The sequence below is a fragment of the Macaca fascicularis genome, chromosome 3, assembly GCF_037993035.2.
Source record: "Macaca fascicularis isolate 582-1 chromosome 3, T2T-MFA8v1.1".
NCBI lineage: Eukaryota > Metazoa > Chordata > Mammalia > Primates > Cercopithecidae > Macaca > Macaca fascicularis.
In genome coordinates, this window is record NC_088377.1 from 81,545,446 (window position 1) to 81,617,534 (window position 72,089).

At 38.5% G+C, this 72,089-nt stretch overlaps 1 protein-coding gene and 2 long non-coding RNA genes across 3 annotated transcripts; 2 read left to right on the forward strand and 1 right to left on the reverse strand.

Annotated features, from left to right (window-relative positions):
* The first annotated feature begins 18,872 nt into the window (after positions 1 to 18,872).
* On the forward strand, positions 18,873 to 29,012 carry LOC141410006 (uncharacterized). The gene is made up of 2 exons (XR_012433201.1): positions 18,873 to 19,128; positions 24,362 to 29,012. It is a non-coding gene; the product is annotated as an uncharacterized lncRNA (long non-coding RNA).
* LOC135970149 (uncharacterized) lies at positions 24,335 to 42,211 on the reverse strand. The gene is made up of 3 exons (XR_010585669.2): positions 41,860 to 42,211; positions 33,798 to 33,886; positions 24,335 to 26,475 (listed from the first exon to the last, which is right to left on the reverse strand). It is a non-coding gene; the product is annotated as an uncharacterized lncRNA (long non-coding RNA).
* On the forward strand, positions 39,060 to 40,688 carry CDC14C (cell division cycle 14C). Its single transcript, XM_005549616.5, has one exon. It carries the CDS (start codon positions 39,152 to 39,154, stop codon positions 40,604 to 40,606), a length of 1,455 nt encoding a protein of 484 aa, XP_005549673.2. The 5' UTR covers positions 39,060 to 39,151; the 3' UTR covers positions 40,607 to 40,688.
* Positions 42,212 to 72,089: the final 29,878 nt, after the last annotated feature.

Below are 72,089 nucleotides of genomic sequence, written 5' to 3' on the forward strand. Positions count from 1 at the left end.
GAGCCCAGCTATGGATTGGTACCCTCAAATACCTGTGAGTTGGGTAAACTCCTCTTTTCTTGAGGTCCCAAGAAAATGGGGTTCTTGGGCCTGTTGGAAAGTGACATTCTTTATTCACTGCAGACTAGGAACCCTGTACGGGGATGGTGTAGTCAGGTATGAGGCCAGTTTTACCAAGGGGCTTGCATCGGCTCTAGTAGTCAAGCTCGACTGCTTAAAGAAAAGCATACCATTCCAACCAAAGCCTTGGTGACACAACCAGTTTCTCCAATTGCATCCCACTGCGAAAGAAAATGGATTATTATTGCACTGATGCAAACAACTATATTGCCATAAGTTAAGAATACTCACAACTAGTTTCCAAATTCTGGAGAAGCCAGACAGAGAGAGGGGTAAATATGCTCCAAATTTTGTTCACAGGAGTATACGTTACTCAAGGTCAAGATAAGTTTCCTTGACTCTGAAAAACAAAATATGGATCAGTAATGTTCCAAGCAAAAGTCAAAAAGATTAATTCAGATTTCTATTAGTTCAGTTCCTTCAGGTAACTCTTGTTTTGCTTGATATTCATGAACACTTCAGCTCTTTATGAGTCCTGTACAATTTTCCTTTATTCCAATGTCACAATCTCCAAAGTTATCAGAAACCTGCATTTGAAAGCACATGTCAAAGTTCTATAGTTGATTATAAATGATCTTTTGAAGAGGACCAAAACAAGAGAATGGTCTCTGGAAAACAAAACATTCAGGGTAGTTACAGTTAGAAACACAATTCATAAAGACATTTGGTTTTCTCAGTAGTTTATAATAACTTAACATAACAACCTTAATTGTGATTGACAGCATATACTCAGACATTAGAACTTTAGAAATCCCATATGATTTTGGAACATATATTAATATTTTCCCTAAAATATAACCTAAAGAAGATTAAACATCATTTTGGCAATCCTGTGTACCTAAACATGTCAAATAATCCTACTTACTCTCTGTAACATCCAAAAGCCAGGTGTCAGGAAAGATAATTTTGAAACTGAAGTTTGATTTTGGGAAGTCTGTTAAATGTGTTAGAGGTTTAAAACTCTTGATGTTATGAAATAGAATTCCAGATTGCCATAAAGTATTTATTTTGCCAAAATGATGATTCAGAAATTTTAAAAAATAAAAACATTTTCTAACCCTTTACAAATTTTGCCAAAGAGCAGGTAAGTGCCTTAAGAGTAGTTTGTTGAGCTTTTATTTCAATACTCAGTTTACAGAAAAACCATATCATACCCTTTTGAATTTAGTCAATATGTTCACATGGAATTTCTTTTGCAAGATTAATTTTTACAATCCTTCCACAGCTTGCTGTACTTTTACCTCTATCTAATTCAAAACAATCCTTTAACCCTAGGCAAAAATTTATATTTTGATAACTTCTTCATTTTACCAATAATCTTTAAGGCTGCTTTTATTTCTCAAATATTAAAATCATGTGAACTAAAAGGTACCACAACTTTTTTTTTTTTTTTTGAGATGGAGTCTCACTCTGTTGCCCAGGCTGGAGTGCAGTGGCCAGATCTCAGCTCACTGCAAGCTCCGCCTCCTGGGTTTACACCATTCTCCTGCCTCAGCCTCCCAAGTAGCTGGGACTACAGGTGCCTGCCACCTCGCCCGGCTAGTTTTTTTGTATTTTTTAGTAGAGACGGGGTTTCACCATGTTAGCCAGGATGGTCTCGATCTCCTGACCTTGTGATCCGCCCATCTCAGCCTCCTAAAGTGCTGGGATTACAGGCTTGAGCCACCGCTCCCGGCCTAGGTACCACAACTTTTATCTTCCCTTTACAAATTCCCTTCTTTAAGTCAATTAATTAGAGCTATTTTTTTATAGATATCACACACCTACAACACATATATAACTACACAGACCAACAGAGAAAGATCCAATAGCTAGAAGATTTTTTTGGGCCATCTATTAATTGGATTATTGGCCTCTGGGTTGAGCCCTTTAAGAGCAAGACTAGGAAAACATGTGGTCTCTAGGGCCGAATAAACAGGCATAGCTGGGATAGCTGAAAGACAAAAACGGAGTTTTAGAGAGATCTATCTGCTTTTAATTCCTGGGGCCCCATGAGGAAAACAGAGGTCTCTCCTCTTTCATGCATGCATTAAGAGTGGCAAGGCAAAATGCAGAAAAATAATTCAGTTGACAGAGTAAAAACCATTTTCCAGCAAAACAAGATTCCACAAGAGAAAAACATAAAAGCCTTTTAAATATATTATAATTTGCATATCCACTTTAATTAAGCTGAGTGTGCTTTAAGAAAATCTTTTTAAGTCCCTTATTATCTGACTTTAGCTGTACTAAGTGGCCAAATATTTCTGACTTTTAAACTTTACTAAATGCTTAGAGAAAGGAAAATCCAAGGTGTTTTTTTGGAGGGGAAGAGAATCAATAAATGGCAACAGTCATGCAGATCCCAAACCAGAAGGAACTCATTCCTTAAGCCAGGATTGAACCTGGGCTATCATTGTGAAATGGTGGAGGCTAAAACAAAGTATTGCCACATGATTACAGGTCACACTCCCAAAGCCATAAAACAAGTTGGAGGCCTACAGCAAAGGTTGCTACTGATTATACAGAAAGACATGCAAAGTACACCAGATTGGCTACAGCTTAAGACCAATTTCACAAAAAACAATGTCACTGTGTACAGAGAATATAAACAGTGATAACTGGGGTCCTGGCCTAGTAAAATATTTTCTAAACAGAAAAAGTTATCCCTTAAAAGTTAACTCCTGACCTGGGGGAGAAAAGAAAAAAAAAAAAAAAAAACTTAAGAGTGCAAGGCTGTATTAACTGCTAACTGAGTTAAAAAAAATAAAACAAACAATAAAAAAGGCTTAAAGTGCAGGGTTGGAAAGATGCTTGGGGCAATAACCTGTTATTCTTAGGCAATTGGTCTCCTCCAACAGGGAGAAAAACTTAATTGCTGTCAGATGAAGCTGGACTTCTCAGTCAGGGGAGGGGAAGACTTGGAGGGGAAGACTCCACGGACACGTGAAAGGGAACCATGGCGAGTCTGCCATGCAGGGATGTTGGGCCATATCCACTGCTCACCTCTCCATCCCGAAAAAAAGAAGGAATATCCCATAGAAAGGCTGAGTTGGACCGACACTGCTATTCCCAATCCCTGAGATTGATATGGACAGTGGCGGGAGCAGTTTCCTCTACCCTCAGAAGAAGTCCAAGGACAAAAAGGCTTAGAAATAAAAGGAAAGAAGATTTTTTGGTCCGCACCTTACATATCCTTCCTCATATGGGCCATCTAAATGATGCGGAATTTTTGCTTCTTAGTGCAGCTAAAGCCAGGTTTTTGTGTCATGACCAGAAAAAGTTAGGCATGTGGACACATTGAAGGGTGAGGAGAGCAGAAAGAAAACACTCAGCAAAGCGAGAGGGAGTCCTGCCAATGGGATCCCACCTTACAGATTGATTACCAGCCACCACACACTAGCTGAAGAGGCCTGGCTCTCCCCCCTGCACAAGGCGTGAAGTTCCCACGGCTCCACCCCATCCTCCCACTGCAGGGGAGTCCCCAGTCCATTCTAGGCATGCGCAGACAAGACCTTGGGCAGGATTTCTCATCTGAACAAAAGCGTCTGATGTAAACACTTGTTGGGTGGGTCAGAGATCCTCAGGGGACTCCCCTTATCAGCCTCCTGCATCTGTCAGTGTGATGAAACCTGTCCTTCTTTTCAGATCGGTCTCATTTTCAGATGAACTGTCACGGTATCACAGTGCTTGTGTGCAAGTTGCTCTTACTTTACCTGATAATGGTCCTAAAGCACCAGGGTACTGATATTGGCATATTGTTACAATAATTTTATTTTATTACTAGTCATTGTTGTTAGTCTCTTGCTATGCGTAATTTACAAATTAAACTTTATCATAGGTATGTAAATATAGGAAAAAACATAGTGTATTATAAGGCTCGGTTCTATCCATGGTTTCAGGAATCCACTGCGGGTTTTTGAACATATCCTCCACAGCTAAGAAGGAGCCTCTGCATAAAGGTGTCTCGGGAGTCCTCCTGGCAGTTTCGTATCTTCACATTCCATGTGTTTTGCTTGCCATGGGCAGCTCCTAGCCAATCAAGTACCCTTAAGCCATTTCAGATTGGATTCTTCGAATAACGAAATGGCTCCTTCATATGGTGTTGGGGGTGGAAGCTAGAGGGAGATGGTATGTTACACACATCTTCATGACACAGAAACAGTAAAAGATACCATCTTACTAGACAATTTAAGCCAGGACATCTCCAATCTGAAAACCAAACTCTGACCTGGACATGTGTCCGGAATCTATCAGTATATCCTACAACACTCAGAGAAGGACATTTAATTTTTTTTCAACTTTTATTACAGGTTCAGGGGGTACATATGCATGTCTGTTACAAAGGTATATTGGGTGATGCTGAGATGCAAATGTAAAAGAATTCAATCAGTTTTATTTAATTTTAAAGTTCTATTTTTTAAAAGTTTCATATATCTAAGTGGATTTTCCCTTTACTTCATAAAGTGTTACTTTATTATGTAATTCAAGCTTTAAAAAATAATACAGAATAAAATATATAAAAGAAAATGTGAGACTCCCCCGCCCCCACCAGCCAGCAGCATCCCAATCCCCAGCTGCAGCTGTGGAGTGAAGCCCTGTTGACCTGATTCCCAGGTAGTTTCTGTGCATATACAAGTTGCTTTGTTGTGTTGTGTTTTTAAAGAAATGAAAACATACTGTACATAATGTTCTACAGCATATTTTACCTTCAAGCACTAGATGAAAGCCAAAGGGAAATTAGGAGAGAGAAAGGTACACCATCTTTATGATACAGACGCTGCCATGTCTGCCAGCCTCCCCTCGAGACCTGCAAGGCAATCAGGCAATGATGAGGCTGCTGAAGACAAAACCCAGATAAATACCATGGGTTTTTAAGAGGCCTGAAATCACTGGTTCTGGGTAGAAATTTCTGCTGAATTGGTCAATGATGAAATCAAAAGCTGAACGACTGTTAGGAGAATGAGAGTGGGTGTGTGATCCCAAGAATGTTGATATGTGTCATTTTCCTCTGTCTTTTCTTGTCTCAGGTTCTTGTGTAGAACTCTGCTAATACACTGGAAGACTCTAGCATTTTAAAACTAACTGAATTTGAGTTGCCCCTCATGGACACCAATGCTGCAAGGTTGCTGACTTGGGGAGAAATCTCTCTCCTGGCAGCTTCTGACCTCCTCAGAGCCTTCTGTCTCTCTCCCCTCTGCTCACTCTCTGTCCCCTGCTCTGAGGGCCCCCCTGCCCAGAACTGTCACTCATCCCACAATCCTTGCAGCTCTCTTGCCATGACAGACACAGCCTCAAAAGGGCTCTTAGAGAAAGAGTAGTAGCATTGGGGGAACCTGAGATTGATGACTTAGAAGGCACAAACCCAAATTAGAGATCTGCGGTTTACCAGCTAGGTGAGGCCGAACAGCTGGCTATGCTCCCTTAACCTTCCTTTCACCAGCTGTAACATGGGAGTAATACCACCTTCTCTAAGTGCAAGGATGTCATAAACTCCAAATGAGTGAAATGTACTAAAATGTTATTTCTTATTGCAGCAACAAACTGGGAGTGAATTATTGACAGCCCCCAGAAAGCATATCCTCAGGGATGTTCTGGTCTGGCAGCTGGGATGGGAACGTACTAGCCAAACTTGGACTCGGCCTCAAGTCCCATGTCTTCAGAGCCAGCAACCGCCTGATGAGTCATGCCTGCTGAATTGCACCGCTCCTCTGCCTGCTGCAAGCTTCAAAAAAGGCCCCAGGCTCCCTTTTCCTACAAGATATTTCCTGAAGCTTCCTGGTTTCCAGGATTTCATACCATTCAGCTTCCCCTCTGCCCCAGTTTTTATGCTCACAGAGTTCTTAACAAGCACATTGAAAAGGAGAGTTGGACACAGTGTTTGTGACCCTCTGTTTTCCAGTGAGAGTGCCTAGGGAAGGGATGACACATCAGGACACCCGCTTTGCTCAGGCCCTGCTCAGACAGCTTCTCTGATCTAGTCTCCCAGACTGTGAGGATTGCATGTTCCAGGGGAGAACACCTGGACCAGGGGAAAGGATGGTGCCACAACACGGCACTTGCCCTGGAAATGGGAAAAGCTCTTATTACTCCCAGGAAGAAAGGGTTCAAATCACAAGCCCTATCAGAAGGACAATTTTGCTAGGGGAACTTAAGAATCACACAGTATAGTTTGCCTAAAAATGGGCAGTGTCCCCCTTCAAATGCACATATGAATCACAACTCACTTTGTTTGTTACACATTTTTCAAATAAAAAATCCGTCACCTGTTTTGGATCTCTCCCATACCCCTAACTTCATTGAGGCTGCTCCATCTCCTAAGTGGCTTCAAGTGAAAGAAGAAGAAAGCTCTACCTGGGAAGCAGAGAGTCCAAGAGGTTTGCTCTCTGTCCAGAGCTCACCTTTAGTTACAATGTTTTTGCCATGAAGCCTGCATCCCCTGCAGTCTGCCTCTCCATGCTTCCTAGCTCCTCAGTGCTGCTGTGGCTGTTCCCAACCTCAATATTTGGTCCCAGTGACAAATTCCAAATACCTCTTCGGTCTGTCTTTCACCATTCTCCCTCACCACAGACCAGGGGCCAGCCCACTGAAAGGCACCCTCCCACCGTGCCCTTTTACTGGTTTATGTTTTGCATGTGCCATTCCTTCTCTCTGTTCTTTTTTCTCTCTGCAGGGAAATGATCCTCTTTCTTCAGGGCACACTCAAGTCACCTCATCCATTTAGACTTTCTGCACAAGCTTCATTACTCTGATTTCCCCATAAGCATTCTTTTCTAATAGCCCATGGACTTGTCGGTCAGTGTTACTGTTCTTTTTCTTTTTCTTTTTTTTTTTTTTTTTTTTTTTTTTGAGACAGGGTCTCACTCTGTCACCTGGGCTGGAGTACAGTGGTGCCATCTCAGCTCACTGCAACCTCCATCTGGTGGGTTCAAGCGATTCTCATGTCTCAGCCTCCTGAGTAGCTGGGACTACGGGCGCCCACCACCACACCCGGCTGATTTTTGTATTTTTTGTAGAGATGGGATTTTGCCATGTTGGCCGGGCTGGTCTCAAACTCCTGACCTTAAGTGATTCACCCACCTCAGCCTCCCAAAGTGCTGGGATTACAGGCGTGAGCCACCGTGCCTGGCCAGTGTTACCGTTCTTATAGCTCCTAATTCCTCACTTATCTCAATTTCTTGTTGTAGCTATCCTAGAGCAGTCTCTAACATACACAATAAACATGGAATGGTGGCTGTATCACAGTGGGTTGAAGGGGGCCCACAAATGGTCACACCCAATCCTCCTCAGTGAGACCTTTGACTATAATTTCTAGATGTCTTTGTGACAGGCAGAGTGACTGCCACTTAATAAACCCCCAATGAATGTGTGCTGAAAAAGTGAAAGAAATAAGGGAGTTTCTGTGTATAAATGTGACAGGGAGCCCCCAAGCCATGTGCATATTTTAAATCAAACAGTCAGATGAAATGATCAATTGTTTCTCTTATGGCTCATTATTCTTGATTGACTTGTCTGCCTTATCTATCACTGGGGCTCTCCCTAGGCTAAATTGTCTGTGCTTTTTCTGTTTGATCGTTTGGCTCTAGAAATCCAAGCTATAGTCCTTAAAGTTTGATTTTGTTAAATGGAATACTGTGCAATTCAGCAAATTCATTAAATATCATCATCAGTGGATAAAGTGAATAATGTTAATATGAAAATTTAATCAATAACTTCCTTGGCTAATATAAATATATACACACAAGTAGTAGATTGCCTCTTCTTCTACCCTTAATTAGCATCCTTGCATAAATAAGTAATCATGGCTCAATGGGTTGACAAATCAAATGTTCTTGAAACTAAAATTTTTAAACAATGATGTTTATTTATAAAAACTATTGAACGTTGGCTTAGAAAGTTATAGAATTTTAAGGTATCTATTATCTTGAATTGCAAACTTTTAATTAATGGAAAAAATAAAGTGTATATTTAATTTCTGCCCCAAAGACAATAATTTATTCCCCAACAATTTTTAATTATTTATTAAATATTTAGTTTATATATTTTAAGAATAATACTCGCTGTGACTTGAATGTGTTCCCAAAAGTTCATGTGTTGGAAATTTGTTCCTCAACACAGCCGTGCTGGGAGTTGGGGCCTGGTAGGAGGTGTTTGGGTGACGGGGCATTTGCCCTTATGAGTGGATTGAAGTCATTATCTCAGGAGTAGGTTCAAGTATCTCAGACGTGGGTTCTTAATAAAAGGACAAGTTCAGCCCTTTCGTTACCCACCATGGGATGACTTAGCAGGAAGGCCCTTACCTAATGCCAGCCCCTCAATCTTGGACTTCCAGAACTATAAGTCAAATACATTTCTGTTAATTATAAATTACCTAGCCTGTGGAACTCTATTATATCAGTACAAAAGGATGAAGACAATACTGTTTATTAAATAACAGAGACTATGACTTTCAAAGAAATTAAATACAACAGAAACCTCCAGTATTTGAAGGCTTCATTATTTATGAAAAAATATTTTCAAAACATTAATAAAAAATAAAGTTATAAAGCCATTACATTTAAGGATGAGCCAAATGGAATACACATTTTGTAGATAAACAACAGTTGAATACTGACACATGCAAATAGCATAGCCTAAAAGTATATAAATTCAAATAATCTGTATGCTAATAATAGTAAGGCAACCAAATGCATAGTAATAATGGGTTATATTTGGGGCTTTATTTGGACTCAGGAGAATTAGATTATGTTGTGCACTACAAACATGACCATGGCCAAGTTATAGCTTTTATTGAACTCAGTTTTCACATATGGAAAATTTATAATTTTCTCATTTCTGTTTCAGCTCTGAACTTCTATAATTCAATTTGCATAATTTGTCCTGCCATTAAAGATATTTACACTGCAATATCAGTAGAACTCTTTTATCTCATTATAAATATTTACTAATGTAATTAAAAGCACATTCATTCATTGATACAGCAGATATGCATTGAGTGCTTGCTGTATTTCAGGCACTTTGCAGTCACTGCAGATGTGTAAAACAAACAAAAGTCCTTCCCTTATGAAAGGATTTACATTCTAGTGTGTGAGCAGATAATAAGTAAATAAGTGTCATACACAGTGACCACATGTGGCCGCAGAATACATGGCTATAGAAGTGTCAGGGAAAAACAGGTAGGAAAGGGGACAGGGCATGTTGGAGTAGGGTGTTAAACAGGGCAGAGAGGGAGGGTCTCACTGAAGTGTCTTTCTGATTTAGCAGTGTTTTGCACATTGATTTCAATGACTGTGCAATTCTAGGACCAGATGTCAATTTCATAAGGTAGGGCATGACCCTTCATTCGTCATGGTCACACGGCTGTTCCCGTGGGTGTCCATTCTTCTGTCCAGGGTGAAGAGTAGTGCACACTCACCGCAAGCTTCCTCAACACACTTCAAAATATCCTTGCCAAAGTCTACGAATTCCTACTTTCCTTGGTTGGCTGGAAATTAAAATAGAAATGGGCCAATTTTGATTATTTGGGGCTCTCCTCATTATGAAATATTTAAATAAAACACCTTTTTAAAATATCATATATATGATTCTTCCTATTTCTGCCGAATTTATTTTCCAAATAACAAAGTATGTGTGCTGATGTGGTCTGGTATTTTGATTTTTTTTTTATGTTATTGCTGCAGAAAAGCAAAAATTAATAGAGACACTCAGGATATGCACACCTCCTGAAAATAAGCTGTAGTTAGCAAAATCTCCTAAGTAAGAAAGCATATCACTATGATCTTTTAACTCGCCCTTTCCCAGTGATCTTCAGTGTTTCGCTTCATTAAATTCAAAGAAGCTTTAGAAAACCCCAAGCTTCAGGTTCCCTCCCTGCTTTTGGAGACAAAAAATCTGTTTTTTGTTTCGTATTTTAAAAGATAGTTTCAGACAGCTGATAGCTTTCTATTTCTTGGAGAAAACACAGTCATATTAAACAGTGATATTCTGTCCTCTTATATGTTCACAGTTCCAACAGACTTTGCCGTGATTCCTCACACCAATACGGATGCAGGGGAAGACAGAAGTTCTGGGAGGCAATCCACCCAGATCTTCCCTTCATGTGAGAAAACAGCCATTCCTCGAGACCAGACAATACCAGGGAAGCAAGATCCTAACAACTTCTGGGGGCTAGGTGGAAATTCTACCATGTGTGACCTGGAGCTGGGGAAAGAAATGAGGGCTACCTGGCCTGCCGCTGCGTGAGGAGAGCTGCCAGCCTCAGGGCTTCAGGACCTCCTCTGGAGACTTCCAGCCCTCGGCCTGCTGTTGACAGGAAGATAGTTCATGAAACAGCTCAGGGATGGTCTACATCCACCACATACACTGGCTGTTTGGAAAGTTGTCATTTTTAGAGTCTCTGAAGATAATCCAATTACACTGTGTTCAGATGAAAAAATGATCACTGTTCTTTCATGATTATTGGTCTTCAGGTAGTTGTTGTTATTATAAATAACTGAATCACCATTGAAGAAATCTGCCCACAGAATGAAATTCAGATTATCACTGCAAAGTCATCCTTTAAGAATATTGCTAATACTTTTCTTTCTCTCTAATCAAGTCAGCTCTACATTGGAAACAAGATTTCAAAAGCTTGGAGACATGTATATTCATTTCCAAACCTCTAATACTTTTCTCACTTTCTGAAAATCTCTGGGGTAGAAGTGTAGGAAGAAAATAAATGGAGATTAAATGTAAGCACAGGTAGTACTCCAATGGGAGAGAAAATTCACATTTCATGTGACATCACAGAGAGAACAGAATGGTTAAAAAGAGAGAGATCAATTTATCTGAGAGATGAGGTCAAAGAGCTACTTGTGGAAGTAGGTGTATTGATATATAAGAATTTGCATCTATTGACCAGTGGTGGCAATTTAAACCCTCTGGAGGGGTGAAGCTGATAGACTGTTATGAGATAAAGGGGTAGAAGAACCAACAAGAGCATCAGTAGATTGCCTCAGGAGGGCCTGCTGGGTGAGTAACAGGAAGTAGGTCAGCGGATGATGGAGAAATCAAATGGACATAGTGTCATACTTGTAAAACTGAGAAGAACCACATGACATGTCAATATGAGATTGTGGTATGGACAGCAGATAAAAATACTCTGATTATTGGTGATGGGCAAGCTAGACCTCATGCATTTTAATAAGCTGTTTTTTCTTGCACAAATGCTTTTTAAAAAAATATAGTAACTGGGTCTCCAAAGGGGAAAAAAAGATTGTGTTTTCACAGTGATTATGTTGCTTGTGAATAATATGATTTTCTCCCGCATCTCTTCTTGACTTCAATCTCATCCACCTTCTAAATATAAAAAGGACATCCTCTGATATTGCTAGAAAAGGTTACAGATGTTTTTCTCACTCATGTTCAGGCTGTGTTTAAAATTTAAAAATGTAAAGAGGAAGTAGAGTTTAATGTAGATGACATGGGCTGTCTAGCCTGCCCAAAACCCTTGCCCTGGGTGTGCACCTCACAGTAGCATCGAGCTGGGTGCCACACCAGGCTACAGAATAAAGCATGAAGTGTCGAAAAGAGACTGCATAATACTAACAGCTCAAGGTTTATCAGAAGACATAGCCATTAACCAATTATTTTCCTAAACTTTAGTTATTTGTTGAGCACCTAATACGCTCTAGGCTTGCGGTAACAACAGAAAGAAGAAAATCTGTATATATACCTATTTTGATATTCATCTATCTAGCCATCATCTATCCAGGTAGAGAGACAGAATAGATAAATCATGTATAAGTGTGTGTGTCTATTTCTGTGTCATCTATCTCTACTGATTGATCTATTTGTATCTTTATCTCTGTCACACACATCTATTATCTATATCTATCCATTTTCCTCATCTCTTTATCTCTCTAATCTATCGTCTATCTATATCTGTTGATTGATCTCTATCTTCATCTCTAACTCTCTTTCTCACACATACATCTATTTTCTGTATCTTCCTATTAATCTATCCATCCACATCTCTGTATCTATTTGTCTATCTATCTATTTTGTATGCATTGACAGACTCTTGTGAGCCAGGCACTGTGAGAAATACAATAGGTACTGAGAAAAAAGCTCCTGCCCTCAAGAGGCACCCAGGGTCTCATTTGACAGTGCTAAGGGGGAAACTATCTCTCTTCACCTACTGCTTCCCTCAGCTTCTCATGCAGTCAGATCCTTCTGACCCGTTTACTGAGAAGCCATTTCTAACTTGCTTCTCACTTCAGAGAATGAGTTGATGATCCTCTTCTTGGATCCAATGACAGTTGTCACATTTTATTAAAATGTGTTCCTCATACCTTTTATCAGTACTACCTATTTTCCCTGGCACAAAAGAGGCTCTCGACACATGTCAAGTCCTCACCGTTCATTTGGGCAGTACCTTAACTGTGCATAGTCCTGATTGAGCCTGACCACAGCAAGAAATAATTATTTAACAACGCAAATGGCCCAATCTGAGTCATCTGCCTCTCAGTTACCCACAGTGCAGAATGCTAGGGGACATTTATACTTATAGAAATTATGTACATGTTGAAATTTCCACATGCTTAGTGTACTTCTTGGTCATTTTTTCTACCTAGCTGTTACATATTTCAATTTAAAAAGTCACATTTATCTTCACGTCAGGAAACAAGACAGGGAAAACTTTATATACACATGATTATCTATGGCAGCATTGAGCAATGGAAACAGCATAGACTTCAGATTCCGATGAACTAGGTTCTAATATCCAGCTCCTATCTGTGATGATTGTGTGACTTTGGTATTGTGACTTAATCAGTGGGCATCAGCATGCTTATCTGGGAAACATGGAATCACAGTGTCTATCGGCAGCATTGTTTTAAGGACTGAAGGAGGTAATATGAAAATAGCTGAGTGGCACATTATAGGCCCCAAACTAGCAAGGGTTATTAGTATTATTATTAACTTATGAACAGATAAACTGAAACTCAAACACCGAAAGAGACACCCCTGGTGGTGAATTGAAATATGGGGACAGAAGGGAAGAGATTTCTTACAGAATCTTCATGATAGGCTCTGTTTGGCATAGAATAAGTCCACTTATATCTATTCATATGAACTCTACATTTCCTTCCCAAGAACTGATTATCTTGGAAAAGAGCACTGGAGTAGAAGTCTTGCCTATTCTTCTGTTCTATCTTTGTGATTGTGATCCACTGTTTTTACTGTGTGGGCTGATACAGACCTAAAACCTCATTTGCTGATGAGGAGACACCACAACCCACCAAAGATGTCCCCAGCATATTTAGGGGCAGAGGAGGCTCCTAACTGCCAGGGTATATATGAGAAATTCTTAACCCTAATAGAATGCTCCAGGAGTTTGAATTAGTTGTCCATTCACGTCTCCTGGGTTGAGAAACCCAGTGGCAAGGAACTTGATGAAATTTGTTAATGACTGGAGTATAAACACATATAGGACATTGAGCGGCCTGGACAGCTTCTAAAAACACCAGATTCATGGGAAGACAGAGGCATCTTTTAAAGAAAATCATCATACCTCAAGAAATCAAGCCCAGAGTGTCAGATGGGGCCACAGGCATGTGGTTTGAGAAACGGAATCAGGAATAATGGGAGACTATGCCTGGCTGTATCCTACCTCTCTAGGACTATAGTTAAACAAAAGGTGGGGAGAAGACTCCTTTCTCTGTAAGAATTGCTCAAAGTTCAAAGGAATTTTCCTGCTGGGCCCTGAGGAAGAAACACACTAGCATTCATGTTTGCAACCTGGTGGCCAGCAGAGGTCAGCCCAGCATTGTGACCATCTGCACTGTCAACTACTAAGAAAGTGCTGATGGGTGCAGCAAGGCACCATGGTATGTGTATACCTATGCAACAAACTTGCACGTTCTGCACATGTATCCTAGAACTGAAAGCACAATTTTAAAAAAAAAAAGAAAGAAAAAAAAGAAAAGAGAAAGAGCGCTGTTGCTGCAGCCGAGGACTGAGAATAAACAGCATAGCTGAGAACTTAGAGAGCTGCTGGAAGCAGCCCTAACTCAAGGCCCCTAAAGGAAACTGGATAGAGACATATTCTGAGGGTTGATGGGTAAGTTCTTAGGTCACTAGCATTTATAGGAGCTTGAGATACATCAATGAACATAATTGACAAAGTGTCTTCAAGGAGTTTATATTCTACTAGTGGAGAGATAACATGGGCAAATAAAAATATGTAATACAGTGTAAAGTTGCAGAAGAATAGATGAACTAGGGATGCTATTTTGGGAGCGGGGTTGGGGAAAGCACCACTAAAACAGAGACCTCCCATTCAACCACCCTGACAAGCCCCTCATTTAAGAGAATCCCATGATAAATTTACATCATAAAAAAACCTAGAGCAAATTTTCTCCTCATTCCCCAAAATTTCTGTTATAGTATAAAGGATATTCAATATGGTAATTTAAAATACATTGTTACCACCAAATAATTTGTTTCATTGTAAGGCATCAAAAACATAGTAAAAGTCATCAATTACTAGTAGAAATGGTATAAAATATTTATGGCACATTTAATAAATACCACAATGATTGTAATACACAAAATCTCTTTAATTTTATATTTTCGTTTAGGAAAGTTTGAAGGTTTTTGCTTTGAGTTTTGTTTTTTTGCTTTTTGGTTGTTAATGAAGTGTGTAAGCCTGTCATCTGAGAAGCTTATACTCAGCACTTACTTATATATTGAGTTCCTGAAAAATGCCTGCACTTTCCTAGATTTTGGGATGAACAATAAGGAAGTGAGGCATGGTTGCTGTGTTCAAGCACTTCATGATAGAGTACTGGATTTGAAATCCCAGCAGTTTATTTCTGTGAGTCCATTCTTAATAACGTGAGCAAGAAAAAATAAACAAATAAAACAAATAGAGCCTTCCAATAGCAACGTTAATCTATCTTTCTCTGTCACTAAGAATCTTATTGAAAGTATCACACTCTGTGAAATCAAGGTAAAGGATTAGAGAGTGGCTAATTCTTTGCGGACACGGGCACTAGTTCATGCAGGCGTATGCTTCTGCTGACTGAAGACTACGACTGGGAGGGGGCTTGCTGAATAAGGATGTTCAGCTTCTGTGGATGCTGCCAAAGAGTTTTCTAAAGGTTTTTGATCAGTTTGCTCTTCCGCCATCCACGTACGAGAACTCCTGTTGCTCAGCAATCTCATCAACTTTTAAGATTTTGCTAATCTTGTGGTATGTTTTTACTATTCTCCTCTTTCCCTGTCTTCCCCTCCCTACACTTGTAGTGACTAAAGCCTGCATCGTTGTGCACTAGGCCACTTTCTTGTTTCTTCTCCCTATTAGAACCTGTTTCCTACCATCTTTGAGTAGGAAAGTATCTGATAACCAAATGTTTTTTAAATATCCACAATTAAAAGTTGCTTAATGTGTTTCTTTCTATCTTCAACTCTAGTGCTGCCCAGCCAGTGTAGATGAAGTCAGATGCCAGGCGGGCCAGTGTAGACACAAAACATTCCAGGACCCCTACTCCTATCAGTAGTCACTAATAAGATCATTTATCTCAGCCTTCACATTGTAGTCCTTCCAATGGCTGGTGACAGGAAAAGAAAAGTCGCTAAGAATAAAAATGTTTCTATTTCTATTTCCTGCAACTAAATAAAAACACGTAATCCTTTGCATCCCAAAACTGTCTTTGCAGTTGTTATTTTAGCAGGAAAATCTTACTGCCATCTCTACATCAGAGACAGCTACTAAGTTCTATAGTAAGTTCAGCTCTAAAAAGTCTGCAATTTTTTTGAATAGGTTGTGACCCTGTTATTGCTATGTAAATTTTGATTTATGTGTACTAAATGTAAAATTGTGGGGGTTTTTATTTTGTTGTTGTTCTTTCTTTTTTTTTTTTTTTCTTTTTGACATTTTCCTTATGTCCCATATGGCTTTGTTGAATTTCTTATTTAAAGAAATACTTAAATAAATGTAAATATATAAATATTTATTATTTTTAAAAGTACCTACTCAACTAAACACTGCTGATGTCCTGTGATAAAGAACTATACATAAAATCCTGAAATAGAAGTTGTAAGTTATTATAAATAAAACTGAAAGCAATAAGCAATTTAGAATGTAATATTTGCAGTATATGACAGATGACTGGAATCTTTGATCTATGAATCTCTCTCAAATCTCATTAAGAGAAAAAGTCTTATGGTAGGGCATGGGTAAAGGATTTTAAAAGGCAATTTATTTTTAAAAATAAAAACTTAGAATAGCTAATATAAAAAACACTTCAGGCACAACAGTAATCTAAGAAACACATTAAAAAGCACTGAGAAAGATTTTTAAAAATCTATTATATTAGCAAATATTAAATAAAATAAACCAGTGTTGGCAAAAATGTAGAGACTTGTTATTAATGAAGCAGATATTGATAAACAGCTGAAGAAAAATTAAAACTTTGCTTTCTGACTAGGATGCTGAGCTTTGACCTTGCCTTCATCCCTTCTTTTCTTGAATTGTTGATAGAGGACATACTCTTTGACCTGACACATGTTTTTCCACTGGACAGCTCCACATGTTGGTACTAGTTGAAGGAAAGTTCGACTGAGAGTGTAGAGTTGATTCAACCTCCTCTTGGCTAATTTTTGTATTACAGCTTTATTGAAATATAATTCACATACCATAAAATTCACCTCTTTATAGTATGAAATTTAGCAGTCTTTAGTATACTCAAGAGTTATGCAAACACCGCTACTATCTAACTTTAAATAATTTGCCTCCCCCAAACACAACCGTACCAAAAAATCCCCCACTCTCATCAGAAGTCACTCCCACTACTTTCTAGGTTGATTGCACCTGGAAAAGTAAAATACAAATTATCTTTAGACAAACGTACCCTCAATCCAGACTCTTGATATTTCCAAAGATTTAGACGAATCAGAATTGAATAAAAAATAAAAAGTTAATAAAACAAAACAAGCAACTGTGAGAAAGAATAAGAACACACAATGAAAACCAGATTTAGAGCTCAAATAATTCAGATATTAGGATGAACAAAAACAAACTAGAAAAAGAATATGTCCAAAATGTTTAAAACATAAGAAAATTAATTGAATACTACAGGAACGAATGAGAGATTATTATAAATATTATGACTGTTTAAAAAAATTTTTGAAATAAAAATATAAACATTAAAATAAAAATGTAGGCTGAAAAGTACATCAGCCATAACTGAAAAAACAATTATTAAATTAGAATATATATTCGAAAAAACTCAATAAAATTACAACACAGAAAAAGGAATTTTTTAAATATGAAGGGGAAATTAATATCTATGGACAAGTGAGCAGTTCTAATATATATCTCACTGAATTTCAGAAGAATTAATAGAATATAAGTGAACGAGGCAATTCTCAATTTTCTAGAATTTGATGAAGACACTTCTTGAAATTCTAAACAAGATAAATTAAGAATATTAATTCTGAGATTTCAGGGGTCAATAATTGTAACAATAACATAACAACCAGAAATTCATAGAAGCACAGTCATAGTGAAACTGTAGAACTCCAAAGCAGGTGAGAGTGAAACAGTCTAAGCAAGAACAAAAATTACAAGGACCACAGATGCTTTTAGTAGCAGCAATGGAAAACTGGAACTTAGTAAAATGATATCATCAGAATGGTGTGAGAAAACCAGAAGCCTGTAATCCTGTACCCAACTGTCACTCAAGGATAGTCCAAACAAAATGCAATTCCCAAGCTTGTTAATTTATCACCATCCCTCTGATAAGGAAGCAGAATATTTGATCAGGGTGGTATACATAGTTGCTTTCAACTGCATTGATACTGTTTTATTTCTTAAGGACTATATTGGGCAAATAAATTACATTACACAATTGCTATAGAGTAGTTGAAAAAAATAAACTAAATTGAAATACACTCATGTAGTAAGAGCTCAAAATATATTGCTGATTATAAAAAGTTTCAGACTATTAGAGACAAAATACCCATGTTTATATGGAAAATAAGTATTATTCTCTATAGTTATATTTGTATTAAATGCTCTGAAAAATGTCTGGAAAATATATAGAAAATTGATGATGGTGGTTATCTGAGGCAAAAGAAAAAGGAACAAGTGAAGCTGAAAGGTATTTTATATTTTCCTGTGTTTTTATTTTTTATAAAGACAATATATGTAAATATGATATGTATACCTAAAAAATAATTTCAAAGAACAGAAGAAAAGAAAAAAGACTGGTATAGCAGTGAGGCTTTGAAGTGAGGACAAAAATTAAAGAAAATAAAAAAAATAGGCTTACATTTTTCATCCTCTGCTGCTAAGTAATGTTATACATATTACTTAACTCCATCGCAGGGAGGAAGTATATTGCAATCACATCTATGTCTCCAGCTCCCTAGCACCTAACATAAAGTCAGAAATATAGCAGACAAGCAAGAAATGTTTGTTGAACACTTAAATCTAAAAATTTTATTTACCTGCCATGAGAATTAAATAGAATAAGAAATAGGTTTGATACATACAGAGTAGGGACCTCCACAAATGTTAATTCCATCCATCTTTTATGCAGATGAACTGTCAGATATCTCTGTAGCTGTTTTCTCATTTGTCAGTTCCAAAAGGAATTGGAAACTGGTGGTTTCTGCCTAGTTACCTTCCTCATTCTCACAGCCTTGGTTATTGATTCCATCAGCTCAGCTCATTGACCTATAAATGCCAGCATCTCTTGAACATCTTCCATCTCTTTCCCAGACCATCCACAGTTGGCTGCCAAGCTTTGCAAGTTTTATTTCTGAAATGTTTCTCAAATTCTTTCTAGGTCCAGGAGGACCACCTGCACCATCTCTTGCTGGATGATAGCCACTCTCTGCAGATGTAGTCATAGCTGGTATCTCACCAGCAGATGCCATGATTCAATTCCACCATAACGACATTGGGTAGTGTTTGTCAACTCTTCTCCTAGTCAGAAGGATGTAAAAACAATTCAGAAACATACTGGAAATCTTCATGAGTAGGTAGGTAATACTTTTTTATATTGATGCACCATATTTTAGGTTGTTTCTCATTGTTTATTACTAAAAATGAATGCACAATGAATAGTTCTATAAATATTTAATGGAAACTTACAATTCTGATTATCGGGATTATAGGGTTAAAGGAGTTGCGTGTTATTGAGACTCCTAATACCAAACTGCACCTAGAATGCCTCTACTAATTTATACACTCTCTCACATTAGTGTCTGAGTATGCTAATCTTTACATACCATTGCTAGCACTGAAAACTACCATGAATGTTATTTTCATTTCCTCTCTTTAACTCAAAAGGCAAAATGAAATCAAAACAAAACAAAGCCTTTCATATCTTTATTAGCCATTTGAATTTGGTCATTTGTGGATTATTTTTGTGTGTGTTTTGTCCTTTTCACTTCTGGACATTAGTGCTTTCCTATTTGTATATATAAATTCTATGTATTTTTAGAATACTCTCCCAATGCTTGTATTTGTCCTCTTCATGAATTTTAATGATCCTTATGTTGCTTTTCATGTACAGTGTTTTAAATGTTATTTGTTATAATCATCCATTTCTGTCATTTCTTTTGTAATTTTCATTATTTGAATGTTATCCCATCTGCCAAAGCAAATAAATATTATTCTCAGTTTCCTCTCAGTTGTTTTGTGACTACTCTTTTAAAAATACATTTTGACTTTTTTCTCCCAGCAAGTATTTATTCTGGTGGCAAATTAACCAAATTCTCCTGATAGACAATTTCCTCAAGAAAATTAATTAAATAGTTTCTTACTTTCACTATCAATTTGAATATTCATTTGTCAGTTATTAATTTTAATTTATGTTAGTTTGTTTTCCTGGGCTTCACATTCTGAGCTATTGATCTGTTTGTCTCTTCTTGAAAAATGACCTCGGTGTTATAAATATTGTTAAGATTTAAATACATTTATTATCTTATAATTTAAGTTCTCTTATCACTTTTCTATATCAAAAATTTCTTAGCTATTTTTGTCTCTTTATGCATACAAAGATTAAAAACTACAGAAAAAGCAAAAAGGAGTAAAACATTAGGGAACAAGACAAGAAGCTGTTAGAATATTAAAGAAGATGTAGTATTCTCCCGCACAGTCTGGACTCCAGCACTGCCATTTTCTGACCTACTTCCAGTCACTGCTGAGCCAAGCTGGATCAGTTATAATTCTGAGGCTGTCCAGCATCACCCTTCTGCTCTGATTTGTAGCTGAAGCTCAAAGCTGTCTTTCATCTCTGCTACCTTACTCTGTGCATGCAAAAGAGGAGAAGATTGCTCCAGAGAATCGGCAACTCACCCAAGGGCAAATAAATGCTTGTGGAAGTTTTCAGCCTCTGTGCAAATCTTGCAATTATAGAGCTGAACTCAAGATAGAAGATGGATTTATTTTCCTTTATTCCAAATCTTACTGAGAAATCTAGGTAATATTATGCAAATTGCTTAGGATAAAAGATAACTTGAAAGCCAGTGGTTTGGGAGAGGGTATAGCCAGGGAAAGTGCTGGTATTAGAGAGAGTGATTGATCGAGACCAAGTCCTCTGAAATGTTCTAAGGCAGTCCAACCCATCACTCTCCCTTTTAGTGCTTTCAAATATCCAGTCACTGGATCTCAGCTCTTTGGGTATTTTCAAATACTTGTCATGGAAGCCTATGTTTTGCAGAAAAGGCCACAGAGAAAGAAAAATTCATTCTTTCGTACAGCAAATACTTATAATATTCAAAAACAAAAATTATGATTCCACATAAGAAGTATGATGTATGTGAGCAGTCAAATGTTGTCACAACGTGGAATAAGAGTTAGCTCACATGAGTCAGCTGTCAGAACTAGGCTGTCATTATGAACAGATAGGCATAATGCCACAGCCAAAGGCAAGGCAGGGGGAATGTGTACAGTGTGTTTAATAGCTCTGCAGATCAGAGGAAACTGAGTAACTCTGAGAAGGCACATAGCATAATCAGAGGATCCATTTAGAAAGAATGCCCTAACAGGTTGGTATCAGGACTGCGGGAGCAGGGAAACCTGAGGCTGAGACAGCTACAAGATGGATAGAATCCACAAAGATAGCTATGGTGCTTCAGTCTGAGTTTTAAGACCCTCTTAGAACACTGGTCACTCCATTAGGCTGAGCATCAGTGTCTCCTTCTGAGGTTTCTATAACTGCAGAACCTTGGACTTTCTCCTGAAATTCCTGATTCAGAAGGTCTATGATAAAGCCTAAGGAGCTACACTTTGAAGATCAAACTCTCCAAATAATTCTGAAGTTCAGCTGTGTGCAGATGTACCACTGTGGACCAAGTGTTCATTTTTCACACTGCCGTTTGAGGAATGGACTCACACTGCCCTATTAGATTAATGTCTTCTGATTTGTCTATATTAGAGCACAGCTTTAAGAACAGTGTTTTAAACTCTGCCTCTATATGCTAAGAAATAGTTGTCCTTAAAAGATGGTGTTTCATCATACTATCATGGCTTTCTTCTTTGATAGTTTATTATGTGGAGACACTACAAATTGATCAGCTAAGTGAGGGACTAAGGCATTGGTTATATATGATCAATCATATGAAAATAACGAAGTGAAAGACAAGGGCACTTGGAGGCTGGTGGAGAATGGGAATCTCAGTGACTACTTCTGTTCTTTACTGCAGCTGCTAAGCTAACTCTTCTCTCCTTGGTGTTTCCACACTCCGTACATCACAACTCCTTTGCCACATGCATGGTATTTGTATGGCCTCCCTCTTCTCCCTTCTCATGTAAACACACACATTGGATTGTGAGCCAGTAATTGTGACTAATTTTTCTGTCTTTCTAGAACTGAGTATGTTGCCTGATATACTGAAATGTGTTGGCCAATCAGAAATGTTACATAAATAATAAAATGCAGCATGTGAGCCATGTAGCCGTCTTTACTATTAATGCTTTATTCGTGGTAGTTTTTAAAAATTGAGGTGCTGTGGTTACACAATAAAGCTGTTGATTCTTATTCACTCTCTCTATTTAGTAGCAATCTGTATCCTGGTATATATCAAACTAAAACCATGCTTACCTCCACACCTACAATCTACAACTGAGGGTTACTGCCAGACATACACTGACTATGATGGTCTGGTTTGCACTTTTCCACTCAACTTGATCTCCTGCAAATGAGTTCCCTAAACACTGGGCCTTACTTCTTTATGCTTTCATGGGCTCTACCTCTTACTTTAGTAACCTGTTTGGAGGGTGATGCTTTGAAGCTCTGTTCCCCAAAATGCTTAACAGTTGAAGTTCTAAACTTATTTTAGAACCTAATTCCTTCTGACATAATCTCAGGTTTTTTCTTCTCCCATGTCCTCATTCCCTAGAAATATATTTGTTCTTAATCATTGCCATCATCTCTAGTTTCTGCCTCCCTTACCATTATAAGCATAATAATGAGAAAATATTATCATTTCCTAGATCAATAGCGTCCTTCTGACTTCTTGTCCTTTCTCCACAGTCCAGATAAACCCTTCAAAACTCAATTGCTGCCTCGGTTCCCTTTTCTTCTTACCCTCTGCCTAAGGCATCCCAGGAATGTTTATCTTGGCTATACTTTTATCCTGTACTTCTGCTTTCCTGTAAGGAGACTAGTCCTACCTGTGAAGCACCATTTTTCATTCTCAGTACATTGTTGACTATGCATATCAAAGAACTATATGATAAAGTATACCATGATTTTATTGCTAGTATGATTTCTGATTGTGTTCTAGCCACACATCATTAGTTCTGCTATTAAGAAAACTAGTACCATTCATTTCCAAGACAAATAGGTGTCCCTACCTAAGGCATTGAGAGATAAGGCATGCATATTCATAAGGAACATTTTCTGCTCCCAAATATTTAACTGATTTTTCTCTTTAAGCTTCTATAGTAAAAATAACCAGAAGTTCAGGGAATAAGATCAAGCCCAGAATCACATGATTCCTGACTGTGAAAAACAGATCTTTGGTATCTATATAATCCAAGAACATGGCTTGGTTTCATCTCTGAACTGAGAATATTAATATTTATATAGTAGTCATAAAAACAAAATGATACCACTTGCATATAATTTGATGATATTCAGCACTGCATCTTGCTTAGTGAACAGCTTTCTTTCCCCTAACATAGAGCATCTCAAGTGATGTTCGTTTCATAAAATTGGAGAAGGGAATTTAAGTCATTTTATTGTTTCATATATGAAGTATTTGAGCACTGTGTTCCAAATACATCATTGGTAAGAACTATCCTTTGTGCAAGGAGCCCTGAAAGGTTAACTTAAGAGGACCTTACTTTAGCAATGAATTCCCATAGACAGATGGCACCCCTGATGGATCACCGTATATGCCACTAAGTCCCACTTTGGTCAGGAGAGCTCATTACAGAAAGCTCACTCTCACCCATTCTGCTCTTTGCTGCACATTCAGACTTCTAAGATTATTCAATGCTTTCTCATTTTAATTAAAGTAATTTCATCCAAATGAAGCCACATAGTATGTCCAATTTTATCATGTACCGATATTTTACAATTACATGCAACATTTGTGCTTATATTACATTTGTAAACCTATTTCTTTGTGCTTTGATTATAAATTAAAAGGTGAGCTTGGAAAGATGACATCAAATTTTGGTAATGAATATATGCAGTTGTATCAAATTCAGCTAGTTCATCTTATAAATAAACTACTTTTAAGCAGAAATCCAGACAATCTTTCATGGCAGGCTTTCAGAGGTAAATGTGTAGTCCCTCTCTGCACCCCTGCCTCCATCCGTCTCCAGCATGCAGCCTCCAGGCAGCTGTCCTGACAGATGTCTACTCCACAAGGGCTAGGCTGGGCTTTGGGTGTAAAATAACTTAAAAGAGGGTACAGCTAGACATATTTGGTTCTCCAAATCAAAGTTTCACCTAAAACAGGTATTGGATTAGGAGATATGAGAACTATTTTCCAGCCCTAACCCCAAACTGCCCATTCTAAAATATTATCACTTCTGTATATAAGTCGCTATAGACTTTTCTAGCTAGCACTTTTTGTGGCTACTTAATTAAAACACCCAAGGGACCCAGAAAGTTATTCTTCATTGTTCCTTAAAACAAGGAGATGATGGGAAGGGTATTTAAGCTCCTCAGAGAGAAGAAATTGACAGCGTTGCTGTCTCTCCTGCCCACCCCCACCCCCAAATCCCTTTTATTTTTTTCTTTCTGTGAACCAGGTCACATGATGATCACCTCTGTGGTTTGAAGTCAGGAATCTTCAAAGGAGTGGGATAATTCTGCAAGAACTCCCACATTCTTAGTGATTGCACACTGCAGTCTGATCAACCCTCACGAAAAGGACAGCTGCTTCATCTCGACAAATCCGTCGTTATAAATCACACGATGGAATATTAGACAGCAATGACAAGGAATGAACAACGGACCATAAAACCACATGAGTAAAGTTCAAAAACATTCTGTGGAGTTGAAAAGTACGTGGTGTATGAGTCAATTTATGAAATTCAAGAACATATAGAGCATGGTATGACAGAAGTCAGCATAATGAATACTTGTGTTGTGAAGACTGACTAGGGAAAAAGATGGAAAGACTTTCCGAGTGATAGAAATATTCTGTATCTTTAGCTCATTGACAGACAGCTAAAAATTGACCTGGATGTACACTTCAGATTTCTACATTGCACTGTATTTACATTACGCTTCAATTTTTAAAGGCAAAGGAAAGAAGATGGTGACCCCTGTGGTAGTAGTGGATGTTTCTCAGTGGTCTGAATTTTAGAGATTTTCCTGGCATTATGAAAAAAAAATGCAGGATTTTTAACATATATGGCTAAGAGAAGTTGAAAAACATAGCTAAAACGCACTTAAAAGCAAAACAACACAAAACATTAGCATAGGTTTTGTACATCCTAGTTCCTCTCCCTCTCCTTCTCTTTCTCTCTTTTGTTTAAATGCTGGAAGTGAACAACAATTGTTTTAATATTAAAATAACTGCACAATGTCAACTATGTTTCCTTCACTGAGTATTGGGGCTACAGCAATGACAAGAAAAAATAGACTTTAACGTTAAGAATCTCACCATCTAAAAGGGAGCTATAACATCTTTTATAATATTAAGTTGCATTTGTTGACTGCTATCTATTTACACTCAACTATACACTTACAAGGTTCTAACTGCTTTTTTGTATTAGCTATTTTAACACTCACAACCAACATTAAAGGAGTTAAGTATCTCGCCTCAAATCAAAGAATTAATAAATGGTAAAGGCAATATTTGATGCAGACAGTATGTTTCTGGAGACTATTCTCTCACCCACTACCTGCTATTAACATTCAACCATGCCAGGAGATAAACAAAGAAATTCTCTCCTGTTTTCACTTCTGTGGCATGTTTCTTTTCTTTTCTTTTCTTTTTTAACCTTTCCCCTTCTCTTCTCTACTTTTTACTTTCCTCTCCTGATTCATTTTCATCTGTCTGCCTTTTGAATATCAATGTTCCACAGTTTATTTCCTCAGCCTTAGTTTCTTCAAATTCTGGAATTCCATCCAGAAAAGAAAACATTATTTATTGCCAGTTTCAACAACCGTATGTCTTGCTTTCTGGGGAACACCTCTACCTGCATTTTCCAGAGGCAATTTCAACTTATCTGGTCTGTAATTTAACTCAATATCTTTCTTCCAAAGCTTGTTTCTCCTACTATGAAAGCTGGACCTTCCACTCAACTTGATGTCTTGTAGGCATGTTTGACCAGTTTTACACCCTGGTCCTCCACAACAAATTCATGATGACCTGCCCTCTCTCATACCTTTCCCTTCCACTCTACTAACATTACCTTGGCTCCACCCTCATCTCTTACCTGAATCATTGTAACATCCCCCAGTTTCATCCATCCAGATACATTTCCACACTGTGGAGCACACACAGGAAGCTTTCTAAATTTCAAGTATGATCATTCTACTCCCTTGCTTTAAAACCTACATTTGCTACAGGATAAAGTCCACATTTTATGGCACGAAAACCTTTGCCATTGCGCTGAGACATTAATGGTGGAAGTGCCAGCCTAGGCAACCTTAGATAGGTACACTAGGTTGGAAATGCAAACTGTGTCAGGAGCAACGTAGGAATGAGGATTAAAGCCACAGGTAAAGTCAGGTCAGAGGTCTTTGGAAAGTCTTTATGAAAATGGATGAGGTGGAGGCTTGGTACCGATACTTTGAAATGCTTGCTTGCATCGTTCATCATTCCCAGGGAAGGCAGCAACTTGCAGCTGGGTTCTAAATAAGATTTCCAGTTTTGTCCAGTCCATCCCAGATGTACCCAGGTGCTCTCTTCCTGTAGAGAAAAGAGATATCTAGTCCATCAATCACTGCACCCCTTCCAATATTCTACGGTATGCCCTATTTTCCCATTAGTTCTTGGTTTAGGCTACTTCTTTCCCCTCCCCTTGACTTCCTTTCTGTCAGGAGAATTGGCTCACCAAATTCCATTTTTCCTACTGTGATTTTATTATAAAGATAGAAAAAACTAAGTGCTAGTGTTCCCAGCCTTCAGTGTAGCTTCTGACAGTCACGTAACATAAATGTGCTCAGTCCAGCATTCACAGAACTCTGCTCCTCCCTCCTCTTTCTACTCCTTCTTCCTGCTTGGAATGCAGATGCAATGTCAGAATTGCATCAGAGAAATTGTGACCCTGGGTCTGTGAACCCACCCACTTCACTCGGAGTTATGGAAAGCTTACTGCAAACGTGCCACATTGACCTTGGCTCAGCTGTCTCTGGACTCCCTGTGAAGTGAGGGAAATAAAGTCATATTTGTTAAAGGGAAAGTTGAAGTCGCTCTCTGCTCCACACAGCTGAAAGCATTATTAACTGATATAGCCTTTTTCACTCATAAATTATAAGGAAAGCATAATTGTCCTTATTTCACAGACATCTAATAGAATAGAAAAGCTAAGAAGATAGGTTATCTTGGAATAAGATTGGAGATTTCTTATCTGAAACTAAAGAGGTCATTGTCCACTCTAAGGTCAGTTACAGTGTGAAGACCAGCAGTTGTTTTTGTTCTCCTTTTGGAGATAAGGAAATTGTGGCACACAGAAGCTTTGAGTCTTGCAAGTACCGTAAACCACGTTCTTTCTCTGCCTCTCTTCTTAATCTACTTATTTGCCATACCATTCTACTCAACACAGCCAATCAGAATAAAATCTTTATCACTCTTTTAAGTCAATAATCCATCTTAGATATCAGTGGGAATATTTTATGAAAAATACAGAGCTAACAGTTATAGATTTTATCTATCTTTGAGGATTCTTTTGTGTATTATTTCTAAGGTATCAAAGAATAATGGGCCATTTCCCAAAAGAGTATTAAATATTTATTCTACTGCAAAAATTGCTAATACTATTATTAAATATATAAGAAAATGTTTCCCTGTTTGACCACCCTGTTTTCCCTGTTTTTGAATTGCGGCAATAGAATCATTAATTAGTTTTTATTTAGGTACTCAGTATTTTGTAATCTGTTCACTGAGCATCATAAAGTAATTAAAATGAATGAGATTGAGAAGCTACAGAGCAACAGATGCTAATACCAATTGTAAATGACTGAAAGAAGCTGATCAGCAATCTGAGGAATCAAAGATGATTCTTTGATATGCATTTAGGATATGACACTTCTATACCCTCATTTAAGGGGATTCAACTCCTTTATGCAAACATGTTATTAAGAAGAGGCCCTCTCATCTCTGGAAGCCTCCTAGATCTCAATACTTCTCTGCATCCACATTTATTTTCCTGTTTTGACTCCAGTATTCCTGTCTCTGTGACATCATATTGTTTCCCAATTTAATTTCCATCTTGAACACTATTTCCTGATTTGATCTCTCATCTCTGCTGCTGATCCCCTGGATTCATGACTGCAGCTCATGCAAAAGTTCTCATCTCTTATCTGGAATTAGAAGAGACACCCAATCTCCTGCTGGGGTCAGAGAGTGGGCCTTCGGTTACATATTGGAGACTAGAACAAGCAGGGATCTTGCCCTGTCCCGACAGAGATCATACTTATTTTTAAATTTTGTGTCTCTATGTTTGTGATTCCATTTTATTCCCATTTCTTTTAGGATATACCTGCTAGCCATGAATTCACTTAGTTTTTCTTTGACTGAGAAAGTCTTCATTATTTCTTTTTCACTTTTGCAGAATGTTTTTGCTTTATATATGACAGATTTTTTGTTTATCTTTTTGTTTTATCATTCTACACTTTAGGTATGCCATGCCATTGTCTCATTGCTCACATAATTTATGATGAGAAGTCTGCTGTAATTTATCCTTGTTCCTCTGTGGCGCATGATTTTTTTTCCACTTTCTTTCAAGATTTGCTTTTTGTCCTGGTTTCTGGGGAGTTTGAATAGGATATGGGGGGGGGGGGGGGTGTGTATGTATGTGTGTGTTTTCAGTATTATTTCTGGTTTTTTTTTTTTTCTCTCTCTAAACTCCTTAGGTCTGTAGTTTGGTTTATTGGTTTTACAAAATTCTCAGCCATTATTTCTTCCAATTTTTTTATACTCCTTTCTCCTTTTCTTATACTCAGACTGCAGCTATGTATATGTTACACTATTTGATTGTGAGCCACAGTGTTGGGATGTTCTATTAGTGTTCTGGTTTTGTTTTTCATTTTTCTCTCTTTGTTTCCAGTTTAGGAAGTTTCTACAGACCTATGTCTAAGTTTACTGATTCTTTCCTCAGCCATGTCCAGTCTACTAATGAGTCCATCAAAAGAATTTGTCATCTTCATCGCTGTATTTTTATTTCTAGTATTTCAATTTGATTTTTTCTTATAATTTCCATCTCTCCATTAAAATTATCCACCTGGCATTGAGTGTTGTCATTTTGTCTAGTATTTCCATTGGAGCCATCAATATGTTAAGCAGAGTTTTCTTTTTTAAATTCCTTGTCTGATAATTCCATCTTCTGTATAATGGCTCTGTCTAGTTCTAACAATTGCTTTGTCACTTTGAATGACTTCTTTCTTGTTTTTTAATATTCTTCATAATTTTTTGGTTATAGCTAGACATGAAAAGAACAGCAGATATTAGCTGAATTTTTTATGTTTGGAGAAAAGCACAAGTTTCCTTGTGTGAGGCCTTAAATGTAGAGATGGATGCTAATCTGGTCAGAAGACAAGTTGCATTTGAAACTGTTTGTGCTATGGGCACCAGCACTTTCTGACTACTCCATTGGTGCCCTTTCTTGGCTCCCACTTGACTGAGTCTCCCCATGTGCCTCTTCACAGTTGTATTCCACCACTACTTTTACTGTTGTTCTTTATGGTGGTGATGGTGCTGGCTAAGAGGAAGGTTATTTGATGTTCACATTAAGCTAAAGATTTTGGCAGGTATCAAAACCTAAGTCCCGGATATGTAACCTTCATAACTATTCCTGTCCCTTTTCCTGGGGTAAAAATTCTTCCTCATCTTATTGCTCCTCTTCTTTTTCCCAAATTTCAGTGGTTTTGAAGGCTTTTCTCCTGCAGATTAAGACTTTAGTTGCTTAGGGGAGACTAGGATTATGCTTCTGGGTGGAGATTTGCTGGTGGTCTCTATTTCTATCTTTCAGTTTAATGAATTAAACCAATGTCTCAGGATAAACTTTGATAATTTCCCCTGCAGATTAAGCTTTTTATCCATGAAGTAGATAGCTGGAAATAGTCTGGGTAGATTTGGCAGTGGTTGCTTCTTCCACCACCCCCAGCCAGCACTACAGTGTGTGTGGGGAAAGGGGTGAGGGATGAACTTTTTCTAGGTTTTTCCTTGTTCCTCTTTGTAAATGTTGGGTGAGTTCCTGGACAAAAAGCTTACAAGAGAGTGGAACTCTCTCCTAGGAATACAGCCCTAGGAAGCTTCACATTCTCACACTAGCCCACCCACAGCCTTCAAAAATTCTATACAATTTTTGATTTTTGTTTGGCATATATAATATACAGTGGCTCCTGTCTCAGATAAGAAAATGCTGGAGACCTTCTCTCCAGATGTTGGGATGTCACTTTTCCCTATGATATAGTTTGGATGTTTGACCCCTTAAATTTTCATGCTAAAATGTGATCTCCAATTTTGGAAGTGGGGTGTAGTGAGGACAGTTTGGGTCATGGGAGCAGATCCTTAATGGATGACCTTGGTGCTGTCATCACAATAATGAGTCAGTTCTCACTGTATTAGTTCATGTGAGATCTGTTTGTTTAAAAGGGACTGGAACCTCCCATATTCTCTCTCTCTCTCCCTTCTTTTTCTTTTTTTTTTTTTTTTTTTTTTTTCCCGACAGAGTTTTGCTTCTGTTGCCTAGGCTGGAGTACAATGGCATGATCTCAGCTCACTGCAACTTCCGTCTCCTTGGTTCAAGTGATTCTCCTGCCTCAGTCTCCCAAGTAACTGAGATTACAGGCATGCACCACCATGCTAGGCAGGGTGGCACACGCCTGTAATCCCAGCACTTTAGGAGGATGAGGGGGGCGGATCCCTTAGGTCAGGAGTTTGAGAACAGCCTGACCAACATGGTGAAACCCTGCCACTGCTAAAAATGCAAAATTAACCCCTTCTCTCTTGCTCCCTCTCTTGACACATGACAATGGCTCCCCTTCACTTTCTGCCATGATTGTAAGCTTCCTGAGGCCCTCATCAGAAGCAGATCACTACACTTCCCTTGCAGCCTATAGAACTATGAGCCCAAATATATCAATTAACTTTATAAATTACCCAGTCTCAAGTATTCCTTCATAGCAATGCAGATTAGCAAATGCTACAACCTCAGTTTTCTGATTGGTCCAAGAAAAGTCACTGATTTTCATTTTGCTCGGATTTCTTATTGCTGTGGGGCAGATGTAATGACTTCCCAGCTCTTTACATGTCTGAGTTGAAACTGGAGTTCTTATATCAGTGGTAAAAATAAATACTCTACTTATTGTTACTCCATTTTACATTCAACACAATCAAAAAAATTAAATTATTATACAAGGAGCCTGACCATGTTCCCACTGGAAAGAGTTTTATCTAGTAATTTCACTCTACGTAGGTGACTAAAGCACACGGAGACAAAGTGGGTGGGCCCATGTTGCACAATGAATTAGTAAAAGAGCTTCACATGAGCTGGATTTACATGGGCTTTTCCTATAACTTACAGCTGGGACATTTTTTTGCAGAACAAAGACTACAACTCATATTCTTCTTTCAAGTTGTTATATTTTCCACAAATCAATTACAATTTAAATAATCATTTGCATATAAAATTGTTTACTTTAGCCCTCTCAAAATACATAATTTGAAGCTAAAATATGAATTATCATCCTCTGAAATTTAGAGAGTATTTTATATGACAATTACATGCTGAGCATGGTCAGATGCTTTTGAGAATACACTCTACTGTCCTGGTGGCTTATGAACTTTAGGGGAGAATGATGCATAAATATAAGTAAGAGAATATCAAGAACTAAGAGATTCACAGAAGTGCTAAGTGCAGGCCCATTATGGAACTTATCAGTTTACAGGCCCGATACTGAAATATTGGGGTTGTGATAAGTAAGACTGCCTAATCCAGGCCAGGTTATTTTAGAGGAATCATGGAAAGATCCCACTCTGTCCTGGAGCCTAGATGGATGGAATTTTTCTGAAAAGTTTCAAATAAGAGTAAAATAAGCAATCTATCAACTGCCATTAAGTAACAGAAAATTTCTTTATATTATTCCAAAAGTATATCATTAGAGCTGGAATTAGTAGGTAACCTATAATATTGGTGTTTCTGGTCAGCTATCCTGGCCAATCCCCAGTCTGCTTTCCTAACGTGTAACATTAGCATAGACCATCATTTGTCTGGATCTGTGAAGCCTCCCAGAAGAGCCTGCAAGGTGAATAGTGGCCAAAAATCAGTGCTGTGGAAAAATGTGAGCTTCTACCTCACATGCCTTCTTTCCTGTTTCCTGCAGTGCACAGAGATGGCTACTCAAGGTCGTGGTTACTCTCATGCACAGATTCTGAAGGCTACTCTTGGCTACAATTCAGGTAGTGTCCAACAGGGCAAAGTGAAAGACTGGTTTCTTGTCAATAATGATAATCTTTTTTAGTACCTAACACCAAAACAACAATCAATACTATATTGGGCTTACTCAGTCACTGGGAATATTCAGCTAGCTAAAGAGGGGTCTGGAGTGAAGATTTAGAAGAGTTTCAGGAACATATTTATTGGAGTGGCATTCAAATTATAAAACATTGTATTTGGAAGAGAAAATTTCAAGTTTTGTGTGTGTGTGTGTGTGTGTGTATTGGAATTGAGGGAACATTAGAAAATCCTAACTTAGTAATTAAGCTTCTTAAGTTATTTTCACTGAAAAAGGAAATCTCAGCCCTATAATTTTCAGCAGATCTAACCCCTAATTTAAATTATTTGTCTACTTTTCTCTCTCTCTTTTTTTTTTTTTGGATGAATGCCAGCCAAATCAATAGCACCCAAGCAAATCTCACTGGTAATGTTCTTAAAGGAAATATATACCAAGAATACTTGCCATGCATGACCTAAACAGCTACTATATGCATATTATTTTCAGATTCTTAATGTGTCCCTAGCCCACAGAAAGGCCTACTTAAGCCATGTTACAGCTTCTATCAAAGCCCAGTCTCATAAATATTTCTTCATCTCTGAAATACTTTCATGGCTATGATTCTATGATGAAATACATCATGCAACATTCAACCATTGTCAGTATCACTTTTTTCTATTTTTTTTGAACTTATGCAATGAAGTTTACAAATGTCCATTTTCAATGTATCTATTGATCCATGAATACATTTCTGAAAGGCCATAGAAACTTGAAAATGTAATTTCTAAGGCTTTAGAACTTTCTTCTTTGCAAATAACCAAATCTTGTTTATTTTTCATTCACATTAGATATTATAACATAGTCACATGAAATAAGGCAAAATGAGATGAGAAACAATGTTCATTTGTGCTAGCTACTATCATTCTATCATTTAATACCCAACATAACTCCAGCACATAGGCTATGCTATTTCTAATTTCAAGATGAGGAGGCAATTTCAAGTAGATTCAGCACATTGAAGTCACATGGTAAAGAGCAGAGGATTTGGGATTTATACGAAGATCTGTTAGCCTTAGAGCAGGGGTATACAAATTTCGCCTTCCCTGGGCCACACTGTAAGAAGAAGAATTGTCTTGGACCACATATAAAATACACTAATGATAGCTAATGAGCTTTAAAAAAACAACAAAAAAACTCATAATGTTTTAAGAAATTTATGAATCTGTGTTGGGTCACATTCAAAGCTGTCCTGGCCCACATGCAGCCCGCAGGTCGTAGGTTGGATGAGCTCGCCTTAGAGCCTACATATGTGAAGTAAATTATATTCCATTAAAATCTTAAAGGGGTTTATCATAACTACCAGGAAAAATGGCAGGGAACAAACATTTCTGAAGAATCATATTTTCATAGATAAAACACTTAGTGCCATAGCAAGACCTGCTCATGATGACTGGACACTTCAGAGGCAAAGGAAGCAAGCCTCGGTGTAGCTTTGTGCCATTTCAGAGTGAGACTTTCCACCCTCTCCTGCTGGAAAAATTTCCACTCAAGTTTAACATGTCACTGAAGCATTACCTTTCCCTTGAAGACAGATAGGTGGTGGTTCTTTCCTCCATGTCCTTGGGATTAGGACTGCTTATAGAATATTTCTGCATCCCCAACACCTAGCTCAGGTACAAGAACACAAAAGAAATCTGATAAGTATGTGAAAGAAGAAAAAAAGTGAGATGCTAGTCACTGCAAACCCTGACAACAGTAGCCATATGCCATGACATCCATTTGTCAGCAATTAATTTTCCCATTATTTTCTTCTTTAAATTCCCCCTGTGTTAATGAGAAGCACTTCAGTTAAGTGCTTAATAAACAAGCAATTACTAAACAGACATTTAATGGCCTGCTCTATTATTGCCTGTAACATAAAGGGATAGTGAGAGATACAAATAAAACCCCAACATTTATGCATCATCACAAGATGCATAAATTACAATTCAATTCATAACAGTAGTATAAATGGATCCCCCCTTTAGTGTGATTTTTAGGCTTTATAGGAAACATTCTCATTATTTCTCAGTTATTTTTGGTGTAATGAATGAAGTTTCTTCTGAATGTGGCAAGAGGCGCAGTGAACCACTTGGCTACTCAACCACAAATGGGGATTTGCAGGGAGAAGCTGGGGCTGTGGTCTCCATTTTCCTAAGAATGGTGCCAAGAATAAAAAACAATGAAGGGTTTGTGATAAAAAAGTAAATAGTGCAAAAATGTTCAAATACTTCTAAGTAATAAATCTTTATTAAAATGAATCTTTGTATTTCCTTAATTTCATTAATAATGAAAAAATTGGAGAAAATTACCCATATGTTGAGTTCATACAATTTTTTTAAAAAACACATACTTTATTTTATTTTATTTTAAAACTTACTTACTTGTATTTATTTATTCTTAAAGACAAGGTCTCACTATGTTGCCCAGGATGGTCTTGAATTCCCAGGCTGAAGTGATCCTTCTACCTCAGTCTCCCAGATAGCTGGGACTACAAACACGTGCCCGACAAAGACATACAACGTTATCTACCAATTCTTCTCTATTCCATCTTCCTGATAGAATACAAGCTTGAAGGCTAGAAGTGCAATGGTCCTCAGCTCATATTAAATTGATAAACCTTCCCTGAAGTAGTAGTCATAGGCTTAGCTATTGGGAAGAAATAAAACAAAAAACAAAAACAGAAACAGCAGCACATGTGTATGTGTTATATTTATTCACTGTGCATTTTTAAAAGGTAGAGTTTTCTAATTAGTTGAAAAATTTCATACTATATCAACAATACAAATGTGTTTAGAATTCAAATTATTTCATTGTTATTATAATTGGACCCCGGGAATGTAAACAGAAATGTATTTGGAAGAGGCGCATATCGCTGCTGACCCTGTTGGGCTATTACATTCTATTAGACTAGAAAATGTACAGGTGACACTAAGCCTGTGGCAGAGAAATTGGAAGATTTGTTGAGTGCTGTGACCCTACTCAATTTTTCGTAATTTTTCTAGCAGCTCTCACATATTTTTAAAATTTTAAGTCCAATTTTCACTACCAGATAATTTTGATTGGCACTGGCATTACAATGTCTGTTTTCTCAATGACACCTAATAGTTCTTACTCATTACTTGTCACTGGCATGAAGGGCAAGCAGCTTAGTTAGACTGTTCAGAGACTTTACAGAGCCTATCTTTTATTCTTATATGGAGGGGAAAAACAATCCTGGCGTGACAATATACCTTAATTTAAAGATGAACTAAGTGTTATAAATGCCTCATAAGCACAAACCTCCTGAATTGTTTTGATGCAAGAGGGACAAATAAAAGAACCACATGAAATCCCCACCTTAATCATTTTATTTTATGACAAATATCTTGCTTGTGTTCCTCCATTTTCTTATAAGCCAAATAATTTCCAGATTGAAAAATAACTAGAAGCCATAAAATCATTTACTGTTGTATTATTTTAATTAGTTAATCATTTTACAACTCTTGTACTTCCCAAGTCCAATATCCCTTATTTTTTGTATTTTAAGTTATTTAAACTTCACAGCCATACAAACAGATGTATCAGACAAACATGTGAGGTGGTATGTTGAATATACTACCATACAGTATTTCTTTATGCAGAATAATACAGGACAAATTCTCAGGTGCAGTGACCAAACTATAAAATAAGATGCAGTGCTCTAGAAACCACCAAGTTTGGACAGACAATTGTAAGCTACAAAATTAGGAAACCTAGGAGAATATTTACTTTACGTAGAGGGAACAGAATGAGTATAAGCTCCAAAGCAAGTGTAGCTTCTGGGAACAAGCTTATAGCTAGAGCTCAAACGAAAGGGAAGGGAGAAAGCCAGGCTGCAGAGGAGACTCCATGACTGACGCCATAGTTTCTCTTTCCCCAAGCAGCTGTGAGGAGCTGGGGATAATCATCTCACCATAAAATTCAGAGGAGACTTGGGATTGGATATGTATTTAGGGAAGAGTAACTAAAATAGACAAAAAAGGAGGACTAGAATTCAGGATGGGGAAAAGACTTAAAAGAATAGGACTAAGGGAAGAATAAGAGGTTTTAGAAAGAGATAAAGAATGGAGGTGACCCACTGAACAACTGAGTCACCTAAAAAACATCCATCTAAGGCATCCATAATGTTGACCTGAAATAAAAATCTAAGGCAAAATTAGCATAAGTAAAGAATTCGATTTGGCCAAATTTGAGGAGTGTAACCCGGGAAACACATATCCAAACTACGTCAGAGAAGTGCTTTCAGTTGGAGAGGCTACAAGCAGATTTTTAAGGACAAAATGAAGAGGTATAGCAAGGTGGTCTCAGCCTGTTCATATAGAACTACCATTGGTTAACAGAAAGAAGCTAACAGATGATTGGCTAAAGGCTATAGCACTTCTTGGAATAGTCATTATCAGTTTGTGATGAACCCAGCTCCTGGAATTCTTATAAGTAAAAAAGTTCAGGAATTTCAGGGGAGTAACTGTGGCATCATGACCACCCTATTTGGCCATTGCAATTTAGTTATCCTCATTTGTTGGGTTTTGTTTTCAATAAGTATGTCCAGTGAGAACCTCCCCTTTTGTTTGGTCCAACCTTACAGAATAGCTTACCTTTGACTCTGCAAAGTTTAGACTATCTTGGAGACAATTAGTAGATTGTTCTTTAAACCTTCCTCTAGTTGTCTGTATATTCCACCTTATGCAGAAAAGGTGGTCAAAATGGTAGCTAATTTGGGTGAGAAAATAAAACTTTCTCCATGCCCAACACCCTCCACACATATTAGAGTTCAACATTAAAGGTAGAAGGAGCAAAAGGGATTCAACAATGAAAAATAACCTGTCTGAGAAAAGGAGAGCCCTTTACTTTCCTCCCACAGCGAGGTGGCCATGGACATATCTTTTCAGGTGTGTCAATAGAGCCTGTTCCTGTGGTTACCTGAGTAACAAAGACCCCGTCAGAAATCACTGAGTTGTAGATACAAACGCTCTCAGACTAGCCAGACAATTGCAGGAGGACTGGGGAAGGAAGAATAAGATAGTGTCTCTGGAACTTAAAGAGAAGATCTGTTGAGAAGCAGATGCCAATAACTAGAGGGAAACCACCTCAGGCTGAAAGATAGATAAGGGTCTCCATCGTCTCTGGTGCCATGTTGTCAATCATTGCTGTTTCTCTCTAGAGTCTGCTTTATTATTTTTTCTTAGAAGCATGGCCTTCTCAGCTTACCTTTCGCTTGTTTCAGATATGGCTACTCAGATTAAATTTGACATGAGCATTTCACTCGGGGACCCCAAAGAGAATAAGGAGGGGCTCTGGGACTCATATTTGTTTCCTAGAAGAAGGAATCTGAGTGGCCAACCTGGATGACGTTACTTTTCTAATCAGCTGTGTTTAGGATTTTTTAAATTATTATAAACAGAGATCTAAGTGTTCACGGATAGTGTGGTGATTATACAAGCAACTTCCAAGAGCAAGACTGTCTCATACGAAACTTTGCATTTCTTAGCAAGAACCAGGTCTCTAGCAAAGAGCAAACATTCAATAAATTGTTTCTGAGTCTATTAATAAATGATAAGAAAAGGCGAGGGATATCACCATCCTCACTGCATGCCTTCAGATGTGTGTTTCCTATCGGACACGAGTATTCCAACAAAAACTGGAAAAAAGAAAATACAATGCATTCACTGGGCAGAAATACTGTGGATGGGAGGCAAGCATTCGGACAGTAGTGAACAAAATTATTCTTGAGGTCCCCATTAATCAAAGTATTTGTTGCATCCAGAAGCTTGAATCTTTAAGGACAAATATGAATCTTTACCTATCTCCTTTTACTCTTCTCTCCTTTCTCCTAAACTAATTCCAATGTATACATTAACTTTTAAAATTTCATAAAGCCTATCTAATTGGGAATTTAGGTCTCACTCATTGTGGACACCAGAAGGATATAAATGATTGGGGGAAATCCCACCAAACAGAACGGCAAGAAGATGTATGAATGAGTAGTAAGCTCAGGAGCAACCCATCAGTCCTCTTCTTTATTTTACCCCCAACCCAGAACTTAGGGATGAAGCTTCATAAAGCTCTCTTTGGTGAAGTAGAGAGGCCTGTTCCGTTCCCGAGAAGTGCACAGCTGCATGTTGGCTTTGGGATGACACTGACTGGATATAAAATTTATCACATGTGATATCCCATGCGTGATCTTCTACACACATTGTTTAGCTTCTCCAAGACTTTTCTTTGGAAAGTCCACATAGAACAGAAAAAAGAAATGCCGTCTTTTAAAATATCCATTTAACTATCTTGTGCTCCCATGTTTCCAAGGTTAGGGTATTGGGAGAGTTGGTGAAAGAGCAATATGTCAGCATTAACTTGTCTTCAAGCAGGCATGACTTTCCATACCGAATGGTCACAATCTCCAACTTTTAATGGATCCTAAATGTGTATTTCAAAAATACTGCCATTTGGTAATAAAGTCATACTCAAAGTTTTTAACACTTGTTTGGCGGAATTTCCAGAGACTGGAGAGAAGGTTAAGATCCAGGCGGTTGCTATGACAAGAGCATTATGACTTATTCATCTAACACTTCGTTGCTGTCAGTATGATACAACCCTTCAGCTCCTGGTTCAGAAAAGCAAAGGGAGGGCGGTCGCGGGAGGGAGCGGGGCAGGCGCTGTGGGCCAGGCCCCTCCTCCAGCTCCTGCACGAACCTACCGCCTCCCGCCAGGCTCTGCCGGCGCCCGCCATTCCCGCAGCACCGCTCTGCGCCTGCCCCCCCCCCCCCCCGCCCGAGCGCCAGGGCGGGGCTGGCGGGAGCCTTGGTGGGCGCACGGGCGCACGGGCGCGCGGGGCCTTGGTCGTTGCTCCCTGACTGGCCGCGGTCGCCTCCATGAAGCGGAAAAGCGAGGGGCGGTCGAGCTCGGCCGCCGAGTCTCCCTGCTTGCCGTGCTGCTTGTCGACCTCACCGGTTGTGAAGAAGATCCGCAGCTCCACGCAGCAGGACCCGCGCCGCCGGGGCCCCCAGGTCGACCTGTACCTGGACATCACCGATCGCCTTCGTTTTGCCATTCTCAACAGCAGACCAAAGAGTGCATCAAATGTACATTATTTCAGCGTAGATAATGAACTCGAATATGAGAACTTCTCCGAAGACTTTGGACCACTCAATCTGGCAATGGTTTACAGATATTGTTGCAAGATAAATAAGAAATTAAAGTCCATTACAATGTTAAGGAAGAAAATTGTTCATTTTACTGGCTCTGATCAGAGAAAACAAGCCAATGCTGCCTTCCTTGTTGGATGCTACATGGTTATATATTTGGGGAGAACTCCAGAAGAAGCATATAGAATATTAATCTTTGGAGATACATCCTATATTCCTTTCAGAGATGCTGCCTATGGAAGCTGCAATTTCTACATTACACTTCTTGACTGTTTTCATGCAGTAAAGAAGGCAATGCAGTATGGCTTCCTTAATTTCAACTCATTTAACCTTGATGAATATGAACACTATGAAAAAGCAGAAAACGGAGACTTAAATTGGATAATACCAGACCGATTTATTGCCTTCTGTGGACCTCATTCAAGAACCAGACTTGAAAGTGGTTACCCTCAACATTCTCCTGAGACTTATATTCAATATTTTAAGAATCACAATGTTACTACCATTATTCGTCTTAATAAAAGGATGTATGATGCCAAACGCTTTATGGATGCTGGCTTCGATCACCACGATCTTTTCTTTGCGGATGGCAGCACCCCTACTGATGCCATTGTCAAAAAATTTCTGGATATCTGTGAAAATGCTGAGGGTGCCATTGCAGTACATTGTAAAGCTGGCCTTGGTCGCACGGGCACTTTGATAGCCTGCTACATCATGAAGCATTTCAGGATGACAGCAGCTGAGACCATTGCATGGGTAAGGATCTGCAGACCTGGCTTGGTGATTGGGCCTCAGCAGCAGTTTTTGGTGATGAAGCAAACAAGCCTCTGGCTGGAAGGGGACTATTTTCGGCAGAAGTTAAAGGGGCAGGAGAATGGACAACACAGAGCAGCCTTCTCCAAACTTCTCTCTGGTGTTGATGACATTTCCATAAATGGGGTCGAGAATCAAGACCAGCAAGAACCCGAACCTTACAGTGATGACGACAACATCAATGGAGGGACACAAGGTGATAGACTTCGGGCCCTGAAAAGCAGAAGACAACCAAAAACAAACGCTATTCCTCTGACATGTCCCCTAGCTGTGCTGACCTCTGCACTATGTAGTATTGTCATCTGGTGGATTGTTTGTGACTACATTCTTCCCATCCTGCTATTCTGTCTCGATGGTTTCAGAACATAGCAGCCATCAGGACCCCCTGACAGATAGCTGCTTCTCTCTGTTTCAAGGGCTAAAACGGTCTTGCGTTAAGTAAAATCCTGTGACCAGAGCTGAAAGAAGACTCTAGGAAATGAAAACTGCAACAGAAATTAGCACAATTTGAAAACAAAACAAAATTGCAAAAGCCTTAGTTGCTTTCCACCTAAGAAGCGATCAATGGAGAAAATGTCCACTGGAGTTTCAATAATGAACTTTGAGTTTGGGTGCAAGCAAATGACTCAAAGAAGGACCCAGCTCTCAAGCTGAAGGACAAAAATGCTGTTGTAAATTTAGTCTCAGGTGTAAATACCCAAGCCCTCTGGTACCCAGGGAGCTGGCTGGTCTGTGGTGAATGTGTGTCCCTGTGATGGCAAGCACTGTAGTTGCTGGCCTTCAGAAGACTTGAGGATCTGATGGAGGTTTTTTATGTATTTATTTTCTGTTCACCTTGTGACCCTGTGTCAAAATTTATAAAGATACAAAAGGCATTACTGAGATGGTACTTTCTGTAATTTGATACTATTTGGCTTTATCATCTTCACTTGACTATTTGTAATACTGTTGTAATGTTAACTCTGTTAAGTAACCCAGCTGCTTGTCTTCCACCAAAGAGTGCTTTATTAACAATAATCTGTGAAAACCACATTTAAACACTGTTGCATCTTGTAATACCAGGTGGTACCTTGGTAACGTAAAACTTGCAAGAGAGTATTAATGGTAGCTTTAGAAGACTCAGGAGGAGAAACTAACTTCAGAGTTGGAAGATGTTGCAAGTCATTCCTTTTTCTGTCCTTTAGGGACTGAAGAACCGGGAGGTTGCCCATTGTTTGGCTGCCAGTCATACAAATTAAAATCATATTTCCTTCCATGCATGGAAAAAACACACTATTGGTTTTTTGCCTTGGAAACAGCAATCCAAAATAATGTCAACTTAAAAAAAAAAAAGTTACCGCTTTTTTAGAGTTCTCTGTAACACTACATTTTTTTTTCCTTATGAGATCAGCCTAAGGCCATTGACGTGGCCTGTGGTCTCAGTGACAATGATCTGCTTCTGGATCTCACTGTTGCCTTTGATAAGGGAACACAACTGGTAACTCTGCAGAGTGCCTTCTCCCACAACCCTACTGGAACACAGCAGAGTCTGTGCCATGAAGCAATTACAGAAATAGAATTGATTTGCTGCCCCCCCCCAGAAAATAAAATGGGACCCAAAATAAAGAATATTTGATACTCACCTCAGTTCCTTCCGTAAGAAGTGGGTGGTTTAATGATTTTTAACCCATTTTTGCCTGTGCTGGGAACATGGAGGGCTGAGATGTTGACAGGCAGTGGGAAACAAATGCCCTCCTAAGCCACAAGGCGTGCACCAGATCAGTAGGCAACTCCATTTTAAGAAGCTGCCTTTTTCACAAAACTGTAAGAAATAAAAGCAGTTGGAATAAACAAGTTAAAGTCTTTAATGCAAAAAGTAATTGAAAGGCAGTGCTTCCATTTTGGTGTACTTTCTTGGAAGAAAGTGTGAAATTGACTGGCATCAGGAGAGACGGAAGATGCCGTGTTCTCAGTCAAACAAGCGACTCTTTCCCCGCCAGGCACTATGGGGTGGGGTCAGGCCAGCTTTTAAACACTGGGGACTGGATCACAGAAAAACAGTGGTTTTCTGTCCCAGTAAATGAATAGGCACAAAGATCCACTTGGCTGTGGGAAGACCACTCTTCAATAAGATTTGGGTGGGAGAAAGAACATTCCGTTTGCTATTTTGAGCTGAGAAAATATAAATATTCAAACTGTGCCATGCATAAAGCATTGAATTCTCAAGGCACCTCTTCTTTCCCTTACCCTTTTTAAGGCCATCCCCTCCATAAATAATAATCCAGGTAGTTGTGAAAATCGTGCTTCCATCTGATCCCTTCTTAGTTTGGCTTTTCGTCCCATCAGAACAAGTAAACGTGGGCACCACAGCTCTTGTGAGTATTGTCTCCCTCACAGTGAACAAGCCTCCTGGTGTTTCGTCCAAGAAAATGTAGGGTGTCAGTGGAACCACAGTCGTTTTTCATTTTATAAACTGCCTCTTCATGTTGCCTGCTCAAGTTTCCACCTAGAATTGCTATCACGGTGGCTCTTTCTAAAAATCCTTCTATTTAACTGGTTCACTGAAATTGGTCATAGAAAACTTGTGATTTGGTGAAAAAGCATTCCTTGTAATAACCAAATGACTTAGGATGGTGTGCATAGCAACAGTGTTACACTTAATGGGGACCGTCTCTGGAATCCAGGAAGTCTCTGGGTCTGAGGAATGGAAAGTTTTTACTGCTATGAATGAGAGTGGACTCTTCCCCTCACCCCCGACTGAAACCACAAACACCCAGAATCCTCTGGGATTCTGACTTAGAGTCCTTGTTATAGAAGACCTTGTTGCTATGGAACATTAAACTGTGTCTGTCAGATGGAGAGATTCCCTTAAAAGCCTTAAACAGCCCTGAAAGTACACCGGGACAGTTTGCAATGAAATTAAAATGAGAAGTGAATATTTCTAGGTGCCCTTCAAGCTTTCTGGGGACTCAGAATTATCAGAAGTCAGGGACAGTCGGGAGGAAGAGCGTCTGCAAAACTGGGTTCCTAGAAGTATGGACGGACGTGGCTTTTTGTAGAACTTGGTGGGGAGCAGCTCCTCGAGACAGCAGAATGGCCTGGCCTTGCCGGTGCTTCCCGGCAGCACGCGGCTCTGCTGGCCTGCAGAATTTCCCCGTTCTGAGCTTGATGCCCCTAGCCTATCCCCTACCTCCTTCTTCCCCTCCCCTCTAGCCCTCTCACGGGGGTGATTGCTACCTCTCTTTTCTTGGGCCTAGACAAGTTTTAGAGGAGTTCCCAAGCATTGTCACAAGGCCAGTGTGCTGGAGGCCAGTGTGCTCGCTGGGCAGGATGTCCTGTGCTTGTGGGTGGCCCGAGGGCTCTCCTGGGACTTTCTCCTTTTCTCAGTCACCTTGTGAGCCACAGAAGCAGTGCACTCATTGGATGTCTGTTCTTAACATAGCTTCTCTTTCTACATTAAAAAAAAAAAAAAATCATTATTGCATTTTGGAAAGCATTGCTCATCAAAAGCAACTTTTAAAACCTATTTTATTGTTCCTTTAAATGTTCTCTCCTGCTGAAACTGCCCTGGAGAGGCTAGCTGCTGCTCTTCCATTTCCCCACATCAGGGTATTCTCCACGTCACTGAATGGAGATGACTCCAGATGTGTTTAAAGACTGGACAATTCAGCTATATTGTGTAGGAAATTACCTCCTTAATTTCCTGGTAGAATTGTCAGCAGACATGTTCATTCGATGATAGTACTGCAGTTTTCTATTAATAATTTGCTTTTACCTAACCTGCACTCATGTACAGATTATTAAAAGTTTTAAAATGTAAATGATCAGTATTGATTTTTTTTTACAGTGTATATTTCTAATCCTTTTTTTTTAGTCTTACCTGTTTTACCTTTATTTCTCTGACACCTGTTCTTTTCTTCTTCTTTCTTTTTTTTTTTTAATTATACTTTAAGTTCTAAGGTACATGTGTACAACATGCAGGTTTGTTACATATGTATACATGTGCCATGTTGGTGTGCTGCCCCATTTTTTTTTTTTTTTTTTTTTTTTGAGATGGAGTCTCGCTCTATCGCCCAGGCTGGAGTGCAGTGGCCGGATCTCAGCTCACTGCAAGCTCCGCCTCCCGGGTTCACGCCATTCTCCTGCCTCAGCCTCCTGAGTAGCTGGGACTACAGGCGCCCGCCACCTCACCTGGCTAGTTTTTTGTATTTTTTAGTAGAGTCGGGGTTTCACCGGGTTAGCCAGGATGGTCTCGATCTCCTGACCTTGTGATCCGCCCGTCTCGGCCTCCCAAAGTGCTGGGATTACAGGCTTGAGCCACCGTGCCCGGCGCCCCATTAACTCAACTTTTATATTAGGTATATCTCCTAATGCTATCCCTCCCCCCTACCCCCTCCCCACAATAGGACCCAGTGTGTGATGTTCCCCTTCCTGTGTCCAAGTGATCTCATTGTTCAATTCCCAACTATGAGTGAGAACATGCAGTATTCGGTTTTCTGTTGTTGCGATAGTTTGCTGAGAATGATGGTTTAAAGCCAAGAGAACTGGTTGAATGAGTGTTTGTATTCCTGAAGGTTAAGATAAAGCTTCCTAATGGCCTGTAAACTTTGCATATGTATGTAGTTTGATACATATTGTCCCATTGGAAAATCTTGTGAGTTGTAACTGGTTTGATACAAAATATCAAATAGTGGAAATTGTATAATTACAATCATGTAATTAAAAGTATTAACCCCCCAAAAAATAAAAAATAAATAAATACATAATTAAAAAGCAAAGGGAAAATCTGCAAAGCAGATACCAGACAAGCCTTTGAAAATTCACTTGTTAATAAAATCACGGCAAAGTTGGAAAATTCATCCATCATTCCTAGTGCTTTTGAAATCCTCACAGGGGACGCCTGCCTCCACAGCCAGCCTCTCTATGACAAATGATGTCTCTCATGAGGCTTCTTGAATTCAGGCTGCTACCTATGTGACACTAACAAGAGAAATACTGTGTGCATTCAGATCCATTGAAGTGACAGAGGACATAAACATATTAGAAGAATGGAAAAGTTTATTTAGCACATGCTATTTACCAAGCTCTATGCCAAGAGCCACTTAGCCTGTTAAGAAGGCTACGCCTCAGCCAGGCGCGGTGGCTCATCCCTGTAATCCCAGCACTTTGGCAGGCCTAGGTGGGTGGATCACTAGGTCAAGAGATCGAGACCATCCTGGCCATCCTGGCCAACATGGTGAAACCCCGTCTCTACTGAAAATACAAAAATTAGCTGGGTGTAGGTGCCTATAGTCTCAGCTACTCGGGAGCCTAAGGCAGGACAATTGCTTGAACCTGGGAGGCAGAGTTTGCAATGAGCTGAGATTGCATTCCACCTCCTGGCAACAGAGTGAGACTCCATCTTAAAAAAAAAAAAAAATGCTGAGCAAGCTAGGCCTCTCTATGGCAAATGACGTCTCTCATGAGACTTCTTGAATTCAGGCTACTACTTATGTGACACTAACAAGAGAAATACTGTGTGCATTCAGATCCATTGATGTACAGAAGACATAAATGTATTAGAAGAATGGCCAAGGTTATTGAGCACGTGCTATTTACCAAGCTCTCTGCTAAGAGGTACTTTAGGAAGAGCCTGTTAGGGAGGTTAGTAAAGCTTGTTAGGAAGGCTAAGTAAAGTAGCTCTTAGCACAGAGCTGGGTAAGAAGTGTGCCTTCACTAAACAAATGTCAGGTAAGTAGAAACAAAAATGAACTGATATGCCTCATTATGGTTCTGTTAAAATAGCAGTTACCAAACTTTCTGGCATCAGGGACCAGTTTCATGGAAGATGATTTTTCCATGGACAGGGTAGTTTGGGATGAAACTATTCCACTTCATATCATCAGGCATTAGATTGTCATACGACTCAGGCAACCTAGATCCCTCACATGCACAGTTCACAATAGGGTTCGTGCTCCTATGAGAATCTAATGCTGCCACTGATCTGACAGGAGGCAGAGCTCAGGTGATAATGCTCACTCACCAGCCACTCACCTGTGTGGCCTGGTTCTTAAGCAGTCCTGGTCTGTGGCCCAGGGACTGGGGACCCTGGTACTAAAGCATTTTGAACTGAGAATTCACAGCATTTAAATAAAGTGTTAAAAGAAACAGAGGGGCCGGGCACGGTGGCTCATGCCTGTAATCCCAGCACTTTGGGAGGCTGAAGAGGGTGGATCACGAGGTCAAGAGATCGAGACCATCCTGGCCAACATGGTGAAACCACGTCTCTACTAAAAATATAAAAATGAGCTGGGAGTGGTGGTGTGTGCCTGTAGTCCCAGCTACTTGGAGGCTGAGGCAGGAGAATGGCGTGAACCCGGGAAGCGGAGGTTGCAGTGAGCCGAGATCATGCCACTGCACTCCAGCCTGGTGACAGAGCAAGACTCCATCTTAAAAAAAAAAAAAAAGAGGAAGAAGAAGAACTTAGCCAGGCATGGTAGCAGTCACCTGTAATCCCAGTTACTCGGGAGGCTGAGGCAGGAGAATCACTTGAACCTGGGAGGTGGAGGTTGCAGTGAGACGAGATCGCGTCATTGCACTCCAGCCTGGGCAACAGAGTGAGACTCTGTCTCAAAAAAAAAAAAAAAAAAAAAAAGAAGAAACAGATGAATGGTTTTCCATTTTCCAAGCCCAGCAGAGGAGTAAATGGTATAAATATGTGGAATATGACACCAATCAGGAATGCTTTAGTTACAAGTATCAGAATGCCTGACCAAAAATGGCATTACTGCTCTCCGATAGTAAGACATCTATGAGAAGGTAGCTGCTGCTGTTTGACTGCCCGTGCTCTGGGTTGGCATTTAGGTGATATGGAGCATTACGATTACCAAGTCTTTCTGTAACTTTGGGCTTCACGTCCACAATCACATTCAAAGACAGGAGACTAGCAAGAGTGAAGGACACTAGTGTTCTTCCTTGGACTTCTTCTTCTTTTATTATTTTGCAAAAAACAATCTTTGAAGAAGTTCCGCTCCCCACCAGGAACTCCCTTGCCAATCATTTGCCTCATCTGTCCTCATCAGTTGCAAGGAGATTGGTGTCTGGCCTTGCTCACCTCCACAGAGGAAGACAGCCAAGGGAGAAAGAGGGTGAGGGCAGCCTATGGTAGACACTGTGGCAACAACATGTGTCCCAGACTGGTTAACACAAATTACAGAAATTTGCATTTCACCTCCATATAGGCAGATTTTAGGCCTCACGAGGAATCACACTGCTTGTGAAGATAATAAACTTCTCCATTGGTATTCACAGACACCTCTCCTATGTGGCAGACTCTGAATTATGCACAGGGAAAGCAAAATTTAAAAGATCAATGTATGTCCTGAGTAGAGTTTACAGTCTAGTGAAATATTCTTAGAGACCAATGGCTCTAGGAGTTAGCCAACAAGGGACTCAATCATGGTGCCACTCCCGCTACACAACCAGGACACTCCATGAGGGACTTTGGAAGATTTTATTCACTGGGGCTCTGAGATCTCATCTCATACACATACAAGAGGAGCTTTACTCTTCTCTCTCTTACACAACCCGTGTGACTCAGACAAAGGTTACTACTCTAATTTAATCCTTACCCTCTCCCATCTGAACTACTAATGGCTGTTTTGCGGCTGGGCGTGGTGGCTCCTGCCTGTAATCCTAGCCTTTTGGGAGGCCAAGGTGGATGAATCGCTTGAGGTCAGGAGTTCAAAACCAGCCTGGCCAACATGGCAAAACCTCGTCTCTACTAAAAATACAAAAATTAGCCAGGCATGATGGCACATGCCTGTAATCTCAGCTACTTGGGAGGCTGAGGTGGATAATTGCTTGAACCCATAAGGCGGAGGTTGTAGTGAGCCGAGATCATGTCACTGCACTCCAGGCTGGGTGACAGATCAAGACTCTGTCTCAAAAAAAAAAAAGAAAAAAAAAAGGAAATGCCATTTTGATAAACATGTATGCTGTGGTTATAGTTTTAATTATTTGAGTATTTGCAGGTTTAAATTTTAATGTGTTTATTAATCATTTTTCCTTTCTATCCTATGTTTCCTTTTGTCTTATAGAACTTTGCTGGAGCTCTATAGTTTCCTTACTGATATCAGTTTTGATCTATGTATTAATCTAATCTCTGAGGGAGTCTAAATGGTGAGTAACCAAAGACAAGAGAGGTCTAGTAACCACACTGTATACCGAAGATGCAGAGTTTCTGACCTTGTTTTGTGGAAGACTTGCTGTAAATTCCAGTCTTGGAGTTACTACAGCTGAAAGACATTTCTTCACATCTCTGTATCTGCCCATTGACAAGGTATTTCTGCATGAGTCCCTCACTGAACCCTGATGAGTCTAACCAGTACAAGGTCCAGTGCATGGAAAAGCTACAGGAGGGCATCTACAAGTAGGATTTTATAGAAGTTTTAATATGCAGTGGGAGAGACCCCAGCAACAGCCAGAGGGCATGGGATAGTGTCAACCTCACTGCTTCACCAGGATTCATTACGGTACTTTGCTCACAGGCAGAGTAACCTTGTTCAACTAATGATCATATTAACATATAAAACGATCAATAAAATTTGAGGAAATGCATTCATTTACACCTTATTTTCCCTTAAAGTGAATGCCAGGGCACATAGATGGCTCCTTCTGCTCTTTCCTCGGTGCTTTTCTTTCCATCCCTACTCCCAGCAAGGAGATGTCAGCATCATAGTACAGAGTGGTTCTGGCATTCTGGTGAGTGTTTGTTCAGAAGGTATCCCTGTCTAAAGATGTGAAGACTCCCATCCCAGGCTTCAACAGTGAGAGGCAAGGACAGACATCTTCTCAGCTTTGGCTTAAAGGGCCATTGTGACTCCTGGGGAGCATAAAGAGCACTCTAGGAGGGACTAGAAATGGATGCAAAGGCAGTGGGGTCTAAACGAAGGAAGGTGAGTAGGACAGGCACTTTCATACCAGCAGCAAATGCTTTATGTGCTAAGGAGAAACCAGATCTGGATATCCTGTTTGGCCATAAATCTGATTGCATTTGTTTTGGTAATGAACTCTGCTTGAACCTTCATACGGAGAATTCAGAGGAAGGGGGCAGGATCCAAACACATGTGATGGGCATTTCTTTCACTGACCAAATTCTGTCTGTCACTACTTCTTGGACCTTCTGCTCATTTACTTAACGTTGAATAGACATGAGACCTGCTTTGGCCAATGAAACAGGAGCAGAAGTGATATGTCTCCCTTCTATACAGAAGCATTTAATTCCTGGTACTCACCTTATTAATTTGATTTATCCCCGCTAGAGAAATATGTTGACACAGAGGTGTGTGAGGTGGAAGGAGGCTGGACAGCGGGACTGGCAACTACAAAGAACTGCCCAGTACACTTGGCAGTGTTCACTGGACTTTGACAGAGCAATGAGCAGGTGCCCATGTGCTGCCGCACTGAGATTTAGGGTGACTTGGGGTAATGACACATCTTCCTATGATACCATTTTTTTCTCCAAAGCAGGGAAATATATCTACTAACTATATTGTTCATGGGCTAGAAAGCAAATTCTGCAGTAATGTGTGTTCTAAAGCAAGAGACTCCCAACAGACTTTAAGCTGCTTTTCAAGCTTGATTCCCACACCTTCCTGGTCCACAGCATCCCTCATCTGTTTGTGGAGGAGGTGCTCTGCTCTAGTGCCAAGTGCTGGGGACCACTGACAAAACCCTGTGGTGTGACAGGGCAGGGATTACTATGTCCACTTCACAGATGCGGAAACTAAGGCTCAAACATTTGGGTCAAAAGACTGGCCCCAAATCATTAGGTCAATGTGTGATGGAGATGAGATTTGACTCATCAAGGGCTTGAGACACCATGGCATCATGATGAAAAAGTTATGTATCCTGGGTTTTTGTTAGCTGTTCACCAGTCTCATTACAGTAAAAAAAAAAAATAGATCAAAAATACACTTTTTTCAAAGGTTTATGTCCCTGTGCTATATTTTAAGAAAAAATAGGTTACCTTTGAACATAAGAATACTTGTCACACTGCATTTTTCTTCTGAATCATGTAGTGACTCTTCACATTATTCTCATTAATCCTTTCAGAGTTCTCAATGGATTCCAAGCAAAACTGACACTTTGTAGCTGAAAATCCTGCTTGGCCATGTGGCTTCACAGCATCTCGGGACCAGGAATAGACCCTTTGTCTCTAAAGCCTTGACCCTGGATTTCAAAACCTAAAACCCAATCCCACATTGGGAAGTTAGATATATATATCACACAGAGAGCACCCATATTTGAGAGATAAAGTGGCAAGGGACCCAGTTTGCACTTTGGGAAGTGGAATCAAGCCAGGTTGGGTGAGGCCAAGTCAGGAAGAAGTTTCCCCAAAAGTCCTTGTATATCGTCTTTCCCGTTACAACATAAGGCCTCTGAGGGAGGGACCGTCTTATTTCACTTTCACATAGCGTATGGTGCACACTATACAATTTGCCTTGTTCAGTGAATAAATTGAAGAATTTTCCAAGTCCTTGAATTTATTAGATAAATTAGAGCATGAAGGATAATGTATTAAAGTTCTCTTGCCGCATAACAAATTACCCCAAAATTTTGTTCCTTATAACAACAAGCATTTATTCCACAGTCTCTGTAGGTCAGTCAGGAACCCGGGAGTGCTATTAGTGGGGTGCCTCTGCTCAAGATCTCTTGCAAACCTACAGTCAAGGTTTCAACAGGGGCTGCAGGACCATTCTGAAAACTGGAATAGGGGACATTTGCTTCTGAGCTCACTCCAATGATTTTCAGCAGGATTCAGTTCCTAGATGGCTGTCCCAGTTCCCCCAACATGGGCCTCCCAGGGCCTGCTGCATGGGCCTCCCCACATAGCAGCCGCCTCCATTCATTCATGCATGCAAGACAGAGGCCTCCTGAGACAGAAGCCTGGGTATTTTGTAACCTCATCATGAAAGTGACATCTCATCACTTCCACTGTGTTCTATTCATAGGTGAGTCACTGAATTCAGTTCATACTCTCTTTTAATATCATTTTCTTTTTTGGCTTCCCTAATGTGACTATGACATGGAATAATTCGCCATTTGCCAGGAGGTGGGGTCATTAACGACCTTCTTCAAGGCTGCTCGCCACAGGTATTCTTCTGTTTTCCTTTTTCTCATATAGTATTTTCACATGGAGATTTTAGGTAGGAATAATCTTTTCTTTCTGAACGATCTTTTCTAGTTTTTGCTATTAAGAATTTTTGTTCTTGTTATAAAATTGAGGTCTCTCATTCTTTTCCTTCCCCCCATTCTCTCTCACTCTTTTTTTTTTTTTTTTTTTTTTTTTGAGACGGAGTCTTGCTCTGTCACCAGGCCGGAGTGCAATGGTATGATCTCGGCTCACTGCAAGCTCCACCTCCTGGGTTCATGCCATTCTCCTGCCTCAGCCTCCCGAGTAGCTGGGACTACAGGTGCCTGCCACCACACCCAGCTAATTTTTTTTTTTTTTTTTTTTTTTTTGGAATTTTAGTAGAGACAGGGTTTCACAGTGTTAGCCAGGATGTTCTCGATCTCCTGAGCTTGTGATCCACTCTCCTCGGCCTCCCAAAGTGCTAGGATTACTGGCGTGAGTCACCGTGCCCGACCTCTCTCACTCTTTTAATACCATTTTCTTTTCTAGCTTCCATAATGTTATTATTATATGAAGTAATTGGCCATTTAAAAATTTTAAGTGAGTAAATATAGCACTTTTTGGCTTTGCTATATGAGGCTTTTTAGGACTGCAAAGTTTTTAGATGTGGTGGATAAGGGTTTCCTATATAACACAGTCCAAAGTATATTAAATGCCATTACTTGTGTTTCAGGCAGGGTCACTTAAATCCAAAGCCCTCACTGCAGTTTTCAAATGACAAAGAAGCAGGAGGAGCATATTGTAGTGCATATAAGACTGAGGGCAGGATAATTAGGTTGGACCGGTCCCAGCCTCCCTGAGGCCAGATAGCTGTATAACAGGATTGTACAAAGCAGGTGCCTCAGCACTGGGGATCCAGGCCTCTGGGAACCCCTTTTTTGCTCATATTCCAATCCGAAATCAAATATCTTTCCTATCAGCACACAGACACAGAAAGATGCACGTAAAACTAGAGTTCCAAATTATTTCATTAGAAAACTTACAGGTGCAAATAAACAGAAAGGAGAAGTAATATAAATTGGAAGCATTTTGCTGAGGTCATTTACCGTAAACAAAAGTCTCCAGGTATGAACTTAGAAAGGTGATAACTAAAATGAGCATTGGACATGTCCTTATGTAGTAATTGGATTAAATTTTTTAGCAGAGACAAACGCACATCCACATCCATCTTCCCACACCCCCTGACACCCAGACACACGTACACATACACACATACATAAACACAGAGAGACACACACTCCACACACAAACGCACATACATACATACATACATACACACAAATACCCAGACCTACACATATGCATGCACCCACACAGACACACACCTAGACACATCTAGGCACACATATACATATACACACACCCATTCACAAAGAGACGCATGCAGACATGCACACAAAAACACAGAGGCACACACCTGCTCCCCAACACAGACACACGGACCTTGAGCAGACTTGTGTACGTGAGAACAATATGGGATGCTGAGATAAAAAGCTGCAGAAGGTAAAACATGCTCAAGTAAATAGAATCCCCAGTGCGGATGAGCCTCTTCCCACAGCCGTCCTGGAGAGAGATTCTGTCCAGCTGAGAAGCAGTGATGAGCAACTGTACCTGATTTTTTCTAAGAAGAAAAAAAACAAAAAACAAAAAACCCTGACTCCGTGTTCTTTGTAGTTGGATGTAAATATTTTGCTCAAGGTAATGGTTTAATAAAATGAATGTTAACATCCCCGTGTGAGATTATTCACTCCTGAGAACCCCAGCTGTCAGTTTCTTACCTGTTAAAGGCACCCTTCAGATTTTTTTTCCATATAGGTAAACGAGGCAAATAGACCCACTCTGGCCCATTCGGGCAGAGTGTTCTGTTTGGAGAGAGCAAAATGAACCAAGCATCCTTTATTTCAGAATTCTTCCTCTCCTGGGTGCAGTGTGTCTATGTGTGCTACTCGTTACACATGCATATTCACAAATCCCATTACTTGCCAACTGGATTTTCAGCTCATCTTAAAATTTAATTTTATGCCTAGTCCTTAGTTAAAATTACCATATTGTATTCTTAGAATTAATAAAGTGCCAGAGAAGAACACTTGCCTTTTACATAAATACTATTAAGGTGAGGTGGTTACAGATAATTTCATTTTCAATTGCATCTCTGATATGCGACATGACACAGCAAGATGTGAAAATGCAACAAAATTGCTTTGAAACTGGTGTGGTCCCCTGGTTAGACAAATAAACTCACTACAGTCTGATGGTTTCATTTCAGTTCCCTGGTGTAATTTTGATTAAAATATCCTACAATGGAAAATTGTATTTTAACGGAAAAAACCCAGTGATATGAAAGTATTTTTTTTTTTGCATTTCTAATTTCTACTTCTTATTTTGTCAAAGGTTTTCACATCTCTTATTTTTACACCTTAATTTCCGGCTGTATTATTCCTCCGAAATTCACAAAATAGTTTTAAAACGGTAGAGTGTTGCATTTTTCTTACTTGTCTTTGCATACCTTCCTAAATTCAAGAACTTGTAGCATTCATGATATGTTACCCATTCATTTTTTTCTTAAATGGAGAGATTGTGCCAAAGGGGGCAAGGAGAAAACTAAGCATATTTAATGTGCACATCATCTGTGTAGAGCCTGGGAAGACAGTATGCCAGGGTTTTAGCAGCACAAAACGAGAAACCTACAAGAGTATCCTTCAATCCTTACTTATTCACATATAGCAGTACAGGAAACCACCCTCCAAATTATTTCTCTTATTGTGTGTGTCCTTATGATAAATCTTCATGAAAAAATGCCACCCTTTCATTTGCAAACAGAAAAAAAGAACATTGGTCATATTGAGCAGAGGCTGTGTTATGGAGTGAATGTTTGTTTTACATGTTGAAATCCTAATTCCCAATGTGAAGAAATGTGGGTCCTTCAAGAGATGACTAGGTCAAGAGGGTGGAGCCCCATGCCTGGGACAAGTGCCCTTATGAGAAGAGACACAAGAGCTCGCTTTCTCTCTGCATCTGTCTCTGCCATGTGAGGAAACAGCAAGAAGCATTGTCTGCAAATCATGAAGTGGGCCCTTATCCAACACTACATCAGTTGGTGCCTTGATGAATTTCTAGCCTGCAGAACTGTGAGAAATAAAGGTCTGTTGTTCAAGCTGCCCAAAGTGACTAAGACAAGCTACACCTATTTGGTGCCCATTGGATGGAGGAATCATTGTGGGAAGAGCTGTGAGCAATCATGGCCTGGGTGGTGCTGTGCATTGTGTGATTCTTATAAAAAGAGAGAGCAGAAAGCTTTAGAAGCTGCTGGGATGACACAGCTGGTCAATTGGTGCTATCCTTGGAGTGTAAGAAAAGGAGGAAGACAGGGATGCTGCTTTCAGCTCAGCCTTTGCTTCTATGTCTCTCTTTTCTTTTTTCTTCCCTCCTTTGCAGGCTTCAACCCTCTGGGGCCAAATCTTCTCTATGTTCTGTTCAGCAAACTGTTCAAATTCAGTGGAAATATCCACTTCTAGCAAGCCCTGCAGTGTAAACTGTCATAATATATTTCACAGAATCTCTGGATCCTACAGCCAAATCCTGCAGCTTCATTTGAACTCTCTCCACAGCATTTTCTAAGCGGGCATTGGCGAGTTTGGGGTGCCCTCCGCTGACGGAGTCATGCGCACTCATCTGTCTTTTCAGTGCAGCCTGTCTCCTGGAGCTTCTCCCTGTTGCATTGCCGAGCCCAGCACAACTCATGAGAGATTGAGACGAGTATCTTCTCTCCCACCATATTGTCCAGCGTATCCTGTTCCCAGCTTACATGCTGTCTTACTCAGGCTGCCATAACAGAATGTTATAGGTTGGGTGGCTAAAACAACAATTGTTTACAATTCTGGAGGCTGGAAGTCCAAGATCCAGGTGCCAGCCTGGTCCCATTCTTGGTGAAGGCTCTCTTCCTGGCTTATCGATGGCCTCTTTCTTCTTGTGTCCTCACATGGTGGCCAGTGGGGAGATGAGCTGAGGGATACAGAAGTCTTCTTAAAGGACACCAACCCTATCATGGATGCTCCACATTCATGACCTCATGAAAACCGAATTGCCTCCCAAAGGCCACACCTTCCAATAGTATCACCTTGGGGATGAGGGCTTCAACATAAGAACTTTGAGGGAGAGGGGCACACACATTTAACCCATAGCATGTACTGGGATTGTCTACTCCATCTGCCTCACATCCCAAACCATTTTTAGGGTTTCTGCTCATAGCAGTATTGGGCATGTCCAGCTTCTCCTTTACTTTTCCTTTCCCTTTCCCTTGGGCAGAATTCCACACGATACCATCAAAGTTTCTGTTTTAAATAGATGTTTAATTTTAAGTTATTATCCTTCACTAACACATCTCAAAAGCTTCCTCTTTTCAGTCTACCCATGTATTTCATTTCCCAGTGGCATTTCTCTTTTTCTACTTGGCAATACAGTGGTCTGTGCATTATTCATAGAGAGAAACTTGTTCAACAAGAAAAACATCAGTACTGTCTATACCCCTACATCAAAGTCTCTGATGTGTCTTAACATTGGGATTCATATTCCTGACTCAATAATCCCACTTCAAAGAATTTGTCTCAAATAATCAGTGATGCAACCAAAGATAAGTACAGCTACTCAACATGGATTATTTAAACCTATTAAAATTTATCAACATATCATGCTCAAAGGTAATGTTTAGAATCCTTCCACTTAATGTAGTCCTTGCATGGATAACAGTGAAGTCTACGGGACAACAGCAAAATTTCCTGGAATACACAATAAAGTATGAATACAGAATGTAACATTAAAAGTGATTAAAGAATAGAAATACCAATTATAGATGTTTAAAAACAGTAATTTTGGCAGGGCACGGTGGCTCACACCTGTAATCCCAGTACTTTGGGAGAGAGAGGCAGGTGGATCAGAAGGTCAAGAGAACGAGACCATCCTGGCCAACATGGTGAAACCCCATCTCTACTAAAAATACAAAATAGCTGGGCATGGTGCCACATGCCTGTAGTCCCAGCTACTCGAGAGGGTAAGGCAGGAGAATCGCTTGAACCCAGGAGGAGGAGTTTGCAGTGAGCTGAGATCGCGCCATTGCATTCCAGCCTGGTGACAGAAAAAGACTCCATCTCAAAAACAAACAAACAAACAAAACAAACAAACCAACCACAATAAAAGAAAAACACCAGTAATTTTAGGGTATAGTTGCAGAGATGATACTTTTTGGTTTTTGGAAAAATTATGCTGAATTATTTCTTGGTGATGTGTTTAATTACTGAGGCCAGCAGGTTTTAATCTTAGAAAGGGATAAGACGGCCAGGCGCGGTGGCTCAAGCCTGTAATCCCCGCACTTTGGGAGGCCGAGACCGGCGGATCACGAGGTCAGGAGATCGAGACCATCCTGGCTAACCCGGTGAAACCCCGACTCTACTAAAAATACAAAAAACTAGCCGGGCGAGGTGGCGGGCGTCTGTAGTCCCAGCTACTCCGGAGGCTGAGGCAGGAGAATGGCGTGAACCCGGGAGGCGGAGCTTGCAGTGAGCTGAGATCCGGCCACTGCACTCCAGCCTGGGCGACAGAGCAAGACTCCGTCTCAAAAAGAAAAAAAAGAAAAAAGAAAGGGATAAGACATATTTAAAAACAACTAACCATGTTTTCCTGAAAATGTGTGAACGTTAAAAATCAGTTAACTAAAAAATCTATTTTGTTTTGAAGACAATGTGATCCTAAATATGACTGGATTGAGCAGCTTTAAAACTATGTCTGTAATTATGCTGACCCAAACACAAACAATATATATATTAGGAGCATATCTTTTAAGATCTGATATTAAGTGAGGAAAACAAGTGTGTATAGTATAATAATGTTTATTAAACAGACAATAAATGTGTGTGAATATTTATAAGTATATAAACAAATGCCTATTTATATAAATATGGATATGTGCTTATGAAAGAAGTCACGGAAAAAAATCTATTGTCAGTGTTTAGGTTTGGAAAGAGGTCTTGAGTATGAGGTAGATTAAAGAATTTCCCGTGCAATTTTGCATTTTTCTGTATTGTTTGCATTTTCTAACTTTCTTTCTTTTACTTTAAATGTGTTTACTGTATCATTGAGGGCTACTTAGAAGAGATATTAAGAACTGTATTTTTTTTTTTAGTGTCTATGTGTGTGTGTGTGCGCATGCATGTGTGTCACCTGTGTGAGAGAGTATCAAAAAAGACCTACTGAATAATACACTGATGAAATTATGTTCTCTTGTGATAAACTAGAAGCTGACTTGATTTTAGACATTTTTGTGATTAGAGCTTAATGTCACTATATTAAGAATGAATTATAGAATGGTAGTTGTTTGTCACTACAGTAGTGTGTATTAGCTGGTTTATATTTGACAGCCAGAGTTAGGAGCTACATAGTAGGTATCTTGGCCCTAATATGAGAGAATAATTTAACACCATAGTGTAGTGAGAATATGGTTTTTAGATTTCAATTCCTCTTTGTGACTCTATTTCTTCACCTGTAATATGAGGTAATATCTATTATTGTTTTGAGCTCAGGTTCATAAAAATTTTAGAAATGACAAGTAAGCCACTAATTCCCTTTTAACAATCTTCATTAAAGGTGAAGTAATTCAACAGATATGAAGATCATGTCACAGTGCATGGCTAGTTAACCTTTGAAATGATAAGAATAATGTTAAAATGACTTTTCTAAACCCGCAAAAGTAGAAGGAGAGTCCATGAGGGAAATGGTGATGCGGACAAAAGAGCTTTCAACCAGGAACTAGATGGAATTGTGCCGTCCCAATTCTTCTGTTGAACTTGACAAAGTCACATACCCTCTTTGGGTGTCGTTTTTCTTTTTCTACAGTGATAATTAAAACAAATTCACAGGATTAAAAGCTAGCAAAATGACTTGCCAACTACTGGAAAATAGCAAGTTTTGTAGATGTCTATACTGACATCAATGATAAAATATTTTATATGAACCATATTTTTGCTATTAAATTGAATTTTTAAAAACCAAGTAATTTCCAGAATACATTAAACAAAGCGATTGATGCACTTCCTTCAGCAGAGCTTTAGAATTCTTAAATATGCCAAACATCCTTTTCTTCAAGTGTCACAAATTCTACTTACCACAAATCAAATCCTGCATCTTCTTCCTTAAATCTCTTCTTCTGCCTACCTTCACTGACGTGCCTTCAACATTACCAAAAGTTACATTGGAGAGAAATCTGAGAGCAATTCAATCATTGTTGAATTCCTTCTCACTTCCTACCTTAAGTTCATCACAAAATCCATTGAATTTCCCTGGCTAGGCTTGTTTGTATTCTAGTACAGGCTTGTCTGTACTCTCTCGGCTGGAATTTCACCATCCTTTCAATTCTCATCACTGTCTACTTCCATTATGCAATATAATGCTCAATGATTCTCTATTTCTGTTCTCCATCCTACCATTGAATCTATCCTTCACTTTATCCAGGGAGTTGTACATTTTAACCACACACAGAACAACATGACTATCTTGCTTAATATGGCCATTGATTAAGAGCAAAATCCAAACAATATACCATTCCAATATCTTTCTCAAAGAAAATATTTATTTCTGTAGTTCCAATGACTAGTAAGTGTTAGGTGCTTAATAAATATTTTTGGAAATATGAGACTCAATAATATCATTCTATTACACCTCTTTAGTCTCATCTCCCACCATGCTAAAAGGAAAGTTAATTCCCCCATGCCTTCTATAATTTTCACCTCCCTCAATGTGAGATTTATCACATTACATTATAACGGAGATGAGAATATTCAAAGTTCAAAGAAATGTTTTTGTGGATAAATGAGATGGCCTTTCCTGTTTGTGACTAGAGAAGCAATTTATGGTTCAGGGAAAGTAATTTGGTTAAAGTCGGTCTCTTTAAATGTAACAAGGTAAGGGAAGGAGGGATGTTTGTCAGTTTCATTAATGGCAGAATATGACTCTCATCAAGCCTAGAGCAGAGGTTTTCTTCGAGACATTAAGCATTTTGAATTTGAAAGATTTGAGAAATAATACATTCATAGTGAGATGCCCCCACTGTCCTTCTTTCTTCTTTCCATTCCAACAGAAGCATGCACACTTGTCCCCTCTGCAGACTCAACAGAAAAGAAAATAATGAAGGAAAGACTTTCATTAGTCAATGGATGCCAAAGATGATGAAATGTATAAAACTCACAAGGAGGCATCCACATGATAAAGATGGGATGGAGCATTCTTGAAAATCAACCATTGGACAGAAAAAAAGCATTCAGAAAAATGCCTGGAGGGTTGGGTTACTGGAGAGAGGCTGTGGATGAGGAATATCCCTAAGTGAACCTGATTAGCAAGTTCCTTCTCTTTGGATACTGCTCTTTTATGAGATTCATGACTTTAACCCATGGCATTAATACTGAGAACATTTGGATATGTAATTTCCACAACAGTAGGGTTCATGTCATTGGTAGATGCTTTGGTGCTCCATGCTTCACCATCGGGGGTACCCATCCTCCGCTGCTTTAACATCTGAGTGCTAACAGTCATCCTAGCTACTGGACCCTCTCTGGAGAATTGACCAAGGGTTAGCTTGGAGGAGAGGCTGTAATCCTCAGCAACAACCCACTGAAGAGGATGTGTGCTCAGCTACTAACTGATAAACCTTGGGTAAAAGTGTCTGCCCCTTTTCCGAAGGCAGGTTGGAGTGTGAGTTATGGTCCAGAACCTTTCCTTGGATGAGTTAAGTCAACTTCCGTTTAAGTCTCACCTTTGACTAACTAACACTACATCCTTCTTAGTGTCCTCTCTTTCCCTTTCCTCCTTCACTGCTTTCCTTGAAGAGCTCTGCCTCAATGAATCACACACAACCAGGCTCTGCCTCCAGGGAAAACACCTCAAATAGGTCTGTTTATACATGTAGCTTTGCAAAGATGACCACAAGTCAAAAATAATGAATACTGTCCACAGTCCAAAAACTCCCTTCATGCCTCTTCCTTGGCTCCATCCCCAGTTGCCTTCCCAAAGATACCCTCTATCTTGATTCCCTACCCATTTTGACCTGTATATAAATGGAATTAAATACATGCAATTATTTGTGTACAGCTACTTCTACTCAACCTTACATTTGTGATACATATCTTTATTGTTGCATAGAGTTACAATTTAATTTCATTGCATATATTACATTCAATTTCGTGAATGCTTGTATACATTCTACAGTTGATGGACATTAGACTTTTTCCAGATTTGGGTTAATATAAGTTGTACCATTAGCAACATTCTTATCCATGAGGGCGTATGCATGCATACATTCATGTCAAATGCACATTTTTAGTTGCATTGTTGATTTTGTAAGATTTATTTATATATTTTTAAATACAAATTATTATTTGACTCTTGTATATGTCACAGGTATTTACTCCCACTCTCTTGGTCACATTTTCACTATCCCAGACATGTCTTTTAATGTAAAGAAATTTCAAATGTTGGTGTAGACCAATCATTATTCTCTATATAATTAATAGGGCTTTTTGTGTGTATTGTTTAAGAAATCTTCCCCTTTCTCAATGTTACAAAGATATTCTCCTATAATATCATCTACACCTTATTGGTTTGCCTTTTACTTTTATGTCTAGAATTTACTGGGATTTAATATTTGTATTTGGTATGAGTTAGGGGTTTTCTTTTTTTCTCTTTATTTGTTCGATTTTGATAGCTAGTTGACTCAGCACCATAACTGTGTGTGTGTGTGTGTATGCATACACACACCCACACAAATATATTCCCTTGATATTATATAGTTCCAGCTTTATCATAAATAAACTGTTCATACCAGTATGAATCTGACTTTGGAGTCTCTCTTCTGTGTTTCATTGGTCCAATTCCCACTTAGTGTATTATTACCATACTGGATTATTTATGTGGATTCATAATAGTTCTTGATATTTGGTAGAGTATGTCTTCTCACTTTGTTCTCCTTAGAAATGTTTTGTCTATTCTTGTCCTTTTGAAATTTCATGTAAATTGTAGAATCAGTTTGTTATTTTGCATACATGCTTGCTTTCTCTCTGTGTCTCACTCTTTCTCTTGCACACACACACATATGCTCAAAGACATAAATGGCTGAACAATTATAGTTATGTTAATTTGATTTTAAGAAAATTTACATATTCGAAATATTTACTCTTCCCATGTATAAATACGATTTTCCTTCTATCTAATGTAAACCTCCTTTTTATTATTGTAATATTTTTACAATGCAGTGTAATGCAAATGTTCTGTAACATCTTTCATTGCGTTTATTTTTACATAAATGTGACTGTTGATAATGTAAACTATATCTTTTTGAACTTCATTTCAATAGCTGCTTGTTGTTCATATAAGGGAATACGTTTGATGTTGCTTATTCACCTTGAATCCAGAGGCTTATTTTTTAACTATCATTATCTGTGGACATAAATTATTTTTTCAATCCACCCTGTGTTAATGAGTTTTATTTTTCTCTTCAATTATTATGCACATTATTTGTATCATGTAAATTTCATACTACAGAGGTCCTCCAGTACAAATTTGGATAGAAGGGGTGGTAACTCACTCTCAATCCCAGACATATTAGCTTTCCATACTTAAACATTTCATGTAATGTTTGAAATAGATAAATTGGAGATAAACATAATCATATTAAAGCTATTATCTTCTAAGTATGCAAACAGTTTTTTAATTATAAATAGATGCTATTTTATAAAATGCTTTGGCTTGATCTGTTAATATGATCATTTTTTTCTCCTCAATTCTGTTGTTAATATGGTGAATTACAATGATTAATTTTTTACAGTTAAGCTGAGATTAAATTTCTAGGTTGGGGAGCAACTTGGTTGTGATTTATTTATCTTATAACATATTTTTAATTTATATTTACATCTAAAATCAAAACTATATTTATATTCTTAGATAGACACAGTTTGTAAATAATTTCTGCAGGAATTTTCGTCTATATTCATGGGTGAGATGTCTTATGATTTCCAAGGTTATGCTAACAAGTGATTTTGATAAACTGTAGTTTAGCTTTTGGAATCAATTTTTATCTTCGGTAGATCATTACTTACGAGTTCAGTGTCATTAATATGTAATAAACACTTCAAATTTTTCCATTTTTCTGTGTTGAGTTTAATAAACTATATTTTTCTATGAACCTGTCCATGCCATTCAAATGTTTACATTTGCTTGTATAAATTTGTTCAAAATATTTTTATGTTTTTAATATCTACTAGATCCTCATGTTGCCCTTTTACCATTCATGGTATTGATCATTGCTTTTCTTTTTCTTATTTTCTTCAACATCTCTATGTAGGTTACTTTTCTCTGATTTCCTTTCTATGGTATTATTTTCTTCCTTCTGCCTCCTTTATGTTTATTAACTATTCTTTTACTTGTTTCTTAGGACGAATACTTAAAAATAGATCTTCAGCCTCTGTCTTTTCTAAAATATATGTTTCTGACCATTATTGCCTCTGTAATTGTGGCTTAATTATGCCTCACTTGTTTCATTTTTAGCATTTGTAATACAATCAAAATATTCTCTAATTTTACTGATTTCTTTTTAATGGATTACTTCAAGTGAATTTCTTAATGTCTTACTTGTAAGAAATTTCCAATGTTAATTTAGACATTAATTTCTAGCTTAATAGCCCTATGCCCATATAATAATTTTGTGTTTTGAAAAGAGTAAGTATCCTAGTATAGTTTATTGGAAGATTTCACTGCACTAAATGCAGTTAAATAGTATCAAATGTGTTGAAAATGCTTAAAGAATCTCCTATGTCCTTGATCTAATAGTAACTGGAAAATGTATATTGAAAACTTTTACTATAATTAGGAATTTTTCTGCACTTTTATTTTAATCATTTTTTCTTCGTGCATTTTAGAGTTATGGTAACAAGTCAACACAAATCTAGAAATGTCACATCATCTTGATGATTTTAAACTTTTGATTATAAAATATATAATAAATATGCAATATATAAAATACATAACATTGCTATGCTCTGAACATTTACGTTTCCCCAAATTCATATGCTGGAATTCTAACCCCTAAGGTGATGGTATTAGGATGCAGGGCCTTTGGGGAGGTAATTAGATCATCAGAACTCTAAGAGACCCCAGAGAGAGGCATTCTAGGAAGCAGGCCCTGCTGGCACCCTACAGTGATCTTCAATGTCTCATTCTCCAGAGCTTAAAAAATTAATTTCTGTAGTTCATAAGCCACCAAGCCTATGGTATTTTGTTATAACAGCCAAGACTAAGAAAACTATGTGATAAAATCTATAAAATATATAGTATAATATGAAACACTGTCAAATATTCTTCATCTCTAGTATCCATGTTTATTTGAAGTTTATTTTGTGAGTTATTAAAATAACCACATTAGCTCCTTTTTGATTAGAATTAACATGCTATTTTTTTCCACCCTTTTTCTTTTCATTTATTTGATATCCTTATATTTAGATGTGTGTTCTTTCACAGACCTATTGTATTTTTTGATAATTTTATCTGATCTGGAAAGATGTATCATTGAGTATTAAATCCATTCATATTTAATTTAATTTCTGAAATATTTGGATTTTAGTCTATTACCCTAATATTTGTTTAAATTTGTCCTGCCTCTTTAATGTTTTTATTGTTTTATTGTGTTTGATTGTTTGATTAATTTAATATATATTTTTAAATTATTTTCTTTCCCCTCTGTTTGATAGGTATATGTATTAGTTCACTCTCATACTGCTAATAACGACATACCCAAGACTGGGTAATTTATAAAGGAAAGAGGTTTAATTGACTCACAGTTCCTCATGGCTGGGAAGGCCTCAGGAAACTTACAATCGTGGCAAAAGAGAAATCAAATACATCCTTCCTTTGGCAGCAAAGAGAAGCGCAGATCTCATAGAATTCACTCACTATTACGGGAACAGCATGAAGGTAACAGGCCCCATGATTCAATTATTCCCCAACGGGTCCCTCCTAGGACATGTGGGAATTAAGGGAACTACAGTTCAAGATGAGATTTGGGTGGAGACACAGCTAAACCATATCAGTGTATATTCCTTTACAATTCTTTTGTGTTTTTTCAAAGAATACAGCATGTATAGTTAACTTTTATTGTGTACACTCATAAACGCACATACAGACACACACACACACAAACACATATACATACCTCAGGGATAAGACAAAGACATTAACTATGTTAACTATTTTAGCTTTTCTTAACTGTATATTCTTGTTTATATATTAATTCTCTTTATTATAATTGTACTATGCATTATAAAAACATATATATATTTAAGTACTGAAATAATACATATAAATACATTAAATTAATATTGATTTACTCACATATATATTAATTGTTTAATAAACCTTCCATTTTAATCTGAGATTATTTCCTTCTGAAGGAAGGATGTTTTTATTTCTTCAATTGAAGGTTTGTTGGTGACAAATTTTCAGGTTTCATTTGGCTGAAAATATATTTATTTCAATTTATTATTAACATATATCTTTCTCTTGGATATTGATATTTTTAGTTTGATGGTTTCTTATTCCCCTGCTTTCCAGAATTTTTAGATATTTCATTATCTGGCCGGGCGCAGTGGCTCACGCCTGTAATCTCAGCACTTTGGGAGGCCGAGGTGGGCAGATCACGAGGTCATGAGTTCGAGACCAGTCTGGCCAACACAGTGAAACCCCATCTCTACTAAAAACAAACAAACAAAAAATTAGCCAGGCATGGTGGTGTGCACCTGTAATCTCAACTATTTGGGAGGCTGAGGCAGGAGAATCGTGTGAACCCCGGAGGCAGAGGTTGCAGTGAGCCGAGATCGCTCCAGCCTGGGCGACAGAACCAGACTCTGTCTCAGAAAAAAAAAAAAAAGAAAAAAGATATTTCATCATCTTCTGTCTTCATTAATCTTGCAGAGAAGTTAGCTTCATTGCTTATTGTTGCTTTTTGGAAGGTCTTGGTTTAAATTTTTTCTCTGTCTCTCTCTCTTAAGGATTTTCTCTTAGTTTTAACTTTTCAACTGTTTAACATGGTGTTATTAGGCGTATTTTTTGGAATGTATTCTTCCTAAACCTCTAGTGCTTTTTAAATCTGTGGCTTGATAACTTTAAACAATCTTAGAAAATTATCAACCATTATCCCTTCAATTACTATTTCTATGTTACTATCATTGTCCTCCTGGGATCCCAAATATATGTAATCATTTGCACTGTATCTGACATACGTCATTTTTTTCTGGGTATTTCATTCCTTTTGTCTTTTCATGCATCAGTCTGGATAATTTGCTCTGACTCATCCTCTAGTTCACTAATTTTTTTTTGGTTAGCTACTTATAATCTGCACCTTCTATTTCCTTTATCTATCTATCTCTCAATTATTTGTATTGTCTGTAGTTTCTCTTATTTTCTGCCACATGGTCTTGTCTTTTCAAATGACTAATTATTTTTTAGTGCTAGATATTGTGTATGAAATGCTATCTAATTGATTTGAAGCATTACATGATGCTATCTTCTTGCAGGGGTACTTAGGATCCCAGATCACCTTAATCCAATTAGAGATCAAAATGATTCTAAGCTGAGCTTCAGTCTTGAGAGGCATGGTCTGTTTAATGTTCACTTTTATTCTTAGCTTGTAGCTTTGTAGGGCCCGAGAGAAGAGTTGGGGTTTATCCTTTCGTTTCCTCCTTTGTGGTTCTTGAACTCCAGTTTTTTTGGCCTGTTTCCATAACATTGTTGATAGCTCTTTTTGGTTCCTCAGCATTTCTATCAAACTTTTTGAAAACAACAAATACCTCTAAACTAAAAGAGTTACAAATGGCTTATTTAATTTTTGGTATCCCGCTTCTCCCAGATTTTAGGTCACAAATTTTCAATACCTTGAAACTCCTCAATGTCTTTAACTTCATTATTGTTTGGTCCAACTTTCAATTTGATCTCAGTATTTAGCTGAATGCCGTAACCCAAAATTGACACTAACAGAACTTCTGACAATAATATTTTAATCTCTGAGTCAGAAATCTGCCATCAGATCAGATGTTAGCTCTTCAAAACGACCTAGAACATATATATGTTAAATGAGCTTCTCATTTTATTTTGTGTCTTTGTTGTTGATTAAATACAGATAGCAGTAGCAATCAAAATTTTTTCAAGTTTAAATTTCATTTAAAAATATATTATGTATAAAAATATAAATGACAAGAAATGTAAATAATACAGGAGGTACAAAAAAATTACAATGAAAGCATCTACATATTTGACCTTTCTTCCCTCTAGGGTAAATTTTATATCGTGACACCTTTCAAAGCCGAGAGAACAGGATAAAAGTGTTTCTCCAGACTTCATTGGAATCTTGTAGTAATAATTTATCTAACGGAAAAAGAATAAATTATTTTACCTCGTATCATATGGGAATGACTATAAAATTCATTAAATGAGAATTAGTGAGAAAGCATTATTAATTTAACCTCTTTTTTCATGTGTCTCTATGGCATTTTTAACATAGAGACACCATAAAAACTGTTTTGTAGCAGGTGCACTGCCATAGTTTAAAGAATTTGTGAGGTATTAAATTCTTTCAGTAATGTCTAAGGAGTTACTACTGTATTTTCTGCTTTTTAATGATGAAGACCCTAGGACTCAGAGTTTGTTCAAGTTGCCCAATATATCCCAAGTAAATTCAGTAGAGTTAAAATTAGCATCACTGCTTCCCCAACATCAAGCACATATGCTTTCACAACTCTAAATTTTTCCACTACATTTCCTAGAGCTGTGGGTCCCTCCCAGGATTTGGGGCACTATTATAGCTATTATAGATGCTAAGATGGCCCAAGTATTTCTTTGTTGGTTCTATTACACTCCACACCCAACAGCAATGACTCTTCTGCAATCCCTCATGATTTTGTGGTTTCTGTAATATTCTATGATTTTAAAGTTTACTGCAAATGATTGATGTCACTGTATAGCAGCTTAGTGCTTTCAAACACTTGTGTGTCCTCATGAAATAGAAGAGTTTGCTTGCTTATAGAACAATGTAAACTAATGGAGAGAATCGTAGCTCGGTCAAAATTGAGATATATACCCTCAGAGAAAGACATTCTTCCCCTCATAAATCTCCCGGCCAAATGTGTTTACGTTGGGGAATTCCTTTTCTTATATCCGCACACATTTTTTGGTCTTAAAGGAAAGCTTCACAAGTCCTTGCCTTGAAGACATTTTTGGTAGATTGGTATGTAGGTGAAAATATTAGTGTCCCTTGAAATTATAGCGTATTTGTGTAATTTTGCTTTTTACAGGTAGATGCTGAATAAGTGAAAAGGAATTTTTGCAATGAAAAATTTGTTGTTTCAAATACTAATAACTCAGCTATTTGTAAAATTTTGCTACCTAATTGTAATTGATATAGTTAATAAAATTCCAAAACCCCATCAGAAAATAAATTAATCAAGATGAGGTTCCTGAAGACAAACTTTTAAAATTGAGAACTAAGAACTTATTTTTAAGCTTACTTATTTCAGTCCTCTAATAATCCCCCAGCTCCACATTTTGGTGTGTGGATTCTCAAAATAATGGACTCTTTTGAGCTAGGTGTGCAATTTATGTAGGGCTCCCATGAGTCTATAAACCAAACTAGCTGTGTTGTATCATTTAGCAACTGTGTAATTCAGCAGCTACTTATTGGGCACAGTTTTATGCTGAAAAATTTTTAGGTACTGGGAGTAGAGTCATGAAAAAAAAAATCATTGATATAAGATTAAAATCCAGTGGGAGAAGAAAATAACATATAGGCAAACAAACAAAACGATGTAATTTTAGATAGATGGGCTTTGAAGAGAATAATCATTCTCTACAGGCTCAAGAGTGTTTGAGAGTTTCCTCTGAGTATGAAAGGTCAGAGATACGCCCTATGAGAAGGTGACATTGTCTGTATTGTTTGGGGATATTAAATACTCATGACTGCAAAAACAAAGAGTTCCTCATGGCAGCAGTAGCTGTATTTTAGTGCATGCTTTATGGACTGGGAAACAAAAGTTACTAATGGTTGTGAAACATTTCTCTTAGCAGATCTAGGGCATTCATATTGGGTAGCCATTATTTTCTTTCTTTTCTCTTATTTTTGAGACAGAGTCTTACTCTGTCACCCAAGTTGGGGTGCAGCGGCCTGTTCACGGCTCACTACAGCCTCTACCTCCTGGACTCAATTGATCCCCCCGCCTCAGCCTCCCTAGTAGCTGGGACTATAGGTGCACACCACCGTTCAGGCCAAGTTTTCTTTCTTTTTTTTTTTGTGGAGACAGGGTTTTGTCATGTTGCCCAGGCTGGTCTCGAACTCCTGAGCTCAAGTGATCTGCCCACCTCAACCTTTCCAAGTGCTGGGATTACAGATGTGAGCCACCATTCTCAGCCTGGGTAGGCATAATTTTCTATCCTGTTTAGTATTTGTGGGTTATTGCTGGGAGAATGGTTTAAATGACATAATATTCATTAAGTATTTAAGAAAGTGTTTGGGTTTCTTTAGTTAAGAGAGCTGCAGTTTCCATTCTGTAGCTGTAATTATGCTGTCAATGCTCCTGCAGTTGGAATATGCTCTGATAGCACTATTACCACCATGGTTCTAATCCAGCCTATCCCTTCAAATAAATCAGTGCCAGGCTAATGAGTAATATTCATTATTTCATAAATAAACTCATAATCACAACTCCCTCCAGAATCACTCTGACGTTAAATTGGTATTTGTACTGACATACCAGAGGGTTCATTCTTCACAAAAGCATAAGATCACTGCAAAGTGTATTCAACAAACCAGGAAAATCACTCAGCTGAGGCTGGGAGAAAAGGTCAAGGCAATAAAATAAATTTGAGGAGAATATGGAAGTACTCATCAAGTCGCACTTGGGATGTCTTGTTGACCTTTACGTGCAAGGCCACGTTGTTTCTAACATTTCAAAACAATTACTTTTTTAAAAATTTAAATTTATATATGACAAAAGCAAGAATGTGGCATACTGTGAATAGCATTTGAATGAGAGGTCAAGAAACTTTTAACACGAGTCTGTCAATTTCTATATCTTCCTCTGCGTTTTCGATAGTAAATGAAGCTAGGATTTATTGAATCATATGCCAGACACTGTTTAATGCCCTTTATACATACACACTTTTAACAGCCCTACGAAGTAGGTTTTATTTTATCATTGCCATTTTATAGAAAAGAAAATATAGAAAACGAAATTCAATTATACTTTGACTTTAAATATCATCATAGAAATATATTTCTGTAAATTAAATGGTAAATAATGTTTTAAAAATTATGATAGAAGGGTAATGGGAGGGATGGTGTGAGGATGGTTTGAGTGTATGATCATTATCTTCTATGAAAGTACATAGATAATAATTACAATTTTCATAAGAAATAACGATACAGAATGTTTAGTAATTATGCAAATAAATATCAAAAGAGAGAGTTACAAAAGTTAGTTTGGGGAAGGAGACTCCAGAGTGGGATAATATGGAGCATGAATTACAGTTAATATTTTATCACAGTGTGGTGGTACTCTGGTGGTTTTAGCATTTGAATACATAACTTGCGACCAAATTAAGTTAACAGAGTACCTTCATCCCTCTGTCCCCACTCCAACCTCTTTCTTTGGTCTGCACCCATGCCCACATGCCTTCCTGCTGCCTGAGTGGCACAGCTGTTTGTTCTGACCATGCGCCTGCCCCCTCAGGACTGCACTCCATGGGTCCCCTCCTTTCCCTTTGTCATTCTCAAGATGCTTTTTCCCACTGATCCTTGTATGTTAATATGCACATCTGCGCAAGCTGGGTTATACTGTTGAGCAGCTGTGCCCTTCTGTTAGAGGCCTTGGGTTCAAGTCCTGTTTGTTCCACTCATGTGGGGCAAGGTATATGAACCTTTCAGGAATCCATATACATGTGTGGCTTTTTCCACTCAACAAAGGTATGTGATAATCATCTTCTTTCCTGTTTTTGGCAGAATTCATCGTTGCTGCTGTGGGGCAATCCATTGAGAAAATACTCCACAATTTATTTATCCTTATGTGTGTCTATGTATCTTTCGTCTGCTTTATTTACTTATTTCTTGCCATTGTAAGTGCTGCTACTATTAGGCCTCATAAATATGTAAGTGTTCAGGTAATATAATGTGCTATGCCTGGATGTAATACATACGTTGCATCTCTGGCTATGTATATTTTAAAATTGAAAAGATAATGCCAAAAATACTTCTAAAGTGATTGTAATAAATGTATCTCCTACACAAACTCTAAATAAGAGTTCATACATCTTTTCAACATCTGACTAGCACTTTCTCCCAAACAAACTGAGTGTGAAATGATGTCTGGTGGTTTTAATTTGTAATTCCAAAAATTTCATTATACAAACTTAATTTGCAATTAAGAGTGAGAAAAAGGTTACTCCATATGATCTTATTGTGACATGCTTATGATCTTATTATTTTCCATGCTTACATGTCTTCTGTACAGAGACAACCATGAAAGAAAGCTGGGAAGTACAAGCAGGGTGGCAGTAGACACAGGCCATTCAGTTCCACTGTTTGTTTGTGGTCAGAGAAAGCAGTGAAATGCTGTCAAGCACATCACACATTATAAAAAATTGAGAGCGAAAGGTGGAATGTCATTTTTCTCTCCTGGATGGAAATTCTTTATGAACATAAATTGCTGCTGGAGGCCAAATGGTAGAGATAACAGCATTTACCATGAATAAAGGAGGGAAAATATGATGTGTTTTAGGTTTAATTTAGCATTCAGATGGATTATTCTGTAACTTGTGGCAGTCCTCTTAATAACTCTGTTGGTGTAGGTGATAAATGGCACATAGGCAATAAGTGGGAATAGTAACTGGATATGAAAATCTTCACAGTTATTGTTACATGAAAGAAAGTGGGTTATAAACACAATGTACTATGTGACCCCAATTCTGGGAAAAGATGCATATACGAATGAAAATGAATAAATAGATTTCTAGAAGTAAATACTAAAAATTTTTCAAGAAATAGATGTCATTTTGACTTTTGGAATTACATGTGATGTTTCTGCCTTTATATATGCCTTTACATCTTTAAAATTCTCAATATTGAACACTGATGACTCCATAATAAGATAAATTGCCAAAAGCGTGAATGCCAAGGGCCATCAAAGGAGGCTTGTACTTGGTCAACGGCCACAATTCCCTACAGCCTCTACAGCACTGGCATTAGATTTGAGGTGTCAGGAAGAGTTCTGAAAAAGGAGGGAAAAGACTTAGGAAAAATGTCAACAAATAAAGCAATTGCAATTTTGTGTGTTTTGGGGTGGGTGTGTTCATTCAAATGGTAACATTTATTGAGCTAGGTCGTTTACGGGTGATCACTGTTTTGTACTCTTTTCTTTTTCCTGTTTTTCCAATTCCCTTCCTCAATTTTGATAATATATTAACGTACATATGCTAGGATTTTTTTGGTGATATTCATATAGTCATGGAAACTATCAATGCAGCCTGGGTTAGAAGCATTTCAGAAGTCTTCAGTATGAACTGTAACAAATGCATCCATCATAGGTTAACAGAGGCCAATCATAAAAATCACCAGAATGATTTAAT

Bases quoted from the DNA above. Each gene is read 5' to 3' on its own strand.
- CDC14C (XM_005549616.5), top strand. From the start codon at position 39,152: ATGAAGCGGAAAAGCGAGGGGCGGTCGAGCTCGGCCGCCGAGTCTCCC.